Raw genomic sequence first — 72089 nt, 5'->3', positions numbered from 1 at the left:
AACACTCCGCTGTGAGGCCCCGATAAACACTCCGCTGTGAGCCCCCGATAAACACTCAGCTGTGAGCCCCCAATAAACACTCCGCTGGGAGCCCCCCGATAAACACTCCGCTGTGAGCCCCCGATAAACACCCCGCTGTGAGCCCCCGATAAACACCCCGCTGTGAGCCCCCGATAAACATCTCGCTGTGAGCCCCCGATAAACACTCCGCTGTGAACCCCCGATAAACACTCCGTTGTGAGCCCCCGATAAACACTCCGCTGTGAGCCCCCGATAAACACTCCACTGTGAGTCCCCCAATAAACACTCCGCTGTGAGCCCCCGATAAACACTCCGCTGTGAGCCCCCGATAAACACCCCGCTGTGAGCCCCCCGATAAACACTCCGCTGTGAGCCCCCGATAAACACCCCGCTGTGAGATCCCGATAAACACTCCGCTGTGATCCCCCGATAAACACTCCGCTGTGAGCCCCCGGTAAACACATCGCAGTGAGCCCCCGATAAACACATCGCAGTGAGCCCCCGATAAACACTCCGCTGTGAGCCCCCGATAAACAAATCGCTGTGAGCCCCCGATAAACACTCCGCTGTGAGCCCCCGATAAACACTCCGCTGTGAGCCCCCGATAAACACCCCGCTGTGAGCCCCCGATAAACACTCCGCTGTGAGCCCCCGATAAACACTCCGCTGTGAGCCCCCGATAAACACTCCGCTGTGAGCCCCCGATAAACACCCCGCTGTGAGCCCCCGATAAACACCCCGCTGTGAGCCCCCGATAAACACTCCGCTGTGAACCCCCGATAAACACTCTGCTGTGAGTCCCCCGATAAACACTCCGCTGTGAGCCGCCGGATAAACATTCCGCTGTGAGCCCCCGATAAACACCCCGCTGTGAGCCCCCCGATAAACACTCCGCTGTGAGTCCCCCGATAAACACTCCGTTGTGAGCCGCCGGATAAACACTCCGCTGCGAGCCCCTGACAAACACTCCGATGTGAGCCCCCGATAAACACTCCGCTGTGATCTCCCGATAAACACTCCGCTGTGAGGCACCCGATAAACACTCCGCTGTGAGCCCCCGATAAACACTCCGCTGTGAGCCCCCGATAAACACTCCGCTGTGAATCCCCCAATAAACACTCCGCTGTGAGCCCCCGATAAACACTCCGCTGTGAGCCCCCGATAAACACCCCGCTGTGAGATCCCGATAAACACTCCGCTGTGATCCCCCGATAAACACTCCGCTGTGAGCCCCCGATAAACACATCGCAGTGAGCCCCCGATAAACACATCGCAGTGAGCCCCCGATAAACACTCCGCTGTGAGCCCCCGATAAACAAATCGCTGTGAGCCCCCGATAAATACTCAGCTGGGAGCCCCCCGATAAACACTCCTCTGTGAGCCCCCGATAAACACCCCGCTGTGAGGCCACCGATAAACACCCCGCTGCGAGCCCCCGAGAAACACCCCGCTGTGAGCCCCCGATAAACACCCCGCTGTGAGCCCCCCGATAAACACTCCGCTGCGAGCCCCCGATAAACACTCCGCTGCGAGCCCCCGATAAACACTCCGCTGTGAGCCCCCGATAAACACCCCGCTGCGAGCCCCCGAGAAACACCCCGCTGTGAGCCCCCGATAAACACCCCGCTGTGAGTCCCCGATAAACACACCGCTGTGAGCCCCCGATAAACTCCCCGCTGTGAGCCCCCGATAAACACACCGCTGTGAGCCCCCGATAAACTCCCCGCTGTGAGCCCCCGATAAACACTCCGCTGTGAGCCCCCGATAAACACTCCGCTGTGAACCCCCGATAAACACTCTGCTGTGAGTCCCCCGATAAACACTCCGCTGTGAGCCGCCGGATAAACACTCCGCTGTGAGCCCCCGATAAACACTCCGCTGTGATCTCCCGATAAACACTCCGCTGTGAGGCACCCGATAAACACTCCGATGTGAGCCCCCGATAAACACTCCGCTGTGAGCCCCCGATAAACACTCCGCTGTGAGCCCCCGATAAACACTCCACTGTGAGTCCCCCAATAAACACTCCGCTGTGAGCCCCCGATAAACACTCCGCTGTGAGCCCCCGATAAACACCCCGCTGTGAGATCCCGATAAACACTCCGCTGTGATCCCCCGATAAACACTCCGCTGTGAGCCCCCGATAAACACATCGCAGTGAGCCCCCGATGAACACATCGCAGTGAGCCCCCGATAAACACTCCGCTGTGAGCCCCCGATAAACAAATCGCTGTGAGCCCCCGATAAATACTCAGCTGGGAGCCCCCCGATAAACACTCCTCTGTGAGCCCCCGATAAACACGCCGCTGTGAGCCCCCGATAAACACTCCGCTGCGAGCCCCCCGATAAACACTCCACTGTGAGCCCCCCGATAAACACCCCGCTGTGAGCCCCCCGATAAACACTCCGCTGCGAGCCCCCGATAAACACTCCGCTGCGAGCCCCCGATAAACACTCCGCTGTGAGCCCCCGATAAACACCCCGCTGTGAGCCCCCGATAAACACCCCGCTGTGAGCCCCCGATAAACACCCCGCTGTGAGTCCCCGATAAACACACCGCTGTGAGCCCCCGATAAACTCCCCGCTGTGAGCCCCCGATAAACACTCCGCTGTGAGCCCCCGATAAACACTCCGCTGTGAGCCCCCGATAAACACTCCGCTGTGAGATCCCGATAAACATTCCGCTGTGAGATCCCGATAAACACTCCGCTGTGAGCCCCCGATAAACACTCCGCTGTGAGCCCCCGATAAACACCCCGCTGCGAGCCCCCGATAAACACTCCGCTGTGAGCCCCCGATAAACACTCCGCTGTGAGCCCCCGATAAACACCCCGCTGTGAGCCCCCGATAAACACCCCGCTGTGAGCCCCCGATAAACACCCCGCTGTGAGCCCCCGATAAACACATCGCTGTGAGCCCCCGATAAACACTCCGCTGTGAGCCCCCGATAAACACTCCACTGTGAGCCCCCGATAAACACTCCGCTGTGAGCCCCCGATAAACACTCCGCTGTGAGACCCCGATAAACACTCCGCTGTGAGGCCCCGATAAACAATCCGCTGTGAGTCCCCGATAAACACTCCGCTGTGAGCCACCGATAAACACCCCGCTGTGAGCCCCCGATAAACACTCCGCTGTGAGTCCCCCGATAAACACTTCGCTGTGAGCCCCCGATAAACACTCCGCTCAAAGCCCCCGATAAACACTCCGCTGTGAGCCCCCGATAAACACTCCGCTGCGAGCCCCCGATAAACACTCCGCTGCGAGCCCCCGATAAACACTCCGCTGCGAGCCCCCGATAAACACTCCGCTGTGAGCCCCCGATAAACACCCCGCTGTGAGCCCCCGATAAACACTCCGCTGTGAGCCCCCGATAAACACTCCGCTGCGAGCCCCCGATAAACACTCCGCTGTGAGCCCCCGATAAACACTCCGCTGTGAGCCCCCGATAAACACTCCGCTGTGAGCCCCCGATAAACACTCCGCTGCGAGCCCCCGATAAACACTCCGCTGCGAGCCCCCGATAAACACTCCGCTGTGAGCCCCCGATAAACACTCCGCTGCGAGCCCCCGATAAACACTCCGCTGTGAGCCCCCGATAAACACTCCGCTGCGAGCCCCCGATAAACACTCCGCTGTGAGCCCCCGATAAACACTCCGCTGTGAGCCCCCGATAAACACCCCGCTGTGAGCCCCCGATAAACACTCCGCTGTGAGGCACCCGATAAACACCCCGCTGTGAGCCCCCGATAAACACTCCGCTGTGAGCCCCCGATAAACACTCCGCTGTGAGCCCCCGATAAAGACCCCGCTGTGAGGCACCCGATAAACACTCCGCTGTGAGCCCCCGATAAACACTCCGCTGTGAGCCCCCCGATAAACACCCCGCTGTGAGCCCCCGATAAACACTCCGCTGTGAGCCCCCGATAAACACTCCGCTGTGAGCCCCCGATAAACACTCCGCTGTGAGTCCCCGATAAACACTCCGCTGTGAGCCCCCGATAAACACTCCGCTGTGAGCCCCCGATAAACACTCCGCTGTGAGCCCCCGGTAAACACTCCGCTGTGAGATCCCGGTAAACACTCCGCTGTGAGATCCCGATAAACACTCCGCTGTGAGCCCCCGATAAACACTCCGCTGTGAGCCCCCGATAAACACTTCGCTGTGAGCCCCCGATAAACACTCCGCTGTGAGATCCCGCTAAACACTCCGCTGTGAGCCCCCGATAAACACTCCGCTGTGAGCCCCCGATAAACACTCCGCTGTGAGCCCCCGATAAACACTCCACTGTGAGCCCCCTGATAAACACCCCGCTGCGAGCCCCCGATAAACACTCCGCTGTGAGCCCCCGATAAACACTCCGCTGTGAGGCCCCCGATAAACACTCCGCTGTGAGCCCCCCGATAAACACTCCGCTGTGAGATCCCGATAAACACTCCGCTGTGAGCCCCCGATAAACACTCCGCTGTGAGCCCCCGATAAACACTCCGCTGTGAGCCCCCGATAAACACTCCACTGTGAGCTCCCGATAAACACCCCGCTGTGAGCCCCCCGATGAACACTCCGCTGTGAGCCCCCGATAAGAACTCCGCTGTGAGCCCCCGATAAACACTCCGCTGTGAGCCCCCGATAAACACTCCGCTGTGAGCCCCCGATAAACACTCCGCTGTGAGCCCCCGATAAACACTCCGCTGTGAGCCCCCGATAAACACCCCGCTGTGAGCCCCCGATAAACACCCCGCTGTGAGCCCCCCGATAAACACTCCGCTGTGAGCCCCCGATAAACACTCCGCTGTGAGCCCCCGATAAACACCCCGCTGTGAGATCCCGATAAACACTCCGCTGGGAGCCCCCGATAAACACCCCGCTGCGAGCCCCCCGATAAACACTCCGCTGTGAGCCCCCGATAAACACTCCGCTGTGAGCCCCCGATAAACACCCCGCTGCGAGCCCCCCGATAAACACCCCGCTGTGAGCCCCCGATAAACACTCCGCTGTGAGCCCCCGATAAACACCCCGCTGTGAGGCCCCCGATAAACACTCCGCTGTGAGGCCCCGATAAACACTCCGCTGTGAGGCCCCGATAAACACTCCGCTGTGAGCCCCCGATAAACACTACGCTGTGAGATCCCGATAAACACTCCGCTGTGAGCCCCCGATAAACACCTCGCTGCGGGCCCCCGATAAACACTCCGCTGCGAGCCCCCGATAAACACTCCGCTGTGAGCCCCCGATAAACACTCCGCTGCGAGCCCCCGATAAACACTCCGCTGTGAGATCCCGATAAACACTCCGCTGGGAGCCCCCGATAAACACCCCGCTGCGAGCCCCCCGATAAACACTCCGCTGTGAGCCCCCGATAAACACTCCGCTGTGAGCCCCCGATAAACACTCCGCTGTGAGCCCCCGATAAGCACTTCGCTGAGAGCCCCCGATAAACACTCCGCTGTGAGCCCCCGATAAACACCCCGCTGCGAGCCCCCGATAAACACTCCGCTGTGAGCCCCCGATAAACACTCCATTGTGAGCCCCCGATAAACACAACGCTGTGAGCCCCCGATAAACACTCCGCTGCGAGCCCCCGATAAACACTCCGCTGTGAGCCCCCGATAAACACTCCGCTGGGAGCCCCCAGATAAACACTCCGCTGTGAGGCCCCGATAAACACTCCGCTGTGAGCACCCGATAAACACTCCGCTGTGAGGCCCCCGATAAACACTCCGCTGTGAGCCCCCGATAAACACTCCGCTGTGAGCACCCGATAAACACTCCGCTGTGAGCCCCCGATAAACACTCCGCTGTGAGCCCCCGATAAACACTCCGCTGTGAGCCCCCCGATAAACACTCCGCTGTGAGCCCCCGAAAAACACTCCTCTGTGAGCCCCCGATAAACACTCCGCTGTGAGCCCCCGATAAACACTCCGCTGTGAGCCCCCGATAAACACTCCGCTGTGAGCCCCCGATAAACACTCCGCTGTGAGCCCCCGATAAACACTCCGCTGTGCGCCCCCCGATAAACACTCTGCTGTGAGCCCCCGATAAACACTCCGCTGTCAGCCCCCGATAAACACCCCGCTGTGAGCCCCCGATAAACACATTGCTGTGAGCCACCGATAAACACTCCGCTGTGAGCCCCCGATAATCACTCCGCTGTGAGCCCCCGATAAACACTCCGCTGTGATACCCCGATAAATACACCGCTGTGAGGCCCCGATAAACACTCCGCTGTGAGCCCCTGATAAACACGCCGCTGTGAGCCCCCGATAAACACTCCACTGAGAGCCCCCGATATACACCCCGCTGTGAGGCACCGATAAACACTCCACTGTGAGCCCCCGATAAACACTCCGCTGTGAGCCCCCCGATAAACACTCCGCTGTGAGCCCCCCGATAAACACTCCGCTGTGAGCCCCCCGATAAACACTCCGCTGTGAGCCCCCGATAAACACTCCGCTGTGAGCCCCTGATAAACACCCCGCTGTGAGCCCCCGATAAACACTCCGCTGTGAGCCCCCGATAAACACCCCGCTGTGGGGCCCCGATAAACACTCCGCTGTGAGCCCCCGATAATCACTCCGCTGTGAGCCCCCGATAAACACTCCGCTGTGAGCCCCCGATAAACACTCCGCTGTGAGCCCCCTGATAAACACTCCGCTGTGAGCCTCCGATAAACACTCCGCTGTGAGCCCCCCGATAAACACTCCGCTGTGAGCCCCCGATAAACACTCCGCTGTGAGCCCCCGATAAACACTCCGCTGTGAGGCCCCGATAAACACTCCGCTGTGAGCCCCCGATAAACACTCCGCTGTGAGCCCCCCGATAAACACTCCGCTGTGAGCCCCCGATAAACAACCCGCTGTGAGCCCCCGATAAACACTCCCCTGTGAGCCCCCGATAAACACCCCACTGTGAGCCCCCGATAAACACTCCGCTGTGAGCCCCCGATAAACACCCCGCTGTGAGATCCCGATAAACACTCCGCTGTGAGATCCCGATAAACACTCCGCTGTGAGTACCCGATAAACACTCCGCTGTGATCCCCCGATAAACACTCCGCTGTGAGTACCCGATAAACACTCCGCTGTGATCCCCCGATAAACACTCCGCTGTGAGCCCCCGATAAACACTCCGCTGTGAGCTCCCCGATAAACACTCCGCTGTGAGCCCCCGATAAACACTCCGCTGTGAGCCCCCGATAAACACTCCGCTGTGAGCCCCCGATAAACACTCCGCTGTGAGCCCCCGATAAACACTCCGCTGTGAGCCCCCGATAAACACTCCGCTGTGAGCCCCCGATAAACACTCCGCTGTGAGCCCCCGATAAACACTCCGCTGTGCGCCCCCCGATAAACACTCTGCTGTGAGCCCCCGATAAACACTCCACTGTGAGTCCCCCAATAAACACTCCGCTGTGAGCCCCCGATAAACACCCCGCTGTGAGCCCCCGATAAACACATCGCTGTGAGCCCCCGATAAACACTCCGCTGTGAGCCCCCGATAAACACTCCGCTGTGAGCCCCCGATAAACACTCCGCTGTGCGCCCCCCGATAAACACTCTGCTGTGAGCCCCCGATAAACACTCCGCTGTGAGCCCCCGATAAACACTCCGCTGTGAGCCCCCGATAAACACTCCGCTGTGCGCCCCCCGATAAACACTCTGCTGTGAGTCCCCCAATAAACACTCCGCTGTGAGCCCCCGATAAACACCCCGCTGTGAGCCCCCGATAAACACATCGCTGTGAGCCCCCGATAAACACTCCGCTGTGAGCCCCCGATAAACACTCCGCTGTGCGCCCCCCGATAAACACTCTGCTGTGAGCCCCCGATAAACACTCCGCTGTGAGCCCCCGATAAACACCCCGCTGTGAGCCCCCGATAAACACATCGCTGTGAGCCCCCGATAAACACTCCGCTGTGAGCCCCCGATAAACACTCCGCTGTGAGCCCCCGATAAACACTCCGCTGTGAGCCCCCGATAAACACCCCTCTGTGAGCCCCCGATAAACACTCCGCTGTGAGCCCCCGATAAACACATCGCTGTGAGCCGCCGATAAACACCCCGCTGTGAGCCCCCGATAAACACTCCGCTGTGAGCCCCCGATAAACACCCTGCTGCGAGCCCGCGATAAACACTCCGCTGTGAGCCCCCGATAAACACCCCGCTGTGAGCCCCCGATAAACACTCCGCTGTGAGGCCCCGATAAACACTCCGCTGTGAGCCCCCGATAAACACTCCGCTGTGAGCCCCCCGATAAACACTCCGCTGTGAGCCCCCGATAAACACTCCGCTGTGAGCCCCCGATAAACACATCGCTGTGAGCCCCCGATAAACACCCCGCTGTGAGGCCCCGATAAACACCCCGCTGCGAGCCCCCGATAAACACCCCGCTGTGAGCCCCCGATAAACACTCCGCTGTGAGCCCCCGATAAACACTCCGCTGTGAGCCCCCGATAAACACCCCGCTGTGAGCCTCCGATAAACACTCCCCTGTGAGCCCCCGATAAACACCCCGCTGTGAGCCCCCGATAAACACTCCGCTGTGAGCCCCCGATGAACACCCCGCTGTGAGATCCCGATAAACACTCCGCTGTGAGCCCCCGATAAACACCCTGCTGTGAGCCCCCGATAAACACCCCGCTGGGAGCCCCCGATAAACACTCCGCTGTGAGCCCCCGATAAACACTCCGCTGTGAGCCCCCGATAAACACCCCGCTGTGAGGCAAAGAATTCACCCCAAGGTCTTAGTTTAGCATCTCATCCAGAAAGAGAGAAATCACAGCATAAACGGCACTAAATCTTTGTAAGTAGAAGTTCTCGTTGTGACGAAGAGTCATCCAGACTCAAAACGTTAGCATTAAGCTATCACACCTGCTGAGGTTTTCCAGCATTTTCTGTTATTGTCTTTGTAGGTAGCTTGCTTGGATCGTTGCTTTATCAGGCCACTATCAGAAATTTGGAGATTGTTCAGCTCTTTGAGCTATTCTGCCATTCAATATGATCATGGCTGATCCTCTCTCAATGCCATAATCCTGCATTCTCCCCATACCCTTAAAGTCTTTAGAGTCTAGAAATCTATTTCCTTCTTAAATATATATTCAATGACTTGACCTCCACAGCCTTCTGTACCAATCTCCATTATCAGAATCATATCATATACCTGTTTATATCAATTTTCATTGTTGATTCATCTACCTTATTGCAAATGCTGCGTGAAAGTGCCTTTAGACTCATCTTTTTAACATTTTTACACATTGTTTTTTTGTACAATGGCCTTATTTGCTGCTTGCCCTCGTTTCCTCTGCCTTTCATGTTTGGCTTTCTAATTTTCTGTCTTTCAGTTCTATCTTTGTTTCACTGTCTTGTGTCTCCACACTCATGTTCCCATCCTCTTCCATTCTAGTTCAAACCCTCCCCAATAGCACTAGCAATTACCCCAGCGAGGACATTGGACCCAGTCGCGCTGTGGTGCAACCCGCCCAGCTTGTACAAGTCCCGTCTTCCCCAGAATAGGTCCCAATGCTTTAGGAATTCAAATCCCTCCTTCCCACACCATCTCCCAGCCATGCATTCATCTGGTCTATTCTCCTATTTCTGCTTTTGTTAACATGTGGCACTGGGAGCAATGCAGAGATTATTACCTTTGAAATCCTCCTTTTTAATTTATTTCCTATATTCTGCTTTCAGGACCTCATCCCTTTCCTTATTTACATCATTGGTACTGATATGGACCACAACCTGACTGTTCACCCTCCCACTTCAGAATGTCCTGTAGCCGCTCAGTGAAATCCTCGATTCTGACACCAGGTAGGCAACATACCATCCTGGTGTCAGGTCTGTGGCAGCAGAAACATCTGCTTCCTTTACAACATAATTCTCCATTACTATTGCTTTCCCCCTGTACAGCTGAGCCACTCGTGGTGTCACGGGACTTGGCTCTTGCTGCATTTCTCCGACAAACCACCCCTCTCAACATTACCCAAAATGGAAAGGGGGATGGACCCAGGGGATTCATACACGAATTACTCATGCTTTTACTGTATCTGGTAGATCTTGAGCACTGATGAACATGCAAGATGCAAAATAGTTAATTTAATTAACTTTAATTCTTACATTGCAGCGATCGACCAGCTAATTGTTCGCTAATTGCATTTGTTACACTTAAAATTTATGATAAACAAAATAATAACTATGAAGCAATAATTCAACCTGCCCTTATCCTATTCTGTACATAATTCTGTCTACCAATGCCTCGGTTTGCTGGCTCTTGCCCCAGTCCCCTAACCTCTCATTTGAAATGGTCACCGTTGTATTTTAATTCCTTCCTGGTCTTGTCCTCCCCCAACTTCGTTACTTCCAATATTTTTACAATCTTTCAATAATTATGCAAACCTACAATTTGGGCCTCTTGTCCATCACCTTTACCTCATCATTGGTAGCCATGTCTCCAGCCATTTTGGTCCCTACGCTCTGGAATTGCACAATGTTCAGCACCATTCGTGACTCCTCGAATACTGAAGCAGTCCATGTCTGAATGCAACAAGACCTGGACAATATCTAGGCTTGGGTCAACAAGTGGCATTCGCACCATAAGTGCCAGGCAATGACCATTTCAAACAGAGAGGATCTAACCATTGTGACTTGACATTCAATGGCATTACCATCGCCGAATCCCCCACTATCAACATCCTACAGGGCTTGCCATTGGCCAAACTGAACTGAACTAGCCATATTAATACTGTGGCTACAAGAGCAGATCAAAGGTCAAGATTCCTGTAGTGACAAACTAACCTCCTGACCCCCCTGTAGCAAGAAACTCACCTCCTGACTCCTCAAAGGCTGTTCGCCATCTACACGGCACAAGTCTGAAGTGTAATCGAACACTCTCCATTTCCACGGTGGAAGACACCAGTGGGATGCCAGAGCTCCAGGAGAACCAGGGGCAGAGGAGAGTGCAGTGACCATTACTAAGGAGAAGGTTCTGGGGAAACTGAAAGGTGTGAAGGTGGATATGTCACCTGGACCGGATGGACTACACCCCAGGGTCCTAATAGAGATAGTTGAGGAAATTGTGGAGGCATTAGTGATGATCTTTCAGGAATCACTGGAGGCAGGAAGGGTCCCGGAGGACTGGAAGGTGGCTAATGTAACACCACTGTTTCAGAAGGGAGGGAGGCAGAAGATGGGAAATTATAGGCCGGTTAGCCTGACTTCAGTCATTGGTAAGATTTTAGAGTCTGTTATTAATGATGAGATCGCAAAGTACTTGGAAGTGCATGGTAAAATAGGACTGAGTCAGCACGGCTTTGTCAAAGGGAGGTCGTGTCTGACAAATCTATTAGTAGTTCTTTGAGGAGGAAACAAGGAAGTTAGACAAAGGAGAACCAGTGGATGTGATTTATTTAGATTTCCAGAAGGCCTTTGACAAGGTGCCGCATAGGAGACTGTTAATTAAGTTAAAAGCCCATGTTGTTAAGGGTAGGATCCTGGCATGGATAGAGGATTGGCTGACTGGCAGAAGGCAGAGAGTGGGGATAAAGGGGTCTTTTTCAGGATGGCAGCCGGTGACTAGTGGTGTGCCTCAGGGGTCGGTGCTGGGACCACAACTTTTCACAATAGACATTAATGACCTGGAAGAAGGTACTGAAGGCACTGTTGCTAAGTTTTCAGATGATACTGAGATCTGTAGATGGGCAGGTAGTATTGAGGAAGCAAGGGGGCTGCAGAAGGACTTGGACAAGCTAGGAGAGTGGGCAATGAAGTGGCAAATGAAATACAATGTGGAAAAGTGTGAGGTTATGCACATTGGAAGGAAGAATTTAGGCATAGACTGTTTTCTAAATGGAGAAATGCTTCGGAAATCAGAAGCACAAAGGGACTTGGGAGTCCTTGTTCACAGTTCTCTTAAGGTTAACGTGCAGGTTCAGTCGGCAGTTAAGAAGGCAAATGCAATGTTAGCATTCATGTCAAGAGGGCTAGAATACAAGACCAGGGGCGTCATTCTCCGACCCCCCCGCCGGGTTGGAGAATCGCCGGGGGCTGCCGTGAATCCTGCCCCCGCCGGTTGCCGAAGTCTCCGGCACCGGATATTCGGCGGGGGCGGGAATCGGGCCGCGCCGATTGCGGGCCCCCCCCCCCCGCTCGATTCTCCCGCCGATAAATTGCCTGTCCCGCCGGCGTGGATTAAACCACCTTTTGAACGGCGGGACAAGGCGGCGCGGGCGGGCTCCGGGGTCCTGGGGGGGGGGGGGCGCGGGGCAATCTGGCTCCGTGGGGTGCCCCCACGGTGGCCTGGCCCGCGATCAGGGCCCACCGATCCGCGGGCGGGCCTGTGCCGTGGGGGCACTCTTTCCCTTCCGCCTCCGCCACGGTCTCCACCATGGCGGAGGCGGAAGAGACTCCCTCCACTGCGCATGCGTGGGAAACTGTCAGCGGTCGCTGACGCTCCCACGCATGCGCCGCCCGGGGATGTCATTTCCACGCCAGCTGGCGGGGCAACAAAGGCCGTTTCCGCCAGCTGGCGGGGCGGAAATTCCTCCGGCGTCGGCCTAGCCCCTCAATGTTGGGGCTCGGCCCCCAAAGATGCGGAGCATTCCGCACCTTTGGGGCGGCGCGATGCCTGTCTGATTGGCGCCGTTTTGGGCGCCAGTCGGCGGACATCACGCCGTTTCGGGAGAATTCCGCCCCAGTGGTGTACTTCTGAGGCTGAATAAGGCTCTGGTCAGACCCCATTTGGAGTATTGTGAGCAGTTTTGGGCAGACTCTGGGTCTGTACTCGTTGGAGATTAGAAGGATGAGAGGGGATCTTATTGAAACTTACAAGATACTGCGAGGCCTGGATAGAGTGGATGTGGAGAGGATGTTTCCACTTGTAGGAAAAACTAGAACCAGAGGACACGATCTCAGACTAAAAGCGACGATCCTTTAAATCAGAGATGAGGAGGAATTTCTTCAGTCAGCGGGTGGTGAATCTGTAGAACTCTTTGCCACAGAAGGCTGTGGAAGCCAATTCACTGAGTGTCTTTAAAGACAGAGATAGATAGGTTCATGATTAATAAAGGGATCAGGGGTCATGGGGAGAAGATGGAGAATGTGGATGAGAAAATATCAGCCATGATTGAATGGCGGAGAAGACTCGATGGGCCGAGTGGTCTAATTCTGCTCCTATGGTCTTATGGTCTGGACGAATGCAGCTTCAAGAAGATCGATACCATTCAGAAGAAAGCAGCCCACTTGTTTGGCACTCCATCCGCAAAGATTAACTCCCTCCACCACCAATGTATAGTGGCAGCAGTGTGTACCATCTACAAGATGCAATGTGGAAACCAATTAAGGCTCCTCAAGCACCACCCACCAGACCCAAACTACAACCATCTGGAAGGACATGAGCAGCAGGCATATGGGAAGACCACCATCTGGAAGGTCCCCTCCAAGCCCTCACCATCCTGACTTGGAAATATCTCGCTGTACTGTCACTGTCAATGGGTCAAAATCCTGGAATCTTCCTAATCACACAGTGGGTGTACCTACACATCGACTGCAGCTGTTCAGAATGGCAGCTCACCACCCCCTTTTCAAGGGAAATTGGGGATGGGCAACAAATGGGATTTGGGCCTAGCCAGCCACGCCCAAATCCCACACACTGGCGGGGAGGGTCCAAGTGGTGAAAATGAATATTCTGCCGCGGTTCTTTCAAGCTCTCCTGATCTTTATACCAAAGGCCTTTTTTCAGAAAGTGGACACGATCATTTCTGAATTTGTATGGGCGGGGAAAGTGCAGAGGGTGGGGAGGACCCTGCTACAGAGGCAGCAGGAGGGGTTGGCGTTGCCAAACTTGCTTCATTATTGGGCGGCGAAAGTGGACAAGGTGCGGCGGTGATGGGGTAGAGTGGATTAGGATGAAGGAGGAATCTTGTAAAGGGTCTAGTTTGAGGGCTATGGTGATGGCAGCATTGCCAATGGCTGAGTAGGTATTCAAGGAGCCCAGTGGTGCAGTCCACAGTGAAGATATGGAATCAGTTGAGGAGGCATTTTAGAGTGGAAGGGATGTCGGTGCTAACGCCGCTGTGCGAGAATCATGGGTTTGAGCTGAGGGGGATGGATAGTGTATACAGGAGGTGGAGGGAAGTGGGGATGGTCAAAGTGAGGGATCTGTATTTGGAGGAAGTGTTCGCCAGGCTGGGGGAGCTAAGAGAGTGAGTACAGCTGCCAAGGGGGAGTGAGTTCAGGTATCTGCAGGTTAGGGATTTTGCACGAAAGATCTGGAGGGGGTTCCCTCGGTTGGCGGGATACACCCTGCTGGAGCAACTGCTGCTTGCGGATGTGGAAGGGGAGGGAAGAATTGGGATATATACAAGTGGCTGGGGGAAGCACGGAGGCGAGCAAGTGGTGAAGATCAAGGAGAAATGGGAAGCGGAGTTGGGAGATCGATTGGGGAGTATGGAGTGAGGCACTGAGTAGGGTAAACGGGACCTCCTCATGTGCAAGGATGAGCCTGATACAGTTTAAGGTGGTGCACAGGGTGCATATGACTTGGGCGAGAATGAATGGGTTCTTTCAGGGGGTAGTAGATGAGTGAGAGAGCTGTGGGCGGGCGCCAGAGAATCACGCGCTCATGTTTTGTGGTTGCGAAAAATTGGAAGATTCTGGGCTGGAGTGTTCGCGCTCTGTGGTGGTATGTGTTAGGGGTAATACGGTACACCACGTGCCGACAGGCTATTGGTGGAGGGATGCTGGGTCCTGATAGGATCTGCCGCCTACTGGACTCCACCCAGAAATGCCAGTATAAGAACCAGGCATTTCCCTCCATTTCCCTCAGCAGCTGCATTCTGTAACCAAGCTGCTGGGGATCAGGTTCTGCTTAATAAAGCCTTTAATTGACGTTACCTCAGCCTGCCTTGCGTCATATTGACGGTACAACAATTTATTAAGCAGACTTAAATAGAAGATAAACGACGTAGGAATATGGAGCTCCGCATCACCCCGGAGTGCCTGTGCATCGCACCCCAAGCAGCTAACTCGGCCTCTATCTTCAAGCACTGGTTGGCATGCTTTGAGGGCTACCTCCGAACGGCCCCCGGCAAACCGACAGATGAACAAAAAATGCAGGTCCTCTATTCCAGGGTGAGTCCCGATGTCTACTCCCTTATCGAGGACGATTTCACTGATGCCATCGCCGTGCTGAAGGATATCTACATCCGGCCCGCCAACCAGGTTTTTGCTCGCTACCAGCTCGCCACACGACGGCAATTTCCAGGGGAATCGCTGGACGGGTTTTATAACGCCCTGCAGATCCTGGGTCGAAACTGTAACTGCCCGGCGGTAACAGCGAATGAACACACAGAGCTCCTGGTCTGCGATGCGTATGTGGCAGGTTTGGCTTCCTCCCAGATCCGCCAGAGGCTTCTGGAGAAAGAATCTCTGGGTCTCTCAGAAGCTCGGGCCCTGGCGGCATCCCTCGATGTGGCCTCGCGTAACGCCCGTGCCTACGCCCCCGATGGGCTCTGTGGACCCCCGCTGCGATCGACGCTCCGGCACCCCCCCCCCCCCTCCCTGCGCGGCCAAAACATCAGACCAACCGGGGGTGCCCCGCTGCTATTTTTGCGACCAGCCGAAACACCCTCGGCAGCGCTGCCTGGCCCGCGCGGCTACCTGCAAAAGCTGCAGAAAGAAGGGCCACTACGCCACCGTGTGCAAGTCCCGCGGGGTCGCCGCTATCTCCGGGGAAGAAACGGGACCACAGACCCAGCCCCCCAGCCCACGTGCGACCAACGGACGCCAACATTTTGGACCCCGGACGCCACGAGGGAGAGATGGGCGCCGCCATTCCGTCCACCCCCCACCATGTGTGATTCGTGGACGCCGCCATCTTGGCTGTCAGGAAAGGACCCCGACACAGACGGCCCCATACTGCCTGACTACGATGACCAACTTCGTCAACCACGTTTGGCTTTGATGACCCTCAACCAGTCGCGACCTCGGACGCTCCAGACTGCAACCACTAGTGAATGGCTACGAGACGCCGTGACTTATCGACTCTGGGAGCACGGAAAGTTTCATCCATCCGGACACGGTAAGGCGCTGTTCCCTCGTAATTCGGCCAAGCACCCAGAAAACCTTCCTGGCGGCGGGATCCCACTCTGTTCAGTTCAAAGGGTTCTGCATCACTAACCTAACGGTGCAGGGGAGGGAGTTCCGAAATTATCGGCTGCATGTCCTCCCCCATCTCTGTGCGCCCACACTCCTAGGGTTGGACTTCCAATGCAACCTCCAGAGTTTAACTTTTAAATTTGGCGGCCCTATACCCCCACTGACTGTCTGCGGCCTCACGACCCTCAAGGTTGAACCGCCTTCCTTGTTTGCGAACCCCACCCCGGATTGCAAACCCGTCGCCACTAGGAGCAGACGGTACAGCGCCCAGGACCGAGCATTCATCCGGTCCGAAGTCCAGAGGCTGCTGAACGAAGGCATCATCCAGGCTAGCAACAGACCCTGGAGAGCCCAGGTGGTAGTCGTTAAGACCAGGGAGAAACAGAGGATGGTCATCGACTATAGTCAGACCATCAATAGGTACACTCAGCTAGATGCATACCCTGTCCCCCGCATATCCGACATGGTCAATCGGATTGCACAGTACAAGGTTTTTTCCACCGTGGACGTCAAGTCTGCCTACCACCAGCTCCCCATCCGTCCCGGTGACCGCAACTATATTGCCTTCGAAGCAGACGAGCAGCTATACCACTTTTTAAGGGTTCCATTCGGCATCACGAACGGAGTCTCGGTCTTCCAACGAGAGATGGACCGAATGGTTGACCAGCACGGGTTGCAGGCCACGTTCCCGTATCTCGACAACGTCACCATCTGCGGCCACGACCAGCAGGACCACAACGCCAACCTCCAAAAATTCCTCCAGACCGCTAACGCCCTGAACCTCACTTACAACAAGGAAAAATGCGTGTTCCGCACCGACTGTCTAGCCATCCTGGGCTACGTAGTGCATAATGGAGTGATAGGCCCCGACCCTGAACGCATGCGCCCCCTCATGGAGTTCCCTCTCACCCACTGTGCCAAAGCCCTGAAACACTGCCTGGGCTTCTTTTCTTATTAAGCCCAGTGGGTTCCACAATACGCCGACAAGGCCCGTGCACTAATCCAGTCCACTAAATTTCCCCTGTCGACAGAGGCATGCCAGGCCTTTAGCCGCATCAAAGCGGATATCGCAAAGGCCACGATGCGCGCCATCGACGAGTCCCTCCCCTTCCAGGTCGAGAGCGACGCATCAGATGTAGCTCTGGCGGCCACCCTCAACCAAGCAGGCAGACCCGTGGCATTCTTCTCCCGAACCCTCCACGCTTCAGAAATCCGCCACTCCTCAGTGGAAAAGGAGGCACAAGCAATAGTGGAAGCTGTGCGACACTGGAGGCATTACCTGGCCGGTCGGAGATTCACTCTCCTCACTGACCAACGGTCGGTTGCCTTCATGTTCGATAATGCACAGCGGGGCAAGATCAAGAACGACAAGATCTTGCGGTGGAGGATCGAACTCTCCACCTTCAATTATGAGATCTTGTACCGTCCCGGAAAGCTGAACGAGCCATCCGATGCCCTATCTCGCGGCACATGTGTCAACGTACAAGTGGACCGTCTACAAGCCCTCCACGAGGACCTCTGCCACCCGGGGGTCACTCGTTTCTACCACTTCTTCAAGGCCCGCAACCTCCCTTACTCCATCGAGGACGTCCGAACAGTCACCAGGAACTGCCAGATCTGCGCTGAGTGCAAACCGCACTTTTTCAGGCCAGATAGAGCGCACCTGATTAAGGCCTCTCGACTCTTTGAACGCCACAGTTTCGATTTCAAAGGCCCCCACACCTCCACCGATCGCAACGCGTACTTCCTGAACGTCGTTGACGAATACTCCCGTTTCCCTTTCGCCATCCCCTGCCCCGACATGACAGCGTCCACGGTCATTAAAGCCCTCGGTACCATTTTTACACTGTTCGGTTTCCCCGACTATATCCATAACGACAGGGAGTCCTCCTTTATGAGTGACGAACTGCGTCAATTCCTGCTCAGCAAGGGCATAGCCTCGAGCAGGACGACCAGTTACAACCCCCGGGGGAACGGGCAGGTAGAAAGGGAGAATGGAACGGTCTGGAAGGCCGTCCTGCTGGCCCTCCGGTCTAGGAGTCTCCCAATTTCCCACTGGCAGGAAGTCCTCCCGGATGCCCTTCACTCAATCCGGTCCCTGCTGTGCACCACCACGAACCAGACGCCTCACGAGCGCCTCCTTCTCTTTCCTAGGAAGTCCTCCTCTGGAACGCCACTTCCGACCTGGCCAGCAGCTCCGGGACCCATCCTGCTCCAGAAACATGTGCGGGCGCACAAGTCAGATCCATTGGTGGAACGGGTGCATCTCCTTCACGCGAACCCGCAATACGCCTATGTGGAGTACCCCGATGGCCGACAGGACACGGTCTCCCTGCGAGACCTGGCGCCCGCCGGAGCAACCCACACCCCCCCAACGCCAATCACCACCTCCTCACTCCCGCCGGCTCATCCCGCAGCCACCCCCTTCCCAGGGGGTTTGGTTCTCCTCCCAGACCCGCCCAGGAGCAAGGACACAGAGGACAGCGCTACGCTCCCAGAGTGGACGGGACTCGAGCCAGCGCCATCACCACCACGCCCGAGACAATCGGAAAGGACGACCAGGGCACCCAGCCGGCTCATCGAATCACTTTAATTCTCAACGTTTTCAGTTATTGTGTCTTGTTATAGTTATGGCATCATGCAGACCGTTTGGCCCGTTGGCCCAGTTAAAGCGACAATTTTATTTCTTGTTCAAAGTTATGGCACAGTACTGACTCTGTAAACCCCTACCACCATGCGAACCACCATCCCGCCGGGTTCTTTTTCAACAAGGGGTGAATGTGGTGGTATGTATGAGGGGTAATACGGTACACCACGTGCCGACAGGCTATTGGTGGAGGGATGCTGGGTCCTGATAGGATCTGCCGCCTACTGGACTCCACCCAGAAATGCCGGTATAAGAACCAGGCATTTCCCTCCATTTCCCTCAGCAGCTGCATTCTGTAACCAAGCTGCTGGGGATCAAGTTCTGCTTAATAAAGCCTTTAATTGACGTTACCTCAACCTGCCTTGCATCATATTGACGGTACAACACTCTCTTAGCCAGGATAGCGGAGGAGGAGGTGGACCCGGACCCTTTGGTGGCGATATTTGGGGTTTCAGAGAAGCCGGAGCTCATGGAGAGGAGGAAGGCCGATGTCTTGACCTTCATCTCTCTGATTGCACGGTTACAAAATTTGCTGGAGTGGCGGTAGGCATCGCCACCGGGGGTAACAACTTGGTTGGGTGACCTGTACGACTTCCTGCGATTAGAGAAGATAAAGTATATGAGTTAAGGGGCTCTTCAGGGGGGTTTGAGGAAATGTGGGAGATGTTGGTGACCATGTTTGAGGGGCTGTTCATCACGGGGCCGGGAAGGGGGGGGGGGGGGGGGGGGGTGGTGAAAAAAGGGGAAAATCTGTACAGACTGTATAGTTGATTGCTGGAAAGTGTGTTTCCCGGGGCGTTTATTCGCTGTAACCTGTTTTGATACATGTTTGTAATAAAATGCAATTGTTAAAAAATGCCCAAATGCCATAACTTTTAAGAATTCACACCTTAATCATCTCTCCCTCGCCACCTCACTCTCCTTTAATATTCTTAAAATTAGTTTCTGTGACCAAGCATTTAATATTCACATCTTTGACTTGACATCTACTTTTACCTAATCATATATAAGTGCTATACAAATGCAAGCTGGTCTTGTTGTTTTGACCATTATCAACTGATCCTTGCTGGAAAGTTTATATTTGTGAATGTCAAATGAAGATATTTGAGTTTGTGAAAGAAATCAAAAAACTCAGCAAATCCTTCATCCTCATGTGCCAAAGTTGCAACGGGTGCTATTTATTCATTTGGGGCAGGTAAAAGACAAATATCTACTATTAATTTCATGTTCCTGCAATAAATGCTAGTAAATTAGGCCAACAGAGAGTTACTAAGTATTACATAAAAGATGAAAGGACATCAAACGGAAAATACACCAGTTTCAATGGGAACATCACAGGCAAACAGAAACTTACGCAATACTGATTTTTATTTTGAAAGTAATATATAAAATACTTATCTAAAATGACAAGTGAAAAAAAGATCTCTTTTCACCTAAGAAAGAAAAGATTTTGTACTTAAAGCAACATTGAAACAAACTCAGCCATTTAAAATCTATATTGTCCTCAGCATCTGTGAGTTACTCAAGTGAACCAAATAGACAGATTCCTGCTCCTAGTCACTGTCCAATATCATCGGCTGGAAAATGACACGTGCGTATCAAGTGAGGATAGGATGAGGCTTGGCTGTGCGCCTCTCCATTATGCCCAATACATTCACCAGCCAATGTTACAAATGAGAAATGGACAATGAAGAATATATAAAGCTAATAAAAACTGTTCTGAAGATGATCCAGATTAGACTTGAAATATTAACTTGGTTTCTCTCTCTGCAGATGCTGGCAGACATGCTGAGCATTTTCAGCACTTCCTGTTTTTATTTCAGATTTCCAGCATCTGCATTATTTTGCTTTAATTATAGTACAAAGCTACCAGGGCCAATACAATTATACCCCGGAATGAGTTTGCATTGTCTTTAGGAAGGGAGTTGATAAAACTAAAAAGGACTTTAAAGCTATTGGGATCTTTCAGGGCAGGCTACGCTTCTGGCATTGGGAGGAAAAACAGGCTCACAAGCTACTCAAACTCTGTTCTGTTTATCCGATAACTTCAAAATTAAGTCAAATTATTTTGCCATTTTTTGGGGGAGTTGAATTGCAATAAACAGGGTGTGGTGTGGTAATGTTAATGTTGTATTCTTCTGAAGCTGCTTCGGTATGAAACCCAAGGCTATTCTTCACATCAAAGCATCTGGTTGCTCAGGCACATGCACATCGGGCAAGCACACTGAATATTCATTCTCTTTCGTTGCTGTCATCACTTCATATTCACCATTTTCAGGTAAGACAGCATTCACAGATTCCGGATATGGAAAATTTTCATACCTCACACTGAAAGAAAAAATAATGTGAATCATTTTCTACAGTCTTTAAGAAAAGGCAGCTAGGCAAAGGCAAAGAAAAGCCATTAGGTCCATTAAGCCCACCTCGAGTCAATGGTGCAGCATACTATCATTGCAATGCCTAACCATGCTTTTATCTGTGGGAGGGTTAAAAACAGAAGATGAAACTGGAGCCAATTTAGAAAAATCTCTGGGAATTTCCTCTCCAAATTGCGACAAAAACAAGCAAATTCCATGATACCGTATTTTCCCATGACACATTTAATCACAGCTAACTAGGCTAACCATCATCTTGTTACAGTAACGAGGTTTATAAGATTATGACCAGTATTCTCCGCCCAGCACGCAGGCAATGTGAATCTCTATCGGGCAGAGAATCAGGCGTCGAGCCGAAATCGAGGCATGCTCCGTACACTGACCCGACTGCTATGCTCCTCACCCGCTGGCGGAAGGAAAGGGTTCTCACCCCCGCACCAGCCAGAGGATGCTAATGGATGCCAATGGGTCATTGGGACACCTTGCGGACCCTCGCGATTCTCCGGTCGTCCAGGCCGGGAATGACGTGGGCAGGATTCACTACAGGTAGCACCAAGCGTGAACCTGACCCGCTCGATCTCGCCATGGGCCAAGGGGGTAACTAATAAAGGGAGTTGCCACCAAGGTCTAGCCAAGGGCTACCCTCCTCCCGCCACAATGCAATTCTTGTCCAACAGACCACACCCAGCACCCCCCCAACCAGACATGCACTTAAACAGGTCTCCACAGGGACCCCCTAACTAAAAGGATGCCCCCACAGGGGCCCCTAACTAAAGGGCCTCCCCCACAGGGATCCTTAACTAAAGGGCCTCCCCCACAGGAGCCCCTAACTAAAGGGACTCCACCCCCACCCCCATACCATCCCAGAAATGGAACCCCTGCCTGGAAAGTAGAGAGCAGTCCAGATAGGGGCAGTGAAGAAAACCAGATGTAACATCACCTGAAAGCACCACGTGTCCCTTCTTTAACTCTCTTTGATGGGGTTTGTATTTGTAAACATTCTGGTTACAGCACTGGAGTGAAGACGATTAATGAAACAAGGCTAACAGCTGTTTTCTGGAAGTTGACATACACAGCCCACCTCGAGAAATGAATGAATGGCTTGCAGCTCGGTATTTGATGGGTTTAACAGATCACAGCTGTTCTCTTTCCAGGAATGGACAAATGGTGCTGCCAGATGAGTGTTACAACTGTATTTTTTTTTCACTGCCCCTGTCTGGACTGCTCTCTAGCTTCCAGACAGGGGTCTAAATAATGAGAGGGTCTATGGGGGTCCCTTTAGTTAGCGGGTCTCTGGGGGGTGGGTCCCTTTATTTATGGGGTACCTGGAGGGTGGGTCACTTTAGTTAGGGGATCTTGGGCGGGGCCGTTACCGAGGGTGTCGGGGTGGTGTGCAGTTAGTTAGGGGGTCTCACAGAGTGCTTTTAGATAGGGGAGCCCCGGGCGGTCCCTTTAGTTAGGGGTTGGGCGGAATCCCATTAGTTAGGAGGGTCCCCAAATCGAGACACGCCACGCCGTCTCCTCCCCCCCCCCCCCCCCCGAACCCCCCTGAGTAGGGAGACCCAGTCTCCAGGGACCCCCTTGATTAGGGAGAACCAGCCGCCAGGGACCCCCCTGAATAGGGAGCCCCCCCAGGCACTCCCCCCCCCCCCCCCCCGTCCTCAAGGATTCCCTGAATAGAGAAATCCCCCCCCCCCCACCTCAGGGAGTCCCTGAATAGGGAGACCCTCCACCAGAGACCTTATAATTGAAGTAGACCCCCACAAAGACCCCTAAATATAGGGATCCCCACAGACTCCCTAACAAGTGGAACTCCCCCTCCTACAGAGTGGGGGGGTCTGGTAGAGAAGCGACGGGCAGGTAGTACATTGTGGGGGGGTGGGGGGGGAAGAGGGCAGCCCTCGGATGAACATTGGGGCAACTCCCTTAAGGGGCTCCCCCCCCCCCCAGGGGACTGAGCAAGTACGGAGGGCCGGAGAATAGGGTGCTGGGCCGCGAAATAGACGCAAATAGGTCATTAAGACCCATTTGCATTAATTTACATCCTCCCGCTGCACGCGGACATGAACCTCAATTCCACCGCTAGTGTGGAGGCCGGAGCACCGTGTTGGAATCAGCGCCCGGGACGATTCAGATTTTGTGATTCTCCGAGCCATCAGGAAATGCGCTTTGTGTGTCCCGTGTCGGAGAATTCACCCATAGTCTCCCATATGGAGGATCTCACCCGGTGTCTTTAAATTTAGATTAAACTGGGTCATGTGATTATTCCAAATTCTGCCCGACAAGCCTGGCTTAGTCAAGGGACCTGTCGAGCAAGGAGTGAAGTTCTCAGACATGGGAACAAAAGGCAAGTGTAGCTGTGCTAACAGCCTCCAAGCCTTTGGGCAGAAAGAGAGAGGGGAAAAAAACAGCAGTTGCTGTGGTCAGCTGAGAAGAGGGGCTGCAGGTTCTTTAGGTGTGGGAGGGAGACAGTCTCTAGTCAAAGAGATGCATTCCATGCCATCTAAAGTATCTGGATGATTGATTCTGACGTTGCCAGATCAGAGCACTAGTGGATTGTTTGCTGTTTAAGGACTGTAATTCCATGGAGAGTGCAACGTGTGATCAGCATTAAAGGAGAATGTTCCTCGCTGGAGTTTAAGTGTAAGATGCCTACAGAAGTAGTGATTCGTTAATCGGTTTGGTCATTCATTGTACAAGTAGTTTTAAAACTTAAATCTTGTTGTGACATGCTTTTCAACTAACAGGAAGTTCAAATTTATTTTTAAACATTATTGGTCTCTCTGGGGATCATCACAACCTTGATGACGAGAAATTTATCTGCAATGTTAACTCTTTTTCTCTCCACAGATGCTACCAGACCTGCTATCGTGCATTTCCAGCATCTTCTGCTTTATTTCAGCTATTTTTGGCTGCTCCATCAATTACTTTCCCTCCAACGTGAGCTCTGAAATAAGGACGCTTGCAGTGTTCAGTTGCTATTGCAGTTCCTCAGGTAATGAATCAACCATCCCCCACATGCAGCAGCACCTAGACAACATGCAGGCTTGGGCTGAGAAGTGGCAAGGGTCATTTGCACCACACAAGTGCTGGGCAACAAATCTCCAAGGGAGAATCTAACCACCTCCCCTTGACATCACTGGCACTACCATTATTGGACCCCCACCAAAATCCTGGTCACCATTAACCAGAAACCTAACTGGACAAGCCACATAAATATTGTACATCCAAGTGCAGGTCAGAGGCTCAATACTGGTGAGTAATTCACTTCCTGACTCCCCAGATCCTAACCACCATCTACAAGGCTCAAACCAGGAGAGCGATGGAATATTCTGCTTGACTGAGTGCACTCCAATAACACTCAAGGAACTCCATATCATCCAGGACAAAGCAATCCCTCTCATTCGGCACCTCATCCACCACCTTCAACATCCAGTTCCTCCACCACCAGCACACCGCAGTAGCAGTATGTACAATCTACAAGACACACTGCAGCAACTCACCAAGGCTCCTTCAACAATACCTTCCAAACACATGACTTCTTGCTACAGAGGGAGTGCAATGACGTTGGTTAGGATTATACTTGCTGGAGTTTAGAGAAATTAGATAGTATCGTGGTACAAAGTTTAGTACTGCTGCCTCACAGCGCCAGGGACCCGGGTTCAATTCCAGCCTTTGATCACACAGACTTGGGAAAAATGTGCAAACTCCACACAGTGATCAAAGGCTGAAATTGAACCCGGGTCCCTGGCACTGTGAGGCAGCAGTGCGAACCACTGTGCCACCATACTAGAACTCCACCCCCCCACCCCCCCCCCCCCCCCACCACGACCCACTGTCCCAACAGCCCTGTGGGTGCATCGACACCACATGGATTGCAGTTGATCAAGAAAGCTACTTACCAGCACATTCCCAAGGGCAATTGGGAGGGGGAAATAAGTGCTGGCCTAGCCAGTGATGCTCACATCCTTTGAAAAGTAAAACAAAACTAGAAGTTTAGCCCCTTTAGTTGGAAATATCAAGGTTGATTTCCTTAATGGTTATTCTCCAGGCACAAAGCAAAGGTAGAGAACAGTGATACCAGAGATCTCTGTCCTTTGTGTTGCCGTGAGATTTATGTGGGTTTCTGAGGGAAGAAGTGTCTGTACATACAACAGTGATATTACAATGCTTGATCACTCATTTTCTTGGATGTCCACTCAGAACAGGCCCAAACATTGGGCTGTTTCCAGATAGTGGACCTTACTCCATACGCTCAGTTCCAATCCGAATGCAAAACTATTGAGTGAACTGGAATGCTTCCTTTAAAAATAAAACAAGATTAGAATCTGAATGTGAACCTTTGGTCTCCTCATTTTGAACAGCAACCGTAAGGTCCCAAAATAGGTTGCTATTTCTGGTGACACTGGCCTTTGTAGGTATGTCACCATAGTTGCTTGGCCTACCCAACTCTCAGGCGCAATACTTGTCAAGGTGGAATATCAGGTCGAGTAGAGTGGTCTGAATCAAGAAATACAGGTGAAGAGACTGTCTTGAGTGCACTCCGTTTCATGTGTTCAGGCAGGGGAGTTGTAGGGGTTGTTGGAGGCTGGGAAATGAGGAGGAAACCAAGCTGCACACGGTTCTCTAAAGGACTGGGGCAGCACGGTGGCGCAGTGGTTAGCACTACTGCCTCACGCAACGAGCCGAGGTCCCAGGTTCAATCCCGGCCCCGGGTCACTGTCCATGTGAAGTTTGCACATTCTCCCCTTGTCTGCATAGGTCTCACCCCCACAACCCAAAAGATGTGCAGGGGAGGCGGATTCGCCACGTTAAATTATCCTTTAAGTGGAAGAAAAATAATTTGGTACTCTAAGTTTACTTTTAAAAAATTTAATTACATTTAAAAAAAGGATTATGGTTCAGGAGAGGAAAATTGCCCTGATCCTCTTGAGAGTTGGTCAAGTGCCTTGGGTAGCAAGTCTAGACTCACAGTCTTGGCTGTTTGAACCACAGATCAATGACTGTCAACAAAAATATAGGGCAGGATTCTCCGTTTGGGAAACAAAGGGCACAAGCTAACCAAAATAAAACAAGAGTCTGTTCTGGCCGGGATTAGCGAGGTCGTTCCGGGCGCTTTTAGCGGCGGGAACAACCGTACTATCTAATGGCACTTTGTGTGTTTTCGTGCCCGGGTGAAGAACGCCTTCCTGAGGCCATACTTAGCGTAATTTACTCCAACGAGCAGAGCTCCTCAGAGCAGGAAGCGATCAAGATGCCATTTTTATAACTGGCACACCTAATTCTTGATCCCCCATGCAACTCCTGAATTCCGCCCCCCCCCCACCCCCCGCCCCCCCTCCCCCAACTCATTTGTTTGGGGGTCCTCAAGCCCTCTCCGCAACCCACACATACTCACAGAACCCCTGGGCCCGATCCCTGGAGCTTGGCATCTTGGCACTGCCAGCCAGGCACATTGGCACTGCCACTCCAATGCCACCTGGATATCCTGGCAGTACCAGGGTGCCAGGCTGGCAATGCCAAGATGCCCGAGTGGCACCAGCAGTGCCAGGGTGCCACCCTGAACGGAGGCCAGCCTCCCAGAGGCCTCCCATTGCTTGGGAGACCTCTTCAGGTCCCGTTCCGCCTCACCCCCATTTGTTGGGACCAGTACTGAATTTGCCCAGCTGGGTGTCTTTGAACAAGGGTGATAGATGCCGGCTGGTCGCTCAATTCGGCATCAGCACAGCTAAGTGCGTTCTTAAACCCACTTAACCGTGCGTGACTGGGTCCCATCCACAGATCTCGCGAGGCAGAACGGCCATCGGGAATCCTGGGGGAAGCCTCTCCCGGGATCTGCCAGCCGTGTTCCACCACGATTATCGATTCTAGCGGGATGAGGCCGGTAGATCATGCCTGAAGTATTGCTGTCAGGACTGAATAGCGGGGTTGGCAAAGTAGATCCTGCAGATATTATAATGAAGTAGGAACCTTTGGTGCAGAATTTTGTATTTGGTTCTAAAACCACTTGCTTTTTCTCCAGTAGTTGCACATTTGGTTACAAATCATGCGGGTTCCACTTCCCATTTCAGTCACTGGTGCTTTGAAAGCTGAAATGTGGTGATGAGGCCAGGATAATGGATTCATTTATCAATTGTCCAGGTACTACAATAGAAGCGGGTTTGTCTTGTGGAAGAATGAGAAGGAAATGAGTCAATAGGCCTCAGTAATGCAAACCTCTCGTGACTTTTGTCTGAATCAGTATTTAGTTTTCATGTGGGATGAATCCTGCATAATTCTTTTTTTGACTTCCTTATAAGATCATATGATAATTAAGGATGAGGAAGGCAATTCATTTATCCAATCAAAGAGATCCTAAAGTCATCTTATTTTAACAAGCAATTGTTTCATAAATAATTCTGGGAGGGTTTTTTTACTCATCTATTCCACATATTGATTACTCTTTGTGTAAAGAGGAATTTCATGATCGGACTCTTTGCTAAATTGAACCCTGATTCACTCCTACAGTTTAATTTGAAGTAATATTTCACATACCTTTTTCTATACCCTTTACAATCTTTACAAAGTCACTTCTCTGTCTTCTTCCTCAGCTGAAAAGCCTGAATCTAGTTTTTCTCATAACTCTGACCTCTGACATTAGGTCTTGTGGCTCTACTCTAAGATACATCCAGCATTTGAATGGCCCTCCAGCTTCTCGACAAATGGAGCATAGGAAATAGGAGCAGGAGTAGGTCATTCAATTAACATGGCTGATCATCTACCTCAACACCACTTTCCCGTGTTACCTCCATATTCCTTGATGTCATTGGTATTCAGAAACTCTCCCCGTGTCTGCATGGGTCTCACCCGCACAACCCAAAGATGTGCAGGGTAGGTGGATTGGTGACGCTAAATTGCCCCTTAAATGGAAAAATGTTTTTAAAATTTAGTATCCAGAAACCTATCAATTTCTGTTGTGAACATACTCAATGATTGAGCTTCCACTGTCCTCTGGCATGAAGAATTACAAAGATTCATCACCTGCTGAGTGAAGAAATTTCTCCTCGTTTGTTATTTACAGCACAAAAGGAAGCCATTCGGCCCATCGTGTCTGCACCCGCTCCCAAAGAACAACCGAGCTAGTTCAATTCTCCAGCCCTATTTCCGTAGCCCTCTAAATTAATCACTTTCAAATATGTATCCAGCTCTCGTTTGAAACCTCCTCACCTCAATCTTAACCCGGGCTGGACACTTTTATACACTAAATTCTGCTCTTTATGCTATCTCGTTCAATGTCTTATTGGCTTGGTTGTTTAAAATAAAGCCAATTGAGAGACTCCTGGAAGAAGACACTTTCAGCTTCATTAGAACATAAGAACGTAAGAACTAGGAGCAGGAGTAGGCCACCTGGGCCCTCGGCCTCCTCTGCCATTCATTTAGATCATAGCTGATCTTTTTGTGGACTCAACTCCCCTTACCTGCCCGCTCACCGTAATCTTTTATTCCTTTACTGTTCAAAAATCTATCTACCTTTGCCTGAAAAACATTTAATGAGGTAGCCTCAATTGCTTCACCGGGTAGGGAATTCCAGATTCATGATCCTTTGGGTGAAGAAGTGATGGGGCTCAACTCAGTCCTAAATCTGCTTCCCCTTATTTTAATTTGGACATTCTGAGTTCTCCCTCCGTGTACCCGAGCAGGCGCCGGAATGTGGCGATTAGGGGCTTTTCACAGTAACTTCATTGCAGTGTTAATGTAAGCCTACTGGTGATAATAAAGATTATTATATTATTTAAGGCTATGCCCCCAAGTTCTAGTTTAACCCTCCAGTGGAAACAACCTCCTTGCTTCTATCCTATCAATTCCCTTCACAATTTTATATGTTCTGTAAGATCCCCCCCCCCCTTATTCTTCTAAGTTCCAATGAGTATAGTCCCAGTCTATTTAATCACTCCTCATAAGCTAATCCTCTCAACTCCGGAATCAACCTAGCGAATCTCCTCTACACACACTCCAGTCCTTTCTCAAGTAAGGAGAGAAAACTGTACACAACTGTACGTCAAGTGTGGCCTCACCAACATTCTACACAGCTGCAACATAACTGCATCCCTGCTTTTAAACTCCATCCCTCTAGCAATGAAAGACAAAATTCCATTTGCCTTCTTAATTACTTGCTGCACTTGCAAACCAACTTTTTGCGATTCATGAACAAGGACACCCAGGTCCCTCTGCACAGCAGCATGCTGCAATGTTTTACCATTTAAATAATAGTCCATTTTGAATTGTTAGTTATTTCACAGATATCAGGCAGTAGACGTGTCACCTATTGCCGTTCTGATCTATAGAATCCGTACAGTCTAGAAAGAGGCCATTCGCCCCATCACATCTCTGCCGACCCTCCGAAAGAGCACTCTACTTAGGCCGACATCCCCACCCTACCCCTGTAACCCCGCGCATTGATCATCCACCTAACCTGCACATATTTGGACACTAAGGTGCAATTTAGCATGGCCAATCCACTTAACGTGGATTAGTCACATTATGTGACTAATGTTTAGACTGTGGCAGGAAACTGGAGCACCCGAAGGAAACCAATGCAGACACGGCGAGAACTGCAGACTCCACTCAGGCAATCACCCAAGGCCGGAATCAAACCGGAATCCCCAGCACGGTGAGGCAGCAGTGCTAACCACAGTGCCACCGTGCCACATTTTACACTAATTTGCATTAAATGCCATTTACCATTGTTCTGCATACTTACATATTTAGTCCAACTTATTCAGTATCTTCTGAACTGCCTCTTCTGAATCCATTGGTCTACCTAGTTTACTATCAGCTACATTGAGTTTCTGAAACCAGCTCATTGAATGGCAGTGATCAGACCTTTCGGTCACCCTGCCCTCACTCCGACAGAAGTCCTCTCAAAAGTATTTCTTCTTTACTGCCCTTCAGCCAGCTGGCAGGTATGCATCCTCATAATGTGACTGTTTGTAGTGCAGTAGCATAAACATGCTTTCCACCATCCTTCTCAGATGCCTGTACATGTGGCAAAATGCCCTTCAAACAGCAAAGGAGGTAATCCAGAGCAAAATCCCTCTTAGCGTTTAGCTACCTTGAGGGGAATGTTATCTCAACTCCATGAGGTCCTTGGAGGACACAGCAGCCAATTACCAGATGTAATCCTGAAACTCCGAGAATGCTTAGAAGTACAAGGCTAGCATAAAGAGTGTGCCCAAAACACAGCAGCACCAATTCAAAGGAACAGTAGGAATATAAGAATAGTTACACCATAGTATTTGTGTCCAACAACAAAAACTTATAGAATAAAACAGCTCACATTAGGTGGCAGCACAAATAAATGTATGGGAAAACAAAAGAAAAGACTAGAGGGGGTAGCTTTTTAATGCCGGATTTTAAATGCTATAAGAAATAAAAAGTTACAATTAATAGAAACATAGAAAATAGGAGCAGGAGTAGGCCATTTGGCCCTTTGAGCCTGCTTTGCCATTCAATATGATCTGCTTCCTGTGGTAGTGAATTCCACAGACTTACCACTCTCTGGATGAAGAAATTTCTCATTTCAGTCCTAAAAGGTTTACCATATCCTTAGATTGTGACCCCTGGTTCTGGACATCCCCATCATTGGGAACATCTACCATGTCTAGTCCTGTTAAAATTGGATAGGTGTCTATGAGAACCGCCCACCCCCCATCATTCTTGTGAACTCCATAGAATACAATCCTAACCGACTCCATCTCTCCTCGCTGAAGTTTATGAGTTATGAGTTTTCCATTGGAAAACAAATATAAATAGGGACTGCAATTCAAGAAAAAAAAAAAACAGAATTTTGCTGGTATTAAAAATGGAATTTGACTTATTCAGTCACCTTAAAGCAATGAAGCTGAACATGTACCTACCTTGGCAATTCATACATGTGCCCTGAAGAAAAGAACAAAAGGTACTATTAGAATTTAAAGGCAACAGACTATGGTAAATGTTAAATTAACCACCAAACATGGGACGCAATGATCCAATGAATGGAAAAAGATCAGCACATAGAAGTTCGAAAGAATAGGATAGAAATGGCAAGTTCATTACTTTCAACGTCGAAACATGACAAAGCATATAAAACAGAAGTTGTTTCAAGGCATTGCACTACATTGATGTCACAACATTTAGGGTAAGGGATATATAACACCGTGGCAGATAGTTATTCTCTAGAAAATTGGGCATAGGGACCATAGGCCATGATAATCAGTGGCAAGTGCAATGGGAATAGAAGCTTGACATAAAGTGTGCATTAGACGTATTCAGCCTAGGAGTTCCATGCAAATAAAACATTCCACATTCATATTATACAGCCAGAAGGCCTGAGCCACATTCCAGCCAGTGTACATCAAAGAGAAGAACCCCACTGAAATTTTAAAAATATTTAGCACACTCAGCCCCTGAGCAGCCCCATGCTTCTTGAACCATACCACTGATAGTGGAATTCCTATGCCATTAAACAAACTTTAACTGGCTATTCTGGGAGGAATACGATTGTGGGACAAAACTATGCAAATAAGCTCACTTAATTTTATTCAATGACATGAATGGAAGGCTGGTGAGGCGACAGTGCTGCCTTGAGCAGGCCACATAATTATCCCCATTAGACAAAGAGTACATTATTAATGGTACTGAACGGGGCAACAAAATGATTATTTCACAGTGATTCAGGAGAAATATTTCCATCTTCCAAACATGGTTCATAAAATTGCAGATTTTCAGCCTGAGATTTTCTATTCAAATTGCTCAGGGCTTAGTGCTCTTTATGCACAGGGTGTTTACCTAGAAATGTAGAAAATAGGAGCAGGAGTAGGCTATTCGGTCTTTAGAGCCTGCTCCGCCATTCATTATGATTGTAGCTGATCACCCAACTCAGGAACCTGTTCCCCGCTTTCACCCCATATCTGTTGATCCCTTTAGCCCCAAGTTGGTATCCAACTCCTCCTTGAAAACATACAATGTTTTGGCCTCAAATGCTTTCTGTGATAGCCAATGCTATCCCAGGAATCTGTCTGGGAACTGTTGCTGTACTCCCTCTATAGCAAGAACATTCTTCTTAAATCAGGAGACCAAAGCTGCACACAATCTCCCAGGTGTGATCTCGCCAAGGGCCTGTATAATTGCAGCAAAACATCCCTACTGCTGTACTCGAATTCTATCGCTATGAAGGTCAGCATACCATTTGCCTTCTTTACCGCCTGCTTTACCTGCATGCTTGCTTTGAGTGATTGGTCTACAAGGACACCTCAGTTTCGTTGCACAAGTCCCTTTCTCAATCTATAGCCATTCAAATAATAATCTGCCTCCCTGTTTTGCAACCAACGTGGATAATCTTACATTTATCCACATTATACTGCATTTGCCATGCATTTGTCCAGTCACTCAACTTAACTTGTCCACTGAACCATCTCGACATTCTCCAACAGCTCACCCTCCCAACCAGCTTTATGCCATCTGCAAATTGGGCGATATTACATGTAGCTCCCTTGCCTATTGCCTGCGACACCCCACTAATCACTTCCTGCCATTTGGAAAAAGACCCGTTTATTTCCTGTCTGCTAACCAGTTTTCTATCCATCTCAATACACTATCCCCAATCCCATGCACTTTAATTTTATAAGGTAATCTCTTATGCGGGACTTTGTCGAAAGCCTTCTGAAAGTCCTAATAAGCCACTTCCACTGGCTCAATCTTACTATGTACATCCTCGAAAAATTCCAGTAGATTTGTCAAGCATGGTTTCCCTTTTGTAAATCCCTCATTGCCATGGCACACTCAGAAAATGATCCCTGCGTTTTTCATCTACTCCAGCCTGTCCAAAGTTCTCCTTTCCTCTCCCGAAAAAGCAGATAATTATTGGAACATGGTTGCATAGGTCAGGGCAGCTTTGCTTCGTGGCTATTCTTCAGCCAGGACAGTGGGTATTGCTAGCCGATCATGTGGGGCCATCAGAGCTGACCCAGATCCTGTCTCTACCCGACATCCATAGAGACGCATTTTCCAGTGGGCATTACTAGGTAACGAGCTTGAGTGGAACTCAGGCTATTTTTTTTGTTCTTTCTAGCCAACGCACGTGGAGGTCAAATGCCATGGTTACCCTGGTTATTATACCACAGCTATTCTGAGTCAGTTATTTTCAAAGTAACCTATATTTTTACCTGTCTTAATCCTGGTCCAGATCACAAAACAGATAATGATACCAGAAAAAAACAGTACGATCAGAGTGACAGTCAACACAAACGCCCAGACTGGAATTTTCACATTGCTGAATCCTGGAAAAGAGAGTCACATTAATTAGTGCTAATATATTCACACACCAAAAAGTACAAAGAATGTTTAAAAATCTGTGGGATTCGTTTCATAAGGGCAGTGACACCCCGAAGGATTGTTATGAGCCCTAGTTTACAGTGTACATACGCCACAGTTGAAGAAGGGCTTGAATGTTCAAAGGAGATTCTCCCAATCCACCAGAATTTCAACAGATTTACAGAAACTTCAGAGAAACAGCATTGATGCTGTCTCTCCAGGGCTTCTGAAGACCTTGCAAAGTTAAAGCAATCAGGAGAAGCTCTATAGAAATTCAACTGAGAAATGATTTTGCCCAGTGTATGCCTTTTTCACATATTACATTTTAAAAACAAAGGCTCTTTTATGAGAGATGTCCTTACAGTGTTCCTGCATTGCATCTGACTTCTGCTTTAACTGAGGCAAGCAGGAAGAACTCAGTCTAGCTGTTGCTAGTGTTTCTGTGAGCGCCAGAAACACTAGAGTTAGCCATCAGCGAGAATAGCAACGCAGGCACAAAATACGGCGAGAATCGGCAAACTGCACTTCTTCCTCCAAGGTCAGGGGTCAGAATGTGTTTCTCAACCGACTGACAAGGTAGCCAGACTTTCACATGTTTTCAGTCCTTGGCATCCTCATATCTAGGCAATGCTGGCAGATACGAGACGCCGAAGTGTTGATAGGTGTGTGGGGGGAGGAACCATCCATGGATGGGAGTTTGTTGGGTAGGTGGGGGGGTGGGACTGCACCAGCAGTGGCACCACTTTACTGCATCGTCAGTTTGGGAGCGGAGAGCGACATAGCCATCCTCACTGCACACGGATGAAGCGCAGAGTTTGCGCGGGCGTTTACGGAGCATGGTGCCATGACACGACAGCGTGAAGGTTCTTTATGGATGAACAAAGTGATTTTTAATACAAGTTATTACAATAGAAACATAGAAAAAAATAGGAGCAGGAAGAGGCCATTTAGTCCTTCAAATCTGCTCCGCCATTCATTATCATGGCTGATCATCCCACTCAATAGCCTATTCACGCTTTCCCCCATATCCTTTGATCCCCGTCGCCCTAAGTGCTATATCTAGCTGCTTATTGAAACCATACAATGTTTCGGACTCAACAACTTCCTGTGGTAGCGAATTCCACAGGCTCACCATTCTTTGGGTGAAGACATTTCTCCTCACCTCTGGTATTGAGCTGTTTCGTCCATGTTTAAAAATAAACAGTGTGGAGGTCAGGAGTTCTGAACCTGATGGAACCCAAACTGAGCATCCAGTATTGCTAAGCTGAGCATCCCATATTGCTAAGCAAATGCTATTTGATAGCATTGTTGATGACCCCTTCCGTCACTTTGCTGATGATCAAGTGTAGACAGATGGGGCTGGGTTGGATTTGTCCTGCTGTGTGTGTACAGGACATATCTGGGCAGAAAGTCCTGCCCCATGTTTACTGCCTAAAGTTGCCACATTGTAAAAAGGATTTGTGACAAATATATAGTTCATGGTTCATGTTAACATTTTAGACGTAATGTCTAGTACTGGGAAGATTGTTGTTGTGAAGATAACTAAAATGCTGGACCAGGACACCGAAAATAAAATGACAGTTCAGAAGGTTACCCAGGTTGGTTTAATAAATCAGAATAGCAGACAGCACGGTGGCGCAGTGGTTAGCATTGCTGCCTCACGGAGCTGAGGTCCCAGGTTTGACCCCGGCTCTGGGTCACTGTCCGTGTGGAGTTTGCACATTCTCCCCGTGTTTGTGTGGGTTTCGCCCCCACAACCCAAAGATGTGCAGAACAGAATAGGTGGATTGGTCACGCTAATTTGCCCCTTAATTGGATAAAATGAATTGGGTACTCTAAATTTATTATTTTTTTAAAACATTTTTAAAATCAGAATAGAAAAGATGGAGCCATGAAGCAGCAGGCCGCATTACATAGCTGGAGAACTGGAGATTTGATGTCTACAATGCTTGTAAAGAAGTGCAGTCCAGAGAGATGTGTTGTTTGGGGAGTTAAAGCTAAATTAGTTGAGAAGCATGCAGTGAACTCTGAAAAGCTACTCATGGAGATGAGTGAAGCTTAAGAATTTTCTCTAATTAGAAATGACCTTTGTGTTTGGTGGGAGAGGCGATTGGTTTCTGTTTGGACCTCGTGCATTTTGCAGCTCACAGAGAAGCCCTGAGAGACGTTCGGTGCGCATCAGACTGAGGGGAAGTTCTTAGGAGCTGAGAAGGCAGCAGAAGGTTGCTGGTTCCATGCTGGAGAGAGGGTTAGGGCTCAGATAAGCCCTGGAAGCTACTTGTAGCTTGGTGCAGCTGGAGTTCAGAGAAATCCAGGTCAGTTCCAGCTTAGTGAACTTAGTGGTCAGTGAAAGAAATGGAAGTGTGCCAATAACTAGAGGCGGGGGTGCAGCTTTGTGAATCGTGTGGCACGCGGTCTCAGGAGAGATTGAACTATCTGGAGATAAGCAGTCATTGAGTCAGTCTAAATCCGAGCAGCTTTTGAGGGAACTCAGTGGCTAGATCTACGAAAGCTGAAATCCCTTGTGCGAAATCCATGGATTCGGTCTTGGTCACATCTGCCATTTAATGTGCCTTTTAACTCATATTTATCTCATGTTAATTCTAAATGTTAGAGTATGAGAAAGATATTGTAGATTGTTTAACTTTTTAAAATTTGTATAGTAAAATTTAGTATGTTTATTTAAAACCGTGGAGTCTTGTGGCTGTATTCTCTTAGTAAGTACCTAGGATTTCAAACTTTATCTATTTTAAACAAAATGTTACTGGTCCCTAACCAGATTGTAACAATAGAGAGACTGGAGAGGGTGCCGAGACAGTTTACTATATATCCAAACAACTCTAAAGGAAAGGAACACCTTTGCAATCACATTGATTTTCATCAAATTTGAATTGGATATGGAAAGATCTGGGACATAAGCAGAACCACCAAACAAAATGCCAACCAAATTTGAAATATTCAGCTCATACAGGCCAAAGTAAAAATCCACTGTAATATTTTCTCCAAATAGAAATCTTAAACATTGACTTAGATTTCATATAATTCCTACAGTACCGACCTGCACATCTGTGGATATTAAGGAGAAATTTAGTACATCTTTGGACTGTGGAGGCAAACCAGAGCATCCGGAGGAAACCCACACAGACACAATATAGCCCTGCCTATGCCCTACAACAGACTCACCCGGAACAATGTAGCAATGCCTGTGCCCCACAAGTCTCACCCGGAACAATGTAGCAATGCCTGTGCCCCACAACAGTCTCTCCGGGTAAAATGTAGCAATGCCTGTGCCCCACAACAGTCTCTCCGGGTACAATGGAGCCCTGCCTGTGCCCCACAACAGTCTCTCCAGGTACAATGTAGCTCTGCCTGTGCCCACAACAGTCTCTCCCGGTACAATGTAGCCCTGCCTGCTCCCCACCACAGTCTCTCGGGGTACAATGTAGCCCTGCCTGCTCCCCACAACAGTCTCTCCAGGTACAATGTAGATCTGCCTGCTCTCCACAACAGTCTCTCCCGGTACAATGTAGCCCTGCCTTGCCCCACAACCGTCTCTCCGGATACAATGTAGCCCTGCCTGCTCCCCACAACTGTCTCTCCGGGTACAATGTAGCCCTGCCTGTGCCCCACAACAATCTCACCCAGAGCAATGTAGCAATGCCTCTGCCCCACAACAGTCTCTCCCGGTACAAAGTAGCCCTGCCTGCTCCCCACAACAGCCTCTCCCAGTACAATGTAGTCCTGCCTTGCCCCACAACATTCTCTCCGGATACAATGTTGCTCAGCCTGTGCCCCACAACATTCTCTCCGGATACAATGTTGCTCAGCCTGTGCCCCACAACATTCTCTCCGGATACAATGTAGCCCTGCCTGCTCCCCACAACTGTCTCTCCGGGTACAATGTAGCCCTGCCTGTGCCCCACAACAGTCTCTCCGGATACAATGTAACTCTGCCTGTGCCACACAACAGTCTCACCCGGATCAATGTAGCCCTGCCTGCTCCCCACAACAGTCTCTCCAGGTACAATGTAGCCCTGCCTGCTCCCCACAACAGTCTCTCCAGGTACAATGTAGCTCTGCCTGCTCCCCACAACAGTCTCCAGGTACAATGTAGCTCTGCCTGCTCCCCACAACAGTCTCTCCGGGTACAATGTAGCTCTGCCTGTGCCCCACAACAGTCTCTCCAGGTACAATGTAGCTCTGCCTGCTCCCCACAACAGTCTCCAGGTACAATGTAGCTCTGCCTGCTCCCCACAACAGTCTCTCCAGGTACAATGTAGCTCTGCCTGTGCCCCACAACAGTCTCTCCCGGTACAATGTAGCTCTGCCTGCTCCCCACAACAGTCTCTCCAGGTACAATGTAGCTCTGCCTGCTCCCGACAACAGTCTCTCCCGTTACAATGCAATCCTGCCTGTGCCCCACAGTAGTCTCTCCAGGTACAATGTAGCTCTGCCTACTCCCCACAACAGTCTCTCCCGTTACAATGCAATCCTGCCTGCTCCCCACAACAGTCTCTCCAGGTACAATGTAGCCCTGCCTGCTCCCCACAACAGTCTCTCCCGTTACAATGCAATCCTGCCTGCTCCCCACAACAGTCTCTCCGGGTACAATGTAGCTCTGCCTGCTCCCCACAACAGTCTCTCCGGGTACAATGTAGCCCTGCCTGCTCCCCAAAACAGTCTCTCCGGGTACAAGGTAGCTCTGCCTGCTCCCCACAACAGTCTCTCCGGGTACAATGTAGCCCTGCCTGCTCCCCACAACAGTCTCTCCGGGTACAAGGTAGCCCTGCCTGCTCCCCACAACAGTCTCTCCAGGTACAATGTAGCTCTGCCTGCTCCCCACAACAGTCTCTCTGGGTGCAATGTAGCTCTGCCTGCGCCCCACAAAAGTCTCTCTGGGTACTATGTAGCTCTGCCTGCTCCCCACAAAAGTCTCTCTGGGTACTATGTAGCTCTGCCTGCTCCCCACAACAGTCTCTCCAGGTACAATGTAGCTCTGCCTGCACCCCACAAAAGTCTCTCTGGGTACTATGTAGCTCTGCCTGCTCCCCACAAAAGTCTCTCTGGGTACTATGTAGCTCTGCCTGCTCCCCACAACAGTCTCTCTGGGTACAATGTAGCTCTGCCTGCTCCCCACAACAGTCTCTCCGGGTACAATGTAGCTCTGCCTGCTCCCCACATAAGTCTCTCCGGGTACAATGTAGCCCTGCCTGCTCCCCACAACAGTATCTCTGGGTACAATGTGTGGTAGTCACCACTGATGTATATATTGTATATATAGGATGTTGATATCGGTGCTTTACGGTAAGGCCCCTGTACTACAGGTACGGGGGTAGATCCCTGCCTGCTGGCTCCGCCCAGTAGGCGGAGTATAAATATGTGTGCTCCCAGAACAGCAGCCATTTCGTCAACTGCTGTAGGAGGCCACACATCTCAGTGTAATAAAGCCTCAATTACATCCTACTCTCGTCTTTGTGTAATTGATCGTGCATCAATTTATTACACTGAGGTTTTCAGAGATGGATCTCCGCATCAAGCCGGATCGCCTGCAGCTGCATCCGCAAGCAGACAATGCCACAATGGACTTTGAACATTGGCAAGCCTGTTTTGAAGCGTACATCGGGTCTGCACCAGCCGAAATTCCAGAAGCACAGAAGCTCCAGATCCTTTACATGCGGCTGAGCTCCAACGTCTTTCCACTTGTCCGGGACGTGCCGACCTACGCAGAGGCCATGGCGCTATTGAAGGAAAACTACGCTCAGCGGACTAACACACTCTACGCCAGGCATCTCCTCTCCACGTGGCGTCAACTTCCCGGTGAGTCGGTGGAAGATTTCAGGCGCACCCTGCTCCCCCTAGTTGGAGACTGTGACTGTCAAGCCATTTTGGCCATGGAACACTCAAAGTTGCTAATGAGAGACGCATTTGTTACGGTGATAGGGTCCGACTACATCCGCCAGCATCTCTTAGTGGTAGCCACGCTCAACCTCGCGGCGACCAAAAAACTAGCGCTTTCACTTACAGTCGCATCACGCATCATTCAGGTCTATGCCCCCGACCGCGTGGCCCACCCCACCTGTGCATCAAGGACTACGCAGACGGCCACCCCATCGTGGACCCCATCAGCGACCGCCCTCAGCCAATCCCTCGCCTGTGCCGCGCGGCAGCCAACCAACACCGGGGGGCCCAAATGCTACTTCTGTGGGCAGTCAAAACACCCCCGACAGCGTTGCCCGGTGCGGAGTGCCCTCTGCAAGGCCTGTGGCAAGAAGGGACATTTCGCTGCAGTGTGCCAGGCCCGCTCAATCGCCGCTATTGTCCCGGCACCCCCCACGTGCAGCCAGTGGGCACCGGCATCTTCCCCCCCCATGGACCACGTGCGGCCAGTGGACGCCATCTTGCTTGACTCGCAACATGTGCGGCCTGTGGGTGCCGCCATCTTGTTCCTCCCAGGACCAACGGGCACCGCCACCTTGCTTCCCCCACGACACATGCGGCCCTTGGGCGCCGCCATTTTATCCGACTCAGGACCCATGCCCGTCGGGCACGTCATCCGGCCACTCATCGCCTGCAACCGCCAATGACCAGCCGCGTTTCGCCTCGGTCACGATTGACCAGTCTCGACCACACAACCTCACGACTGCTTCAACAAAAGTGAAGGTCAACGGGCACGAGATCTCCTGCCTGCTGGACTCCGGGAGCACGGAGAGCTTCATTCACCCAGATACGGTAAGGCGCTGCTCCCTCGCGGTACACCCCGCTAACCAGAGAATCTCCGTGGCCTCCGGGTCCCACTCCGTGGCGATCGGGGGGTACTGCATCACCGCTCTCACTGTCCAGGGCGTGGAGTTCAGTGGCTTCCGCCTCTACGTCCTCCCCAACCTCTGCACTGCCTTGCTACTCGGCCTGGACTTGCAGTGCAACCTCCAGAACCTAACCCTGAAATTCGGCGGGCCCCTACCACCCCTTACTGTGCGTGGCCTCGCGACCCTCAATGTCGATCCACCTTCCCTTTTTGCAAACCTAACCCCAGATTGCAAACCCGTCGCCACCAGGAGCAGACGGTACAGCGCCCAGGACAGGACCTTCATCAAGTCTGAAGTCCAGCGGCTGCATCGGGAAGACATCATCGAGGCCAGCAACAGCCCCTGGAGAGCCCAAGTGGTAGTGGTCAAAACTGGGGAGAAAAACAGGATGGTCGTTGACTGCAGTACGCTCGACGCGTACCCCCTCCCATGTATATCGGATATGGTCAATCAGATTGCACAGTGCCGGGTCTTCTCGACAGTAGACCTGAAGTCTGCCTACCACCAGCTCCCCATCCGCAAGGCGGACCACCCATTCACTGCGTTCGAGGCAGACGGCCGCCTTTACCACTTTCTTAGGGCTCCCTTCGGCATCACCAACGGGGGCTCGGTCTTCCAACGGTAGGCGGAGTATAGATATGTGCGCTCCCAGTACAGCAGCCATTTTGTCAACTGCTGTAGGAGGCCACACATCTCAGTGTAATAAAGCCTCAATTACATCCTACTCTCGCCTTTGTGTAATTGATCGTGCATCACAATGTAGCCCTGCCTGCTCCCCACAACAGTCTCTCCGGGTACAATGTAGCCCTGCCTGCTCCCCACAACAGTCTCTCTGGGTACAATGCAGCCTTACAGTCCATTTGACTCTGGTCTCACCTGAGAGAGTAACTTTGTCAGCAGTCAGGGGACAGAACTGTGTTGCGAGATCGCAGCAGCGAAGTGAAAGGTAGATGAACACTACGTGAAAGTAGTGAGTGAAGTGAAGGTCGGCAGTTGAATGCCACTTACATCCATTCAGAAATAAGACCGGTGTACTTAGCCGCTGACATGGCACTAAATTAGGAGGGAGAAGGTGTTTCTGGTGAAGTGTGATTTAACACCTATTTGTAACATGCCAATGCAGGCAGCCAGCCATTATGCTGCCATGAGAGTCCTGAGGGGAAAATTCCAATTTCCTTTCATACCGACATATATCCGACTTTTGGTCTCACGCTAATTTTGTGTTCCCGCCCCTGCCACAATTCCCGCTGCTGACGGGAGTGAAAAATTTAGGCCAAAGGCTCTGTGACCAAGAGCAAAAGGTCTGGTTTTAAGCTGAACTTTGGTGCAGTAAATTCTCCTCAGAGCAGCTCGAAAGAAAGACATTTCTCAATATCATGAACTTGTGAACATTTGGTTTCAAAACAACTTACCTTTGTGTCAAAACATTTCTGAGAAATTTGTGTTGGCTTTCTTACATCAGAACATTTTTTTTTTTTTTTTTTTTAAACTGCTCATCCTTTTTGCTAGCGTGTTATGCTTATTGAAGGACAAGCCAGAAATGCAGATGTAGATTTCGAAATAAATGTTAGTTGTTTTGGAGGATTATCTTTGCAATACCCACTGAATTTCACAGCAAGAAATTTGGGACGTGGTTATTTTTGTTATAATGGCAGTGTGCTTTTTGTGGTAAAGTATTGAAAACAGGCTCCAGACTCTGTAGTAGAAATTGGTATGTGTTACACAGGCTTGGAGTGTAGCCGTTGCAAGACATTTTGTGCTCCATTTTCTTTTAAGTGTCTGCCCATGCATTTAGCCTCTTGAATATGTAAAAAAACACCATCTTGTGGAACCAGAAGTAGCAGGTAGGTGGGCTCTCCTAACTCCACAGAAATTGTACTATTCTTCCCCCATTGTCTGCCCCTACACCCTCAAGACTTACTCAGAGTAACCGTCATTGAGGCAGGCAGTCTAAAATTGGCAACTGACAGCAGAGGAGGCAAGAGAATCGGCTTCCATCTTCAGTCTATGACTTTGGCCCAGCACACACGTCTCCGTGCCAGTGAAAAGTGCCAATGGCACAGTCAGACCTAGCAAAAAGGAAGAGTGCCGTCTGATATTGTGATGAAGTATAGATATGCATCGATGGAATTTGGATTCCCATCCATCGGTTTTAGGTTAAATAGCCCAATTTAGGATTAATATAACCTGGCCCTTGAGGTGGTCCAATGATTTCTACTCAAGGCAACAAAATTCTGACTTTACAAATCAAAGTTAATTTCTTTCACTTCCATTTCTTATTTTTGTCCCGAGCATATTGAATTCAAAATCCTGCAGTGGCCTTGTTAAACCACACCCATGTAATTTTATCTGGTACAACATCCAGGTCACCTTTCACTTTTCTATCTCTGATGCGTTCAGGCATTACATCACTGCATTCTCTTTCAAAGAAAATCTCTCCCCTGCAGGCCCTGTGTTTTTTTTAATTCATTCACGGGATGTGGACATCGCTGGCTGGGCCAGCATATATTGCCCATCCCTGAGGGCATTTAAGAGTCAACCACATTGCTGTGGGTCTGGAGTCACATGTAGGCCAGACCAGGTAAAAATGGCAGATTTCCTTCCCAAAGGACATTAGTGAACCAGATGGGTTTTTACGACAATCAACCGATGGTTTCATGGTTACCTTTAGACTTTTAATTCCAGTTTGTCATTGAATTCATGGCAGGATTCGAACCCAGGTCCCCAGAGCATGATTCTGGGTCTCTGGATTACTAGTCCAGCGACAATACCACTGCGCCCCTTCCTCCCTTCTGTCAGGAATACTCCCAGTGGAACATTCTATCCCCTGTTATAAGCAAGCCTGCATAATGGAAGATTATTTTTATCCTTGGCAGAATCACATGGAGTAGTGGCCTTCAATCAACATCTCAGAATTTCTAGGCCACCTGCCCATTTTGCAGCCGGGAGAAAGCCACATGCCATCCTTTTCTCAATGTCTGAAGGAACTGCTCTCTGCTAATTGGCATTATTTTAATCTTTGGTCATAAAGTGTACAGAGACATCAGGTCGGAAGATCTCCTGGCGGACATCTCCTGGATCTGGCAAGTACAATAGAATGCACAAGGTGCATTGTGAGCAGTTCTGGGCACCACACCGTAGAAGGATATATTGGCCTTGGAGGGAGCATAACATCGGTTTACAGAAATTATAGCTGGACTACAGGGGTTAAGTTACGAGGCGAGTTGACGCTAGAATTTCGAAGGTTAAGGGGTGATCTTATCGAAGTCTTCAAGATATTAACAGGAAAAGACAGGGTAGATAAAGATAAACTATTTCCACTGGCTGGAGATTCTCAAACTAGGAGGCTTAGTCTAAAACATAGGGGCAGAGAGATGTTAGGAAGCAGCTCTTCATGCAGAGTTTGGAACTCTCTCCCCAAAACAGCAGTTGAAGCTAGAAAAATTTGTTAATTTTAAATCTGAGATAGATAGATTTTCGTTAAGCAAAGATATTAAGGGATCTGGTCCAAAGGCAGGTTTCTGGAATTAGGCCACAGATCAGCCATGATCTCCATGAATGGCAGGACAGTTTCGAAGGACTGAATAGCCTACTCCTGTTCCTATGTTCCTCAGGTCACCAAGAGTGGCTTTTCAGCCGGTTTGATCGAAGCTCCAGCACACACCTGACTGGCCGTCACGCTCAGCAAGAATTTCATATTATTGTAATTCACTCCGGAAAAATGCAGGTGGAAGCATCTGTAAATGATTAGTTCTACTCTCCCAAGTGGTTAAAAATGATTGGCAATGCAAGGTACAAATTACTGACATTACTGGTCCACATAAAATAGGATACTCCACCAAAGCTTTTTCACATGGACTCATCATGCCTCGCTTTCAAAAGCCTTCACAAAATCTAACTTGTGTTTCCCCCAGTAACTGTCCTCCCCAGCTTGATTGGAGTCTGATTTCCCCTTTTGTAAACCATCATAATCATTTGTTATGTTAAAGACACTATGCTGATAATGAAGATGATATAGGAACACAGGAACAGGACTAGGCAGGCCCCTTGGGCCAGCTCCACCATTCAATGAAATCATATCTGATCTATAACCTATCTCCATACCAGTCTTTGTCCCATATCCCTTAATATCTTTGATATACTTCTGTTATCCAACCTCAGATTTAAAATTTCCAACTGACCTAGCATCAATTGCCTTTTGCATAAGAGAATTCAAACCATCTGCCACCCATTATATGCAGTAGTGTTTCCTAATTGCATTCTGAACAGGTTATCCTCTAATATTTAGACGATACCCCCTAGTCCTCGGCTCACCATCCAGACTCTCTCTAACGTCCTGGCTCAGTGGGTAAGACAGCTGGTTTGTGATGCAGAACAAGGCATGCAGTGTGGGTTCTATTCCCGTGCCAGCTGAGGTTATTCATGAAGGCCCTGCCTTCTCAATCTTGCCCCTCACCTGAGGTGTGGTGATCCTCAGGTTAAATCACCACCAGCCAGCTCTCCACCTCAAAGGGGAAAACAGCCTCTGGTCACCTGGGACTATGGCGACCTTACCTACCTCTTCTCCTCAGAATCTTGAGTTATTAAGAGGGACAGCAGGGGTAGAGAAAGAGTTAAGTGGCTGGATTCTCCATTTTCAGGACTATGTCCCCACACCGTCGTTAAAACGGAGGTCTTTTACGCCAGTAAAACTGACGCTAAAAGGCCACAGATTCAGAGCCTTGCAGGGGGCTAGCAGCAGCCGCGCCGTGCTCCCTGGCTGACTCAGCCCGCAGACCTGGACCACAGAAATAGTGCCGCCGATTGTCCGCTCGCCCGACCCTCCCGCACAAAAAAACCCCGGTCCCAAATGAGGCGCTGCCCCCCACCCCCCCCCCCCCCCCCCCCCCCCCCCCACGATTGGTCCGCTCCTGACTGAGTCCGCACTCGCCTCGCGAGTTTCCCGAACGGCATGACCACATTAGAAATACGCCGTTGGGAATTCGGCCGGTCGTAGACGGAGAATAGCGGGGCGGGCCTCAGGCAATGGCTTCAGGTGGTGGATACTCGGCGCAGCGTACTCCCAGTGTACGGCACTTTTTTTTTGGGGGGGGGGGGGGGGCAGAGAATCGCGGAACCGACGCCGGTCCCGATTTCATGCAGGGAAACTGGATTCTCTGCCCCATCTCCGAACGCGATTTTGGTGTCGGGGTGCAGAGAATCCAGCCCAAGGTTCATGACTTCCAGCAATGGAAAATAAAGCATCAGGAGTCAAACTATGATTGCACTCATGGTACATTCTTAACCCACCCCACTCAGTTTTGGGCGAAGCAAAATTGTTAAGGCTCCTCCTACACATTTCTCCCCAGTGGAAGGAAATAATTTTAATTTGAACACAACTAGTGGATTATTACTGCCCTCTGCTGCTCATCAGTCACCTAACAGTCATCGTCACTCAGAAGTATTATACACCTATACTTTAAGCAAAAGGTGGCAAAGAGGAGACCACAGTTTGTAAGACAGTGAATGATGTAGATAAATCAATCCAGAACATTATTTCAAGGAGAGGAAAGAATTAATGGTAGAAAGTGCTTCAGACAAGAGTAGTCAAGGTTTGAAATTAACTCCTGGGTAGGATCATGAAGGCAAGAACCCTGCAATCCTTAAATAAATAATTGGATACTGTGATGGAGGAAGGATTGGAGAGTTATTTTTAATGTTCAAGCTAAAATATGCTGAATGACCTTCCTCGCCTGTCTCTTACCTTGTAAAAGAGCAAGGAGTGCATTAGTGTTCCTGTGAGAGACAACATAAACTCCCAGATGTAAGCCAAAAGAATGCAAAGTTTCTGTAGCCTTCAGACTTTGGCTCAGTAATATTAAAGTTGTACAAAGCTGCACAAGATGGAGTGAAATGGAATCTATCAAATGCCTATCAGGGCCTTTCAAAACTATTGCAAATCTGAACTCAAAATTTGTCATTATTGTACATCGACCTTAGTCTTATAAAGCATAAATTTAAATAATATTGCGTTTATCAGTTAATCACTTGCCTATCGACTCGTCTATAATCACATGAACAGGAGGGCAACTGATTAAAAATAAATAGAATTAACTGTCATGAAAGTGGTCAGTCGTTTCATTTTCATAATTGATTGATTTGGAGTAATGATTACTGTATCCCCCAAGCCATCAGAGGCCCCGAGATGGTCAAGCTCTGGGCAGGGTAGCATTTGGCACTACTGCTGTGATGAGGGCACCGCCTACCAGGCACCCTGGCAGTGCCACCAGCACCCTGGTAGTGCAATCCTGGCACTGCCAGGCTGGCAGGCATTGCCAGACTGGCAGTGAAAGCTGCCTGGGTAGCAGGTTGCAGTGCTGGGAATCGGGCCCAGGGATACCCTGCCCGTATGAGGTGAGGGGGGGGGCGCACCAGGACCTCCTAACAGGTAAGTAGGGGTGTTGGGGGTCTAGAGGCCGGCATGGGCGTTGAGAGATCCGGGCGATATTCTAAATTGTCACCCCGATCTTTCCCTGTACGGACTGTGCAGGAAATGAATTTGCGCAGGAAATGAAGGCAGGTGTGGCCTTGGCAGGGACATTTCCAGTGCTACAGGTACAGAAAAAGACCAGAGTGCGAGCAGGGCCAATCAGGGATAGTGGAGGGAACTTGTGCCTGGAGTCTGAGGAGATGGGGCGGCCCGAAATGAATACTTTGCTTCAGTATTCACTAGAGAGGGAGACCTTGTTGCTCATGAGAACAGTGTGAACCAGGTTAATAGACTCAAACAAGTTGATATTAAGCAGGAGGATGTGCTGGAAATTTTGAAAAGCATCAGGATAGACAAGTTCCCTGGCCTGACTGGATATACCCAAGGTTACTACGGGAAGCGAGGGAGGAGATTGCTGCATCGTTGGCGATGATCTTTGCATCCTCACTCTCCAGTGGAGTAGTACCAGATGATTGGAGGGAGGCAAATGGTGTTAAAGAAAGGGAATAGGGAAATCCCTGGGAATTACAGGCCCATCAGCCTTACGTCTGTGGTGAGCAAAATATTGGAAAGGATTCTGAGAGATAGGATTTATGATTATTTAGAAAAACATAATTTGATTAAAGATAGTCAGCATGGCTTTGTGAGGGGCAGGTCATGCCTCACAAGCATCATTGAATTCATTGAGGATGTGACGAGACTCATTGATGAAGGTCGGGCAGCGGATGTGGTGTACATGGATTTCAGTAAGGCATTTGATAAGGTTCCCCATGGTAGGCTCATTCAGAAAGTTAGGGGGCATGGGATACAGGGAAATTTGGCTGTCTGGATACAGAATTGGCTGGCCGAAAGAAGACAGCGAGTGGTAGTGAGTGGAAAGTATTCCGCCTGGTGGTCAGTGACCAGTGGTGTCCCGCAGGGATCTGTTATGCGACCTCTGCTCTTTGTAGTTTTTATAAATAACTTGGATGAGGAAGTGGAAGGGTGGGTTAGTAAGTTTGCTGATGCCACAAAGGTTGGGGGAGTTGTAGATAGTGTTGAAGGTTGTTTCAGGTTACAGCAGGACATTGACAGGATGCAGAGCTGGGCTGGGAAGTGGCAGATGGAGTTCAACCTTGATAAATGTGAAGTGATTGATTTTGGAAGGTCGAATTTGAATGCTGAATACAGGGTTAAAGGCAGGATTCTTGGAAGTGTGGAGGAACAGAAGGATCTTGGGGTCCACGTACATAGATCCCTCAAAGTTGCCACCCAGGTTGATAGGGTAATTAAGAAGGCGTATGGTGTGTTGGCTTTCATTAATAGGGGGATTGAGTTTAAGAGCCGCGAGGTTTTGCTGCAGCTTTATAAAACCATAGTTAGACCACACTTGGAATATTGTGTCCAGTTCTGGTCGCCTCATTATAGGAAGGATGTGGATGCTTTGGAGAGGGTACAGAGGAGATTTATCAGGATGCTGCCTGGACTGGAGGGCATGTCTTATGTAGAAAGGTTGAGGGAGCCAGGGCTTTTCTCACTGGAGCGAAGAAGGCAGCACGGTAGCATTGTGGCTAGCACAATTGCTTCACAGCTCCAGGGTCCCAGGTTCAATTTCGGCTTGGGTCACTGTCTGTGCGGAGTCTGCACATCCTCCCAGTGTGTGCGTGGGTTTCCTCCGGGTGCTCCGGTTTCCTCCCATAGTCCAAAGATGTGCAGGTTAGGTGGATTGGCCAAGAAAAATTGCCCTTAGTGTCCAAAATTGCCCTTCGTGTTGGGTGGGGTTACTGGGTTATGGGGATAGGGTGGAGGTGTGGACCTTGGGTAGGGTGCTCTTTCCAAGAGCCGGTGCAGACTCGATGGGCCGAATGGCCTCCTTCTGCACTGTAAATTCTATGAAATGACTTGATAGAGGTGTACAAGGTGATGAGAGGCATGGGTAGAGTGGATAGCCAGAGGCTTTTCCCCAGGGTGGAAATGGCTGTCACAAGGGGACATAAGGTGATTGGTGGAAGGTATAGGGGAGATGTCGGAGGTAAGTTCTTTACACAGAGTGGTGGGTGTGTGGAATGCACTGCCAGCAGAGGTGGTGGAGTCAGAGTCATTAGGGATATTTAAGCGATTCTTAGACAGGCACATGGACAGCAGTAAATTGAAGGGGTGTAGGTTCGGTTGATATTAGATTAGGATAAATGGTTGGCACAACATCGTGGGCTGAAGGGCCTGTACTGTGCTGTTCTATGTTCTATAAACGTGCTCAAAACGGGACTTTTTTCATGTCAGATCGCATCCGTAAACCCTAATTAAGTAAAATAATACCGTACAATATCAACATCCTTAATTGGACATAACGAAGCATGGGATGCAATAGCATCTGAATCCCCAATCATCATATCCTTGCATTCTGGACTCTCAAAGGCAATCTTTCTCTGCACTCTTGCTTTCATTTGCCACCTGAAATGTCCTCTCAGCACCATTGAAGATCTGGGGTTGACTGTTAACCATGGTATCTTTCTTTTTCACAGGAAAAACACCAGTAATAATCCTACATAGACTCAGAAATCGAATAACAAACTTACCATGCACAGGAATAAACACAGGGGTCACACTCGCTGGAGCTCCGGTTGGTGGTAGAGCTGGGGGAAAATAATGAAAATGTTAAGAGACGGGTCCATCTTCATATATATGTATATAAATACATCCCTCTGTGAAAATAAATATATGTAAAGATTCATACAGCAAAGCGCCACATTAAAACACCAACTCCAAAGTTTCAGTAAAACACTTCAGGGTACAAATTTGGGTTGGTGACATTAGTTTACGTGTTTGGCTGGTACTCTGTTTATTTTAGCAAGAGGTAAATTTCCCTCTGTGAAAATAAACAGAGGAATGTCATATAAAGACATTCGGCATAAGGATCATAGAATTTACAGTGCAGAAGGAAGCCATTCGGCCCATCAAGTCTACATCATCCCCTGAAAGAGCACCCTACCTAAGCCTACACCTCCACCCTATCCCCATATCCCAGCAACCCTACCTAATTTTTGGACACTACGGGAAAATTTAGCGTGACTAATCCACCTAACCTGCACATCGTTGGACTGTGGGAGGAAACTGGAGTACCCGGAGGAAACCCATGCAGACACGGAGAGAAGGTGCAGACTCCACGTGCAGACCCAAGCTGGGAATCGAACCTGGGACCCTGGCGCTGTGAGCAACAGTGCTAACCACTGTGCTACTGTGCCACCGCATCCATTAAAATGACTAGCTGTAATTTTCTGCCTTTAGTATCACCAGCTTACTTGGAACCAATATGCTGCCGGAGGATTTATGTAACTGTAGCATATTTGAGTGCCCCACTTATTTCATCTCCTCAAACTGAATCCAGCACTCTTGGCTGCAGTGGATTCTGATGGGAGTGTGAGCGTGTAAAACCTGCTCTGAACTTTGAGCTGTATCGGGATGAACTGGCAGATCCTAGTTGCTGAAGTGACTACCTTTCCTGCAGCGATCTACTCTTTTATTGAGAGTGCACCTTTATACAAGGTACAAACCATTTCAGATCAAACTGGGTTAAACCAGGTCACTTTCACGTCAAATTTTGCCTTGCACCAATATCACTTTTGTCATTTACTCCTTCCTGCACTCATCAGACCGCTCTCCTTTGTTTCATTCTGTACCCAGTCCTCTTTCCTGGCTCTGTGCTTGCTTAAAAGTTGTTCATCTCTAGCATCCTCTAGTCTCAATGAGACGGTGGCCAAGATTTGCTCAGGGCTTTTGAGACAGGGTGGGAAGTGTGAGGGTTGGTAAAATGGCACCAAAAGTATCAGCTGAAACCTTGATGTGTTCCCATCGACAGGGGACTTTGCCAAATGAAGCAGCAGAAGCTTGGCCACTGCCAATTAATACCAGGCAACGGGCATTGCGCAAGCATTGGAACTTATCAGCTGCATCAAGGCAGATTCCCAGGAGCTTCTTGGAAGGCAGAGATGGGGCTAGCTTTCATAGAATTAACAGTGCAGAAGGAGGCCATCTGGCCCATCAAGTCTGCACCGGCCCTTGGAAAAAGAGCACCCTACTTAAGCCCATACCACCACCCTATCCCCGTAATCCAGTAACCCCACCTAACTTTTTTGGACACTAAGGGCAATTTAGCTTGGCCAATCCACCTAACCTGCCCATCTTTGGACTGTGGGAGGAAACCGGAGCACCTGGATGAAACCCACGCAGACACAGGCGGAAAGTGCAAACTCCGCACAGACAGTGACCCAAGCCAGGAATCGAACCTGGGACCCTGGCACTGTGAAGCAACAGCGCTATCCACTGTGCTACCGTGCCATTATGGTTTCTGAGACTTAATTCCATAAATAAGGAGCCCTTGGTGGCAATGACCACAGCCCTAACACCACTGTTTGGAGGGGTTACCCCTTCTGATTGACAATGCCTGTCTTCCCGCCCGAGATCGGTGGGTCTCGGTTCGATTGGTTGGCTGGTGGACAATGAATTGGCCAAAAGGTTAGATTCTGCCCGGTAACAGGCAGTGTTGGGTCCTGCCCGAGTGGGATGATTTCCAGAGTTGAGGAAACACATTTGGAGACCTAGGCACTCAGAAAAAAAATCCTGCTATCTCTCTCCCTCCTGTTATCTCCAGAAAAGCTGCTGTATTTCTGAAACCGAAGAGACCTGAATGACTGGCCAATCCACCTACCCTGCACATCTTTGGGTTGTGGAGGCGAAACCCATGCAAACAGAGGGAGAATGTGCAAACTCCACAGACAATAGCCCCTTTTAAGGGTAAAAAAGCTTTTTAGGTTTAGTTGTAGCTGGATAAATTGCAGTTGGAGACAGGACACTGGGGAGTGAACATCTCTCAACTCTGCCAGAAGCTGGACAGGACAAGGGAATTGCAAAGATGCAGGCTTCCTAAGGGACAAGCAACAGTCCAGATAACCATGGAATTGGGACAAAAAGAATGTCAAAGATGACTGGAGTTAAAAGAATAGAGACCAAGGTATTTATCAGAAGAATTCAAGGAAGTGTTAACTAAGTTCCGAGTTAAAGAGACAATTGCAGTAAACAGATTTAAAGTGGGACAGCAGACTTAAGAGGTAAATGAAACGTTTTCTGCCATTGTACTCAAGTCTGGGAATCGAGATAAGCGCAATTGGGAACAGTTGTACAACAGTCAAGACAAAGAAATCCTAATGGAGAATTGGAAATCCTGGACTGGATACGCTGTTAAAAGTGGAATGGATGGGCAGCACGGTGGCGCTGTGGTTAGCGTTGCTGCCTTGACTTACGGTTGCGGCCATGCCTGGATAGGTCGCACGTTCGGCAACTCCCGCCGGGAACGGACTTTTGGGCTCTCTACAGGGCCCCCAACGGCACTTGTTCGACGGCTTCCAGTGTGGGAAGGTGACAGCAAGGTCCCCCCGACAGTATATGGATTGGACCAGGAGTGGAGCGGTGAAAAAAGGGATCTTGGAGCAGCGAAAAGTGAGAGGGAGAAAAAGCAAGATGGCGGCGGGTGGAGACCAAGCAGCATGGGCGCAGTGGTCGCAGGAGCAGCAGGGGTTTCTTAAACGCTGCTTTGAGGAGCTGAAAACCGAAATGCTGGCGCCAATGAAGGCGGCGATTGAGAAGCTAGTGGAGACCCAGAAGGCCCAAGGGGTGGCAATCCGAGAGGTGCGGCAAAAAGCCTCCGAGAACGAGGATGAGATCTTGGGCCTGGCAGTGAAGGTGGAGGCACACGAGGTGCTGCACAAGAGGTGGGCGGAAAGATTTGAGGACCTGGAGAATAGGTCGAGGAGTAAGAATCTTCGGATTCTGGGTCTCCCTGAAGGAGTGGAGGGGCCCGATGCTGGGGCATGCGTGAGCACGATGCTCGATTCGCTGATGGGCGCGGGAGCCTTCCCGAGCCCGCTGGAGCTGGATGGGGCTCATCGGGTCCTGGCAAGGAGACCAAAGGCCAACGAGCCGCCAAGGGCTGCAGTGGTGAGGTTTCACCACTTTATAGACAGAGAGTGTGTCTTGAGATGGACCAAGAAAGAGCGGAGCAGCAGGTGGGAGAACACGGAGATCCGAATCTACCAGGACTGTAGTGCAGAGGTGGCCAACAAGAGAGCTGGCTTTAATCAGGCTAAGGCGGTGCTCCATCGGAAGGGGGTGAAGTTCGGTATGCTGCAGCCAGCGCGATTTTGGGTCACATTCCAGGATCGGCACCACTATTTTGAAACGCCTGAGGAGGCTTGGAGCTTTATACAGACTGAAAGGTTGGACTCAAATTGAGGGTTTGTTGTTGTGGGTGGGATGTTTGCTGTATATATGGTTTTAACTACGTGTAGGGAATGTTCCCTTGGTTGGGTGCTGGATGGGGGTGGGTGAAGGGATTTGATGGGGAGACTGTGGGAGAGTGTGGGCGTCGGTGTTGGAGGGAGGGGAGGCCCAGGGATGGGGAATTGAGATAAGGCCGCAAAAGGAGCTGCGCCAGAGGAGGCGGGGCCGGCTCAGGAAAGAGAGGGCTTTTTCCCACGCTAGGGAAGGACGGAGGTGGAGGTCGGAGGGGGGGGGGGGGGGGCGGTACTGCAGAGTAGCGCACACCGACTGCTAGGGAAGAGGGGGAGGGGGGATTCCCACACTGGGGGGGTCGTGGGAAGGCGGGAGAGGCCGGGGTCAGCAGGTGTCAGCTGGCTTACGGGAGTGTTATGGGGGGAGCAAAAGAGCTAGATATGGATCTAGCGGGGGGAGGGGGGGGTAATAGGGTATAGGGTTGCTGATGCATTGGTCAAAGGGGAACTGGAAATAGGATAGGTGGTCGGGGCGGAGATCCGCCGTCTGGGGGACTGGAGGGTGCGGGAGGCACAGGCACGTGACTGGCCTAGAAAAGGAGATGGCTAGTCGGCGGGGGGGGGGGGGGGGGAGTGAGAAGCCCCCCAATCCGGCTGATAACTTGGAACGTGAGGGGCCTGAATGGGCCGGTTAAGAGGGCCCGAGTGTTCGCGCACTTAAAGATACTGAAGGCAAACTTGGTCATGCTCCGGAGACACATTTGAAGGTGGCAGACCAGGTCAGGCTGAGAAAGGGATGGGTAGGACAGGTATTCCATTCGGGGCTGGATTCGAAGAACAGAGGGGTTGCAATACTGGTGGGGAAGCGGGTGTCGTTTGAGGCCAAGAATATTGTAGTGGATAATGGAGGTCGATACGTGATGGTGAGCGGTAGGTTGCAGGGGGTACGGGTGGTACTGGTAAACGTATACGCCCCGAACTGGTATGATGCCGGATTTATGAAGCGCATGCTGGGTCGGATTCCGGACCTGGAGGTAGGAAGTTTGATAATGGGGGGGTTTTCAACACGGTGCTGGATCCAGCATTGGATCGCTCTAGGTCCAAGACGGGGAAGAGGCCGGCTACGGCCAAGGTGCTTAGGGGGTTTATGGACCAGATGGGGGGAGTGGATCCATGGAGGTTTGTCAGGCCCCTGGCGCTAGGGATTTCTCATTCTTTTCCCATGTACATAGAGCCAACTCCCGGATAGATTTTTTTCTTTTGAGTAGGGCGCTAATCCCGAAAGTGGAGGGAACAGAGTATTCGGCCATAGCCATCTCAGACCACGCCCCGCACTGGGTGGAGCTGGAGTTAGGATAGGAGAGGGACCAGCGCCCGCTGTGGCGTCTTGATGTGGGATTATTGGCGGATGAGGTGGTGTGCGGAGGGCTGCGATGAGAGATACTTGGAGGCCAATGACAACAGAGAGGTGCAGGTGGGGGTAGTCTGGGAGGCGTTGAAGGCGGTGGTCAGGGGAGAGTTAATCTCCATCAGGGCCCACAGGGAGAAGAGAGAGGGCAGGGAGAGGGAGAGGTTGGTGGGGGAGATCTTAAGGGTGGACAGGAGATATGCAGAGGCCCCTGAGGAGGGACTACTTAGGGAGCGGCGAAGCCTCCAGGTGGAGTTTGACCTGTTGACCACAGGGAAAGCAGAGGCACCGTGGAGGAAAGCACAGGGGGTGACGTACGAGTATGGGGAGAAGGCGAGCCGGATGCTGGCACACCAGCTTCGTAAGAGGGTGGCAGCGAGGGAGATAGGTGGAGTTAAGGATAGCGGGGGGAATGCGGTGCGGAGTGCGGTGAGATTAAATGAGGTATTCAAGGACTTCTATGAGGAGCTGTACAGATCTGAGCCCCCAGCGGGGGAAGAGGGGATGCGACGATTTTTGGATCAACTGAGGTTTCCGAGGGTGGAGGAGCAGGAGGTGGCTGGTTTAGGGGCGCCAATTGGGTTGGAGGAGCTGGTTAAAGGATTGGGGAACATGCAGGCGGGGAAGGCCCCGGGGCCAGATGGGTTCCCGGTCGAGTTTTATAGGAAATATGTGGACCTGCTAGGCCCGTTGTTAGTGAGGACTTTCAATGAGGCAAGGGAGGGGGGCACCCTGCCCCCGACAATGTCCGGGACGCTGAACTCTCTGATCCTGAAGCGGGACAAGGACCCACTGCAATGAGGGTCGTATAGACCGATCTCGCTCCTCAATGTGGATGCTAAGTTGCTGGCAAAAGTGCTAGCTACGAGAATTGAGGACTGTGTCCCGGGAGTGATCCATGAGTACCAGACGGGATTTGTAAAGGGCAGGCATCTAAACACTAATGTGCGGAGGCTCCTCAACGTGATTATGATGCCATCGGTGGAGGGAGAAGCGGAGGTAGTGGCAGCTATGGACGCGGAGAAGGCCTTCGACCGAGTGGAGTGGGAGTATCTTTGGGAAGTGTTGCGGAGGTTTGGGTTCAGGGAGGGGTTTATCAGCTGGGTCAGGCTCCTATATAGAGCCCCGGTGGCGAGTGTTGCTACGAATCGGCGGAAGTCGGAGTTCTTTCGGTTGTACCGAGGGACGAGGCAGGGGTGCCCCCTGTCCCCCTTGTTGTTTGCATTGGCAATTGAGCCTTTGGCAATGGCACTAAGGGAGTTCAAGAAATGGAGGGGGTTGGTCCGAGGGGGAGAGGAACATCGGGTGTCGCTGTATGCGGACGACCTGTTGCTGTATGTGGCAGATCCAGTGGAGGGGATGGTGGGGGTCATGCGGATACTAAGGGAGTTTGGGGACTTCTCGGGCTTCTCAACGTAGGGAAAAGTGAGTGCTTTGTGGTGCACCCAGGGGACGAGGGAAGGGGGATAGACGACCTACCATTGAAGAGGGCGGAAAGGAACTTTCGGTACTTGTGGATCCAGGTGGCTGGGAGGCCCTGCACAAGCTCAATTTGACACGGTTGGTGGAGCAGATGGAGGAGGATTTCAAAAGATGGGATGTGCTGCCACTCTCGCTAGCCGGCAGGGTACAGTCGGTTAAAATGATGGTCCTCCTGAGGTTTCTCTTTGTGTTCCAGTGCCTTCCCATTATAATTACCAAGGCCTTTTTTAAACGGGTAGGTAGGAGCATCATGGGTTTCGTGTGGGCAAATAAGACCCCGAGGATAAAGAGGGTGTTTCTGGAGCGTAGCAGGGACAGGGGAGGGCTAGCGCTGCTGAATCTGTGCGGCTATTATTAGGCAGCCAACGTGGCGATGTCCGTAAGTGGGTAATAGAGGGAGAGGGGGCGGCGTGGAAGAGGTTGGAGATGGCGTCCTGCAGGGGCACGAGCCTGAGGGCGCTGGTGACGGCATCGCTGCCGCTCTCGCCGACAAGGTACACCACGAGTCCGGTGGTGGCGGCAACGTTGAAGATCTGGGGGCAGTGGAGACGGCATAGGGGTGAGATCGGAGCCTCGGTTTGGTCCCCGATTCAGGAGAACCATCGGTTCGTCCCGGGAAGGATGGATGGGGGGGTTTCGGACTTGGCATCGGGCAGGGATCAGAAGAATGGGGGACCTGTTTATAGATGGGACGTTTGCAAGCCTAGGGGCGCTGGAAGAGAAGTTTGGGTTACCCCCGGGAAATGCATTCAGGTATATGCAAGTGAGGGCGTTTGTGAGGCGGCAGGTGAGGAAATTCCCGTTGCTCCCGGCACAGGGGATTCAGGACAGGGCGATTTTGGGCATATGGGTCGGAGAAGGCAAGGTTTCGGCGATCTATCAGGAGATGAAAGAAGAGGAGGAGGCTTCGGTAGAGGAGTTAAAGGGCAAGTGGGAGGAGGAGCTTGGGGAGGAGATTGATGAGGGCCTGTGGGCTGATGCCCTGAGTAGGGTTAATTCCTCTTCCTCGTGCGCCAGGCTCAGCCTAATACAATTTAAGGTTACTCACAGAGCGCATATGACAGGGGCGAGATTGAGTAGGTTCTTTGGGATGGAGGACAGGTGTGGGAGGTGCTCGGAAAGCCAGGCGAATCACGTCCACATGTTCTGGTCGTGCCCGGCATTGGATGGGTTCTGGAGGGGTTTCGCGAGGACTATGTCCAAGGTGGTGAAAGTCCAGGTCAAGCCGAGCTGGGGGTTGGCACTATTTGGGGTAATGGATGAGCCGGGAGTGCAGGAGGCGAAAAAGGCCGGTATCCTGGCCTTTGCGCCCTGGTAGCCCAGCGGAGGATCTTGCTATTATGGAGGGACGCGAAGCCCCCCAGTGTGGAAGCCTGGGTAAATGACATGTCAGGGTTCATTAAGCTGGAGAGGATAAAGTTTGCCTTGAGAGGGTCTGTGCAGGGGTTCTTCAGGCGGTGGCAACTGTTCCTAGACTATCTCGCGGAGCGTTAGGAGGAGGTCAGCAGCAGCAGCAGCCCGGGGGGCGGGGGGGGCTTCCCCAAGGGTACTTGTGAATGTCATATGGGGGGATTACTATATACGGGGGAAACCCAATGTATAAGTTTTGTATTATTTTTGATTGTTGTGTTTGTGTTCTTTTTTCTTTTTGTTATGGGGGGGGGGGGGGGGGGTTTGTTAAAAATGTTGTTGGAAAAATCTGAATAAACATATTTTTTATAAAAAAGGCATTGCTGCCTCACGGCACCGAGGTCCCAGGTTCGATCCCAGCTCTGGGTCACTGTCTGTGTGGAGTTTGCACATTCTCCCCGTGTTTGCATGGGTTTCGCCCCCACAACCCAAAGATGTGCAGGGTAGGTGGATTGGCCACGCTAAATTGCCCCTTAATTGAAAAAAAAGGAATTGGGTACTCTAAAATTTATTTTTAAAAAGTGGGATGGAAGGTTTGTTTTAAAGTGTCAGTTGGAAAACCTAGACAGAATTTCAGAACGCAAACCACTAAGGAAACGCATTATTATGACAGAACATTTTAAACAGGTTTTTGGGAGTGTAGTTTGGGAACTCTCAAATGACAATCATCTGGGGGATTCTGAGGAGAAAGCCACGGACGCTAACTGGGGATTCAGAGCGGAGTGCATGATTTGGACCACAGTCATCCTGTATGCTTAACAGAGACCTTTTGTATTAATGAGACCACGGTAGCTTAAGATGTACTTTGTAATCCATGCTAACCTTAAAACCTGTGTGCAATGTTAAACTAAAGGGGAACAAAGGAGAATTTTATTATAATCCAATTTTTCCATGTTTTAATGTTTTTTCCTGTTGTTAAAACTAATTAACGGCCCTGTGACTCTGTTCCTCCATGTTTTATTAAAAAAACTAAAAGTTACATTTTGCTTCAGCTAAGGTTCCATTCTGGGATCTTCACATCCAGTTTTATCATCGAGGATTGTAACAGTACACAGCTATTCACTAACACGCATATCAGGCAGTTAGCAATGGTAAGATTACTAATTGTAAAAATACGATGGGAACTTCCAATATCCAAAAATCGTTCAATAACATACCGCACAAAAGGCTACTGAATAAGAAACAGTTCTGGTGTTGGGACTAGCATATTAGCATGGACAGAGGATTGGTTAACTAATAGAAGACAGGATTGGGATGGAAGGGGCATTTTCAGGATAGTAACCTATAACTAGCGGAGTACTATAGAGGTCTGTGCTGGTGCCATAATTATTTACAATGTATATTAATGACTTGGATGAGGGAAGTGAATGCACCATTGCCAAGTTTGCAGATGACACAAAAATAGGCGGGAAGGCAAGTGGTGAGGATGACACAAAGAGTCAACAGAGGGATATAGACTGGTTAAGTGAGTGGGCAAAAACTTGGCAGATGGAATATCATTTTGGAAAATGTGATGTTATGCACTTCGGTAGGAAGAATAAAGGAGCTGAATATTATTCAAATGGAGAAAGACTGCAAAAAGCTTCAGCACAGAGGGATTTGGGAGTCCTCATGCATAAATCACAAAAAGCTAGCATGCAAGTTCAGTAGGTAATAGGGTAGACAGATGAAATGTTGGTCTTTATTTCAAAGGGAATGAAGTATAAAAATACGGAAGCCTTGCTAAAACTATACAAGGCACTAGTTTGACCATGCCTGGAATACAGTGCACAGTTTTGGTCTCCTTATCTAAGAAAATATATACTGGCATCGGAGGCAGTCCAGCGAAGGTTCAATGAGTTGATCCCGGGTATGGATGAATTTTCTTACGAGAGATTGCATAGGTTGGACCTGTACACATTGGAGTTTAGAAGAATGAGAGGCTACCTCATTGATAAATATAGGGTTCGCAGGGGGAAGATGATAGAGGTTGTTTCCCCTTGTGGGAGAGTCTAGAACTAGAGGGCATAATTTCAGAGTAAGGGGTCGCCCACTTAAGACAGATGAGGAGGAATTTAGTCCCTCAGAGGATAGTTAATCCATGGAATTCTTTACTGCAGTGATCGTGGAGGCTGGGACATTATGCATGTTCAAGGCTGAAAGAGACAGATTTCTGATCAATAAGGGAATCAGCAGTTATGGGGATATGGTGGTAAAGTGGAGTTGCGGATTATCATATATCAGTCATGATCTCATTGAATGGCGAAGCAGACTCAATGGGCCAACTGTCTTACTTCTGCTCCCATGTCTTGTGGCCTACCTGCTGCAAATCTATTGAGAAAGAAAATAATTCTGTGAGCTTAAATTCTAGCACACAAGATCATTTTTTCAGCAATTTTTCTGGTTCTTGTTATAGCTAATCATTGGCATTACAAAGCGAAATAATCAACAGTCAAAAAAAAACTTACCTCTTAGCACTATTAAATTGACATATGCATTTTCTTTTGTTTGGTTTAATCCATGCTTAGCGAGCCATCTTACTTCACAAGTGTAGGTTCCTCGATCACTGTACGCCAGATTTTTCATGGTAAGTGAAACATCACCAGATCCAGGATAATATTTAATACTTATTCTGTTCCGATTGTTGAAACGGGGAATATAATTACCAAATTCATTTCTTCGAATGATAACGGTGTACCTATTAATGTACCAAGTGACTTCTACCTCAGCAAAAAGAGGCGATGGACGATAGGAACAAGGAATGCTGACTGATTTTCTCAACTGCCCTGTCACCTCCATAGGAACAGTCAGTGCAAGTGAATCAGCTGTAAAACACATAAACAGAGGATATGAAATGATAGACTCTGGTGATCCACTTAGGAAGAAACTCTGGAAGAATACACAACTTTTGCAGCTATCGACCAGCTGTCCAGCAACTAATGAAGCTTTTTTGGGCTGGACAAAGTAAAAGACAATCTCAATTAGTGGTATCAGAATAGAAGTGCAGAATGAAGACCTAATATAAGAGTCTCTCTGCAGGTAATCAAACAGGCTTTTTAAAAAAATACACTACCAACATTTTGATCAGCACATAATTTTTCTCTATGTTATGGGAAAATATTTCCACAAAGTAACCCCAATTCAGTCATCCATGTTATATTCCAAAAAGCCAGTTGGTGAGGAAAGTAACGGAAGGCAATCTTTACACACGTTTATAAGAAGGGGCAAGGAGCCAGTTACGAAGATATAGAACATAGAACATACAGTGCAGAAGGAGGCCTTTCGGCCCATCGAGTCTGCGCCGACCCACTTAAGCCCTCACTTCCACCCCATCCCCGTAACCCAATAACCCTTCCTAACCTTTTTGGGCACTAAGGGCAATTTATCATGGCCAATCCACCTAACCTGCACATCTTTGGACTGTTGGAGGAAACCGGAGCACCCGGAGGAAACCCACGCAGACACAGGGAGAACGTGCAGACTCCGCACAGGCAGTGACCCAGCGGGGAATCGAACCTGGGACCCTGGCGCTGTGAAGCCATAGTGTTATCCACTTGTGCTACCGTGCTGCTCTTTATTGGAGAAGTTAGGACAGTTTTCCTTGGAGAAAAGGAGGCCAAGAGAAGATTTGATAGATGTATTCAAAATCATGATGGGCCTGGACAGAGTAGATAGGGAGCAACCATGCCCACTCATGAAAGGGTCGAGAAGTGATGCGAAGATGATTTCCTCTGCCCAGAGGCTGGTTGGAGTCTGGAATGAACTTCCTGAGAGGGTGGTGGAGGCAGGTCCAATCAAGATATTCAAAAGGGAATTGGATTGCTCTCTGAAAATAAATAATGTGCAAGGTAACAGGGACAAGACTGTGGAGTGGGATTAGGTAGAATGCTCTTTCAGCGAGTCAGTGCAGACTCGATGAGTGAATGGCCTCCTTTCTGTACTGTAACGGTTCTGCAATTTTGAAAACAAGAGGGCACAGATTTAAGGCAAAGCAAAAGCAATGAGAAAAAGTGTTTTCAAGCAAGTGATACAGTCTGAAATGCACTGCCTGAGGGTGTGGTGGAGGTAGGTTTAACTGAAACATTCAGAAGGAAACTAGACTGTTCCTGAAAAGAAAGAATGTGCAGGAAAATGGAGGGAAGGTGGGAGAATGTCACTAAAGGGATTTGCTTATTCAGAGAGCCAGTGCAATCCAATGGACTCAATGGCCATCTTCTGCAATGTAACAATTCTATGTTTCTGTGAAAATGTAACTTTCCTTCCCTATTAAGCAGTAATAAAGTTTGATTGTCCATGCTGCTTTCTCTGGATTCCAGGTGGTTCTGGGGGTGACTGTGGCCTGAGAATAATGCCACTCAGGATGATTTACTGCCAGAATGATGGTGGCAGTCGCAAGCACACGCCCAGAGTTGGACAAGTGGAAGGGAAATGATACACAAATTAAATGATCACAAATGTCAAAATTATCCCACTTTACGGCTTCTTTTCCTGCCCAATATGAAGAATAGCGATTTAAAACCCACATCCATTGATAATTGACAGCAACTTAAATGCAAAAATAAACTTAAAGGATTATAACTGGCACTGGGAAAAGGCCTTATTTTAAATTCTATATCACTTTTAGATTTTGTTAATTTTGTGAAGAGTGAAGGATTGTCTGTCCTCTGCTATGGGGTTTCAATATTTAGTTTCTCAACTTTTATCACTGAGACTATACAATTTCCTTTTGGAATATTTCCTTTTGGAGTTGGATGAAGAGAATGAGGAGTAGGAAGGAATTCAGACTAGTTAGCCAGCATAGGCGTTAGCTAGCACTCACCCCTATTACCTGAAACCATAGTGCTCCAACCTGCACCTGACCCAGCAATAGCATTTACGAAGGCTGTAATTCACAAGAAACTCATCAATGAGTTATGCCATTTGTCAAACCTAACCTAGGTCATCTCTGTCATTGCCAGTGTACAAATGGAGACTGTAAAGGCCACGAATGCCCTTAATACTGTGGCTAATTCAGACTGCCCTGGGAGTTAGCAGAAATGTTGACCAATCAGCCATGCATGAATAAATCAAGCAAGTGACAGATGCACTCTTTGCTACAGTTAAGCATGAGCAGTGGTGCTCATCGTGAGCACAGAGTAAAACCTCTGGCCCACTGTTGGTCTGTCAATAACTCCCCCTCTGGGAATTGCCTTCCTCCGAATTAATCTCCCACCCTCCCACAATCCATAACAGCAGATGGGTTATCTGTCCAAACCTCCCTCAAATCTCCCTTTAAATTAAAGTAACCATGTCGATAAGCAATTTAGCATGCGTACTAGATAACAAATAGGAACTGAAACAACTAAAATAATTCTTGCTGATTTTAACAGCTTTTGGTCACATTCAGAATGTAACACAGCAAAATGAACTTAGGACCTTCCTACTTTGTATGCCTGACGCAGTATCATGTGTTGAAATACTGGGCCAACTAGAAGGAAATGTGATGCAACACTGCTTTTGCAATCAAAGCACTTCTGACCATTGAAGCTCAATTATGGAAACAGTGATAATCTGCTGTCTCAAAAATTCAATTTATTTCAGAAGATAAGAAGGCAAGTTTGGATGATGCTGGGTAAAAAGCTTTTACTCACGAAATTCTACAATCCTCTTCTTATCCCATCATAGCATTCAGTTTCCTCTGAATGGATTCTAAGGTTGTCTCCACTCTCTTTTTTGGAAGTTTTAATTATCCTTTAGTCAGTACATTACAAATCACAAATCACATTTCCCTCTCTTTTTGGCAGAAATACAATTCTGGAAAATTGTTCACTTAACCTCCATCTTAATAATATCAAAGTGAGTAATCCATTCTGATTATTTTTGGCAATGTAAGTTATGTCACTGGGTGTCGTCTCAGGGAATATGTTGAAGAAAAAGTGCTGTAGTTTCCCAGATGTACCGGGTGACGAGACAGTTCTGCATTACATTTAGTAACATTGCGGCATTAACAATTTATATTATGCTTAGGAAAATCCTCCATTATTTTCACTCATCCCTTCTTACCTGTCTATAAATAAACTGTCCTATACCTTGCACTTGCCCGACAATCAATTTTAGCCCCTAATGTTATGCACTTCTTCTATTCAAAACATTTAGCCAACATCCTTTTTTTTTTTTAAGATTGGTTTTCCTTTTCCAACTTACCTAGAACTTTCATTTATGTAATGCGTACCCAACCTCAGGACATTCCAAATTTCTTTAAAGCGAATGAATTAAGTGCAGTTACTGCTGCAATGTAGGAATTCCGAGCCTCCCATGCACCTTTAAAATATAGCGTTGTGCCAATACCTTTCCTTTCCTCTTTTTACAGAACACCATGATTTGCATTTTCAGGGAGCAGGCTTGATTCTGGTATTCTTCTCATGCCGTAGTCCCTACTACCACAACAATCTAAAGTTCAGACGTCTTATTACAAATCGTTCTAGTCTTTGTGTATATGCAGCTTAAAGTAGATTTCCTGCTTTTTGGCATCCAAGTTTGCATGGGACCGATAGCGAAATCAGAGTTCATTTGCACAAATCTATCACTTGCCGTACATTCACTTTCATTCACATTTCCAGTTACTTCCCAACCCTCATTCTGTAGCAAATGAACTTCCAGAAGACAAAAACCTTGGTGCCATTTAAGAGACAACTGAACACATTGATGAAGGATAGCAATTTAAGATTTGCCTATGGTAGGGTTACAATTTTCAATAACCGTCTCCAAAGTTCATTTGCATTCTCTATACTTCGAGTAAATTTCTCCTTTCCCAAATTCAAGAACTTCACTAAAAATTATTGTACATTTTTAAAATTAATTTATGGGATGTGGCGTCGCTGGTTAGGCCAGCATTTATTGCCTATCCCTAGTTGCCCTTTAGAAGGTGGTGGTGAGTTGCCTTCTTGAACTGCTGCAGTCCTTGATGTGTAGGTACACCCACTGTGCTGTTAGGGAGGGAGTTCCATGATGTTGCCCCAGCAACAGTAAAGGAGTGGTGATATATTTCCAAGTCAGGGTGGTGAGTGCCTTGGAGAGGAACCTCCACGTAGTGGGGTTCCTAGGTATCTGCTGCTCTTCTCCTAGATGATAGTGCTCGAGGGTATGGAAGGTGCTGTCTAAGGAACCTTGGTGAGTGCATCTTGTAGGTGGTACAAACGGCTGCCACTGTTCTTCGGTGATGGAGGGCTTGAATGTTTGTGGAAGGGGGAGCAATCAAGCAGGCTGCTTTGTCCTAGTTGGTGTCGATCTTCTTGAGTGTTGTTGGAGCTGCACTCATCCAGGCAAGTGAAGAGTATTTCATTACACTCCTGACATGTGCCTTGTAGATTGTGGACAGGCTTTGGGGGGTAATCAGGAGGTGAGTTACTCACAGTAGGATTCCTAGTCTTTGGTTGCCCTGGTAGCCACAGTATTAATATGGCTAGTCCAGTACAGTTTCTGATCAATCGTAACCCCCAGGATGTTGGTTGTGGGGGATTCAGCAATGGTAATGCCATTAAATGTCAAGGGGCAGGGGTTAGATCCTCTCTTGTAGGAGATGGTCATTGCCTGGCACTTGTGTGGCGCGAATGTAACTTGCCACTTGTCAACCCAAGCCTGGATATTGTCCGGGTCTTACTGCATTTGGACATGGGCTGCTTCATTGTTTATCATTACTTTTGGAAATGATCCTCACAAATATCTTTGAGTGCTTTGATATATTTGCTATATATCAAACCTGGTGTGGACTCCCACATGCAAATCTCATGCTTTCTACATCAATCATTTTAACCTCTTGCTAACATGTACAGCTCTAGCTCCAGGTAAACACCTCGCATTCTATATAGTTCCCACCACTTAAAACATCCACATTTAAAATGAGCAGTCATTTACATCTGCCAAAAAGGAATAAACACTATCCATTTGCATTCATTGTTGTTGCTCAAAATACCTTATGGTCTTATGGTCTAAGTCTCCATTTATTTCGAGCAGAACAACTTTGCGAACTACCAATACCATTGAGGTGCACTGAATGCAAGTATCAAGATCTTGTTCAATAAGCTAAACAGTCTTCAAATTAAAGGTAAACTCGACAAAAAAAACTAAAAGTACTGCATTGTGATTACCGTCAGTGGAACAAATACACCGTAAAAATGATAGCGCTGACTTTTGTTGTGATATGCTGTCACAAGACCTTCCAGCTAATAGGGCATTGCCAAAGTGATCATTCAAATATGAGCTGACAAAATATCAACAGATTATTTATGGTCTTAACATCATGGTCATTACAGCTAAGCCCAATTTCATTCAAACCTAATGCAGCCTCGACGTTGACAGGTATTCCCCTCCCTAACCAAGAAGGACCAATGTCAACCATCGTGCCCAGACACCCCACTTAATTAACACAAGCTCAATCTGTACAGACTGATGAAATCTGGCAGCTGCTGGACTCTGATGCAACATTACACCACATTGTAGTTTAATCTCAAGAATCAATACATGTCATGTTCAGTTATATAATAATACATCCTTTTCAGACAACTAAAAATAACACCTCCAGAGATATAATATTAGAAGATGGGTTTGGCATTTGGCATCACTGAAAATACTGGGACAAAAATAAAAGTTAACGTAGAGAAATATTACATGATAAAACTTCTAGGACTTCTTTTCAGGATGAAGTGAAATAAAGTTATCACTTACTGAGGTTGAGGAACAAGATAGAAACCAACAATGAACATACTTGCTTCTCCATGTTGCACTTAACTCTAGTCAATTGTGATTGCAAGTTGAGAAAAGCTTCCTTTTTCCTTCAAGCTGACCCTTGTGCACCAATACATTTACATAGTCTATCCTGCATTTCCATTGTATTACGCGTCATGAGTCAGAGTTACTATTACGGCACAGGAGGTAGCTGTTTGGCGCTTCAAGCCCATGCTATCTCTCTCACAGCAATCCAATCAGTCCCATTCCCCACTGGTTATTCTTTCATGGGCTATGAGCAGTTTTGGCAAGGCCAGCATTCATTGCTCATCCCTAATTGCCCTTTAACAGAGTAGCTTACAAGGCCACTTCAGAGGGCAGTTAAGAGGCAACCACATTGCTGCGAGTCTGGAGTTACATGTAGGCCAGACCAGGTAAGGATGACAGATTTTCTCCCCTAACGGATGAGTGAACCAGGTGGGCTTTTACAACAATCAATGACAGTTGATCTATCCCTGTGGCCCTGCAAGTTTATTCTCCTCAAGTACCCAATCAATTTTCATTTTGAAATCATTGATCATCTCCCCTTTCACCATCTTTGCAGGCAACAAGCTCCAGTTTACCTCAGCTGATATTTATATTCTGCGAGATAATAAAACAATAAGGGTCTTTTGCAGTTCACGAGTGGACACAAGCAGAAGGCTGAAAATTTTACTTTGACGAATACAATTACCAGAGAGCACACCTCACTGAATCCAGGCAATAGCCTGAGTTTGAGAGTTATCCAAAATCAATACTTACAAATGTTTTTCAATTTCTGAATGGTGTGGAAAATCAAAAATCAAAAATGACAAGCTAAAGACACTAATTTTCCATTTACTCATGCACTCATTAAAAAAAAGAGAGGTTCTGGAATTTTCTGTTGAACTTTGGAAATTTCTAACGGAGTGATGTGCCTGTTTCTTACTGCAGGTAAAGCTATGTTCCATTTTTACTTTTGATATCTGTATTGCCCTCAGTACAGAACTACCTAGCTGCTGAGTTTCTCCAGCAATTTGTTTTTGTACCTGCTGGTATTTTCTGTTTTGTAGTGCTACAACTATTCTCCTTTTCTAGCAACACTTCTGAAACTTGTAATTTCATTTGCAGCAAGCATGGACAATTCAGTCATAATTTTTATGGTAATCATGGGCAGGATTCTCCGACCCCCCGCCGGGTCGGAGAATCGCCGAGGGGCGGCGTGAATCCCGCCTCGCTGCTCTGACGCCAGCTGCCGAATTCTCCGGCGCCGTTTTTTTTGGCGGGGGCGGGGATCACGTTGCGCCGGGCGGGAGCCGTTGGAAGTGCCCCCCACCCACCCGCCGATTCTCTTGGCCCCCGATGGGCCGAGTGGCCGTCCATTTTCATCCGATCCCGTCGGCGTGAAATACACAAGGTCCATACCGGCGGAACCTGGCTCTGAGGGCGGTTAGCGGGTTCCTCGGGGGGGGGGGGGGGGGGGGGGGGGGGGGGTGGCCTGGCCCACGGTCGGGGCCCACCGATCTGCAGGCGGGCCTGTGCCATGGGGGCACTCTTTCCCTCTGCGCCGGCCTCTGTAAAGCTCCGCCACGGCCGGCGCAGAAGAAACCCTATGTGCATATGCAGGGATCACGCCAACGGTTCTGGGAACACGCTGGCGCTCCTGCGCATGCGCCAACTCATGCTGGCCAGCGGAGGCCTTTCGGCGCTGGTTGGCGCAACACCAACCACTCCAGCGCCGGCCTAGCCCCCGGAAGCACGGAGGATTCCGCAACTTCCAGGCGGCCCGACGCCAGAGTGGTTCACGACACTCTTTGGCGCCGGTACGGCCCGCCCCCCCCCGGGTAGGGGAGAATCCCGGCCCTTGTATTTTGGGAAGGCAGAGGAGTCCCTGTCAAGAAGGAAAGCAGTTGCATTGGCGTTCTCTTCCCAGCAGCCACATATTAAGATGTGGACATTGTAATACCCTGCCCGGGACCTACGGGGTGGGAATGATTATCTTCCCCATGGCCGGCCCGCCGATTCTCAGCCGTCCACACCTGCTCTCAGCCGACGGGACCTCGGCGTTGAAGGGTCCGGGTCCGGGGGGGCGGGGGGTGGGGCTCCAATGTGACCTGGCCCGCGATCGGGGCCCACTAACTGGCAGGCCGGCCTCTCTGGCTGGGGGCCTCGTTTCTTCCGCGCCGGCCCCTGTAGTCCTGCACCATGTTGCGTTGGGGACGGCGCGTTGAAGGAAGCCACTGCACATGCACGGATCCCGCAGTGCCCATTTGACGCCGGGATCAGGAGCTGGAGCTGCGTGAACCGCTCCAGTGCCGTACTGGCCCCCTGTAGGGGCCAGAATTGCTGATCCTGAGGCCGTGTTTACGCCGTCGAGAAACGCGACGGCTTTTCTGACGGCGTCAACACTTAGCCTCAGGATCACCGAATCCCGCCCAGGTTATATCGTATTGTAAATAAATCTAGTTCTTTACTCAGTGTGGAGTCCCCATGTCCTTATTAAAGACACATTTACAGGGTACATGAAATAGTTTGAAGGGACTGTTGAACACCCTGGAAAATACGCTGGATATATTGGGGAGTTAAAGGTTAGCAATCAAACTCTCTTGTATGGTGAACCAACTGGCTTGCCAAGACAAATGGGATCTGTGGGGTACTATGAGAAGAAAGCATGGCTCACCAATCGGAACATCAAGCATGCATGGTTAAAGCGTAACTTTGGTGACTAACATACGAAACATAGACAGAAGGATCCATTAACTATCGTAAAGAAAGATAATAAAGTGACTCACCAAAGGATTCAAAAACAAGTCAGGAAGTCTTGTTTATGAGAAGTATCTTTGACATAAACAACAATGACGGTTTATGAAAATAGGCTTTTCAAATGGTTCAGGATCAGATACATTGTGAAGTTTTACCTGTGACAAGGATGTGTGTAAAATAAAACTTATAAAGCATGGTTTACAACAAGTTCTTTGGCGAGTTCAAAATATAGACAAATCTGTAATTTAGTTTCTAACGTTCCTAGGCTATAAACAAATAAGCTCAGTTCCCGATACAGTACTCCACCTTCGAGTGTCTTACATTTACTGTAAGCATCATCGTGAACCATAGAAGGAAAGGGGTTGATGAACAGTTGTTTCTTAGTTGCCTTCATGATCTGCAATTCATTAGTGAAGTCATTAACTCATTCCCTTAAGTGTGATCTTGAGTAAAGTTCTATCATGACATAATAGCTCTTCCCTTGGCTATGAAGGTGATCACAGCATTACATTTCTATGCTATCAACTCCTTTTTAAAAAAAAAATATTTATTAAAGTTTTTAACACAATTTTTCTCCCTTACAAACAATAACCCCCCCCCCCGTAACAAAAAAAAAGAAACGAGAAATCACACGGAGCAAGATATATACATGGCAAAATAGTATATTTACATAGCTTTGTACACTGGCTCTCTCCCGTACGTGCCAGTTTCCCCGACTCTTCATGTTATCTCTTGCTCATCCACCCCCACCCCCCCAGGCAGCTCCCCCTCCACCACCCCCCCTCCCCGGGCATCCCTCCCCCCCCCCCCAGGTTGCTGCTGCTGACCGACCTTCCTCTAACGCTCCGCGAGATAGTCTAGGAACGGTTGCCACCGCCTGGAGAACCCCTGCGCAGACCCTCTCAAGGCAAACTTAATCCTCTCCAACTTTATGAACCCAGCCATATCGTTTATCCAGGCCTCCACGCTGGGGGGCTTCGCCTCCTTCCACATTAGCAAGATCCTTCGCCGGGCTACTAGGGACGCAAAGGCCAGAATGCCGGCCTCTTTCGCCTCCTGCACTCCCGGTTCGGCCACTACTCCGAATATTGCTAGACCCCAGCTTGGCTTGACCCGGACTTTCACCACCTGAGATATTGCTCCCGCCACTCCTCTCCAGAACCCCTCCAGTGCCGGGCATGACCAAAACATATGGACATGGTTCGCCGGGCTCCCTGAGCACCTTCCACATCTGTCCTCTACCCCAAAGAACCTGCTCAACCTCGCCCCCGTCAGGTGAGCTCTGTGAACCACCTTAAATTGTATCAGGCTGAGCCTGGCACACGAGGAGGAGGAATTAACCCTACCCAGGGCATCAGCCCACAGACCTTCCTTGATCTTCTCCCGCAGTTCCTCCTCCCATTTACCCTTCAACTCTTCTACCAGCGCTTCCCCCTCTTCTTTCATCTCCTGGTGTATTGCCGACACCTTGCCCTCCCCGACCCATGCACCCGAGATCACCCTGTCTTGAATTTCTTGTGCCGGGAGCAACGGGAATTCCCTCAGCTGTCGCCTCACAAAAGCCCTCACCTGCATATATCTAAAGGCATTTCCCGGGGGTAACTCAAACTTCTCCTCCAGTGCCCCTAGGCTCGCAAACGTTCCGTCAATGAACAGGTCCCCCATTCTTCTGATCCCCGCCCGATGCCAGCTCTGGAACCCCCCGGTCCATCTTCCCCGGGGCAAACCGATGGTTACCCCTGATCGGGGACCACACCGATGCTCCCATTGCACCCCTGTGCCATCTCCACTGGCCCCAGATCCTTAGCGTTGCCGCCACCACCGGGCTCGTGATATACTTTGTCGGCGGGAGCGGCAGCGGTGCCGTCACCAACGCCCCCAGACTCGTTCCTTTGCAGGACGCCATCTCCATCCTCTTCCATGCCACCCCCTCTCCCTCCATAACCCACTTGCGGATCATCGACACATTTGCTGCCCAGTAGTAGATCACCAGGTTTGGCAGCGCCAACCCTCCTTGGTCCCTACTGCGTTCCAGGAACCCTCTCCTTACCCTCGGGGTCTTATTCGCCCACACAAACCCCATAATACTCCTGCCTACTCTCTTAAAAAAGGCCTTAGTGATCACGATGGGAAGGCACTGAAACACAAACAGAAACCTCGGAAGGACCACCATTTTGACCGATTGTACTCTACCCGCCAGCGAGAGCGGTAGCATGTCCCATCTTTTAAAATCCTCCTCCATTTGCTCCACCAACCTCGGCAGATTCAGTTTATGTAGGGCCCCCCAACTCCTGGCTATCTGGATCCCCAGATACCGAAAGCTCCCCTCCGCCCTCCTCAGCGGTAGGTCCCCTATCCCTCTTTCTTGGTCCCCCGCCTGTAATACAAAGAGCTCACTCTTCCCTACATTGAGCTTATAGCCCAAAAACTCCCCAAACTCCCTTAGAGTCTGCATGACCTCCACCATCCCCTCCATTGGATCCGCCACGTACAGCAACAGGTCATTCGCATATAGCGACACCCAATGCTCTTCTCCCCCTCGGACCACCCCCCTCCATTTATTAGACTCCCTCAATGACATAGCCAATGGTTCGATTGCCAATGCGAACAACAGGGGGGACAGGGGGCACCCCTGCCTCGTCCCTCGGTACAGCCGAACGTACTCCGACCTCCGCCGGTTCGTCACTACACTCGCCACCGGGGCTCTGTAAAGGAGCTTAACCCAACTGATAAACCCTCCCCCGAACCCAAACCTACGCAGCACCTCCCAGAGGTACTCCCACTCTACTCGGTCAAAGGCCTTCTCCGCGTCCATAGTTGCCACTATCTCCGCTTCACCCTCCACCGATGGCATCATTATCACGATTAAGAACCGCCGCACATTGGTGTTTAGCTGCCTACCCTTTACAAATCCTGTCTGGTCCTCGTGAATCACCCCCGGGACACAGTCCTCGATCCTTGTGGCCAGCACTTTTGCCAGCAACTTTGCATCTACATTAAGGAGCGAGATCAGCCTGTACAATCCACATTGCAGTGGGTCCTTGTCCCGCTTTAGGATCAAAGAAATTGTCGCTTCCGACATTGTCGGAGGTAGGGTCCCCTCCTCTCTTGCCTCGTTAAAGGTCCTCACCAGTAGCGGGGCCAACAGGTCTACATACTTCCTGTAGAACTCCACGGGGAACCCGTCCGGTCCCGGGGCCTTCCCTGCCTGCATGCTCCCCAAACACTTGCTCAGCTCCTCCAACTCAATTGGTGCCCCCAGA

The 72089-nt window shown here is 49.7% G+C and overlaps 1 protein-coding gene across 1 annotated transcript; it reads right to left on the bottom strand.

Annotated features, from left to right (window-relative positions):
• Nucleotides 1-19966: 19966 nt before the first annotated feature.
• Nucleotides 19967-66106, bottom strand: LOC140421138 (uncharacterized). The gene is made up of 6 exons (XM_072505576.1): nucleotides 66046-66106; nucleotides 59811-60167; nucleotides 49356-49412; nucleotides 33378-33491; nucleotides 31089-31110; nucleotides 19967-21145 (listed from the first exon to the last, which is right to left on the bottom strand). The coding sequence occupies exons 1-6, from the start codon at nucleotides 66095-66097 to the stop codon at nucleotides 20992-20994; spliced, it is 756 nt and encodes a 251-aa protein (XP_072361677.1). The 5' UTR covers nucleotides 66098-66106; the 3' UTR covers nucleotides 19967-20991.
• Nucleotides 66107-72089: the final 5983 nt, after the last annotated feature.

Source organism: Scyliorhinus torazame, chromosome 5, assembly GCF_047496885.1.
Source record: "Scyliorhinus torazame isolate Kashiwa2021f chromosome 5, sScyTor2.1, whole genome shotgun sequence".
NCBI classification, from domain to species: domain Eukaryota; kingdom Metazoa; phylum Chordata; class Chondrichthyes; order Carcharhiniformes; family Scyliorhinidae; genus Scyliorhinus; species Scyliorhinus torazame.
Note: the sequence above shows the minus strand (reverse complement) of the source record. Positions and strands in the feature narration are given on the sequence as shown.

What these genes read in the sequence shown, in the direction of transcription:
- LOC140421138 (XM_072505576.1), bottom strand. Translation starts at nt 66,097, where the DNA reads ATGGAGAAGCAAGTATGTTCATTGTTGGTTTCTATCTTGTTCCTCAAC. An exon ending in TGTGTTTATTCCTGTGCATG is followed by an intron (nt 33,492 to 49,355) that starts GTAAGTTTGTTA and finishes TCTCTTTTCCAG; the next exon opens with GATTCAGCAATGTGAAAATT. An exon ending in CACATGTATGAATTGCCAAG is followed by an intron (nt 21,146 to 31,088) that starts GTAGGTACATGT and finishes TTTTTCTTTCAG; the next exon opens with TGTGAGGTATGAAAATTTTC.